Source organism: Nerophis lumbriciformis, linkage group LG34 (genome assembly GCF_033978685.3).
Source record: "Nerophis lumbriciformis linkage group LG34, RoL_Nlum_v2.1, whole genome shotgun sequence".
Taxonomy (NCBI): domain Eukaryota; kingdom Metazoa; phylum Chordata; class Actinopteri; order Syngnathiformes; family Syngnathidae; genus Nerophis; species Nerophis lumbriciformis.
The window spans coordinates 26,113,010-26,185,098 of NC_084581.2; the positions used below are offsets into that span (position 1 = coordinate 26,113,010).

The 72,089-nt window shown below is 39.5% G+C and overlaps 2 protein-coding genes across 3 annotated transcripts; one reads left to right on the forward strand and one right to left on the reverse strand.

Annotated features, from left to right (window-relative positions):
* Positions 1–1,561: 1,561 nt before the first annotated feature.
* Positions 1,562–47,211, reverse strand: rad51 (RAD51 recombinase). Its single transcript, XM_061929244.1, has 10 exons — positions 47,072–47,211; positions 46,439–46,525; positions 32,939–33,076; positions 32,639–32,756; positions 31,061–31,152; positions 22,318–22,412; positions 18,891–19,004; positions 10,421–10,550; positions 10,165–10,286; positions 1,562–2,214 (listed from the first exon to the last, which is right to left on the reverse strand). Exons 2-10 carry the CDS (start codon positions 46,520–46,522, stop codon positions 2,091–2,093), a joined length of 1,017 nt encoding a protein of 338 aa, XP_061785228.1. The 5' UTR covers positions 46,523–46,525; positions 47,072–47,211; the 3' UTR covers positions 1,562–2,090.
* A 2,504-nt stretch (positions 47,212–49,715) lies between these two features.
* Positions 49,716–53,706, forward strand: smim8 (small integral membrane protein 8). 2 transcript variants are annotated; one of them, XM_061929308.1, is made up of 3 exons: positions 49,748–49,813; positions 49,850–49,948; positions 53,456–53,706. In XM_061929308.1, exons 1-3 carry the CDS (start codon positions 49,799–49,801, stop codon positions 53,609–53,611), a joined length of 270 nt encoding a protein of 89 aa, XP_061785292.1. In that variant the 5' UTR covers positions 49,748–49,798; the 3' UTR covers positions 53,612–53,706. The 2 variants fall into 2 exon arrangements, with proteins under 2 accessions (XP_061785291.1, XP_061785292.1); XM_061929307.1 differs by having other exon boundaries at positions 49,716–49,948.
* Positions 53,707–72,089: the final 18,383 nt, after the last annotated feature.

The window sequence follows — 72,089 nt, forward strand, 5'->3', positions numbered from 1 at the left end:
AATTGGCAAGATTTAAACAATTAAAAAAAAGGACTTAGACTTAGTCCCTCTTATTAGAAACATTTCCTGAAAAAAAACGTGTTCTTAACGCCTCATTCCTCCCCACTGATTCAGTAGAGTTTCTACAACAAGTTTATAGGGGATTAGTAACGTAAATATCCTTCCTGTAGGTTTGGTCATACTTGCCAACCCTCCCGAATTTTCTGGGAGACTCCCGAATTTCAGTGCCTCTCCCGAAAATCTCCTGGGACAACCATTCTCACGAATTTCTCCCGATTTCCAGCCGGACAACAGGCCAACTTTAACTAAAATTGTTTGGGATCATGCCAAAATCAGTAAAAACATAGACAAACAGTTCTTAATTCAACATTCGCTCCAATTTAAACAAAATATGAAAGAAGAAATTGGCAAGATTTAAAAAATTTAAAAAAGGACTTAGACTTAGTCCCTCTTATTAGAAACATATGTTTGGAAGCCGCAGCTGCGTACTCACGGTACCGCGTCTGCGCATCCAACTCAAAGTCCTCCTGGAAAGGGTCTCTGTTGTCCCGGTTCTCCACAGGCCAATGGAAAGTCCACAAAAAAGGGCAAAAATTAGGATTCTTCCATGAAGTGGCTCCGTAGCAAAAACGCTGTGTCTGACAGGTGCGCCAGGTGGTGTGTGACGTCAATTTCCGCTTCCGCCTGGTCTGATAGCACCGGATGCCTTTTATATCCCCACATATTATGTTACATTTTTAATATTAGCATGATTTATAGAATACGCCTGTAACAGTTCATAATAAGTAAATGGATGACATAAGTATATATATATTTATTTTCCCAGCTGATCACAAGTTAATAGTGACTGGCAATAATTATTATATATATACGCTTCGATGGACCCCTATGGCCAGTACACATTTTTCAGCTTCAAGAGGTAGTCACCTGAAATGGTTTTCACTTCCCAGGTGTGCTTGAAGCTCATCGAGAGAATGCCAAGAGTGTGCAAAGCAGTAATCAGAGCAAATGGTGTCTATTTTGAAGAAACTAGAACATAAAACATGTTTTCAGTTATTTCACATTTGTGTTAAGTTACATAACTCCACATGTGTTCATTCATAGTTTTGATGCATCCAGTGACAATCTATAATGGAAACAGTCATGAAAATAAAGACAACACATTGAATGAGGAGAAGGTGTGTCCAAACCTTTGGCCTGTACTGTATATATAAATGTTATGTACTATTCATATACATTATTTTAATTATTAACTTCCATTGGGCTTATATTTTAAAATCATTAAAGCTGTTTACACAAACGGTACCAAGTTTTGTTTTCCATTCTGACCCTTTACTGTACCCAAAATTAACCTTTGATATTAAAATAATTGTATGTAGCGAATCCTGACTATGGTGTACTGTTCCACACCCAGCTATTAGTCTTAACTTTTAATTTCATAAATCTGGTCATTACATAGCACTGTTTCACTTTTTTCAAGTTTTCCAGGTTTTTTGTTTGATTGTATTTTTCGATTGTGCAGCAGGCCAAAAAAAACAAACACAAAACCATGCAACAAATGTGAAATACACTTTAAAATCCTTTAATCTTTTGTCTGCACTGTGAAGTCTTTTATTAGCTTGATGCTATAATAGTTTGTTTTTACATACAGTGAAGCAAGATTACCTGTTAAACTCGCACGAAAGCTAGTAACAATACACAATAACACGGCTGGTAGCACCGTTAACATACAGCAGCTGTTAATGAAACTATACATACAAAAACAGAAAATGTCAACACAAACACTTAAATTCTTTTTTTTTCCCCCATATACTGCAACTTAAGTTCACCTGTTTTGACAACTTGCTCTATTACAAATATAAACTTGTTACTAGAAAGCAGATACTTTTTTTAAATTAAAAATTGAGACTGATCAAAAAATATATATTAAGAAATGAATCAGGAAATGTCTCTTGTGTTCATTGCCTTGTCTTACCTGAACCTTCATTGTTACTCAATCTGAACTGAACTTTCACAAGTAACAGTTTTGTAGTACTGTACAGGTCACAGCAGTCATTGATATTGGTGGGAAGGTGTTTAGACGGTTTTCCTCAGTCTTTAGCATCTCCCACTCCATCGGCATTAATGGCAAACATGGCTTCTGCCTCTGGCAAACAAGGTGAGTCGTAGATTTTGCAGATCCTTGTTTCTCCTCTACCTTTTCGAAGATACAGCCTGCAAGAAATACATATTCAATCGTAATGGCTCCTTGGAGTAATTACCAATAAGACCCATTTACAGACCAAGTGGAACACAAATCTTAAACCATTTCTAAAATAATGCTTATTGATGACAAAGATGGATGGTGTTACACATTCAGTATGTTATATTGAGTGTATTCCTCATTTCAAAATAACTCAACTAGACAGTCTTTTGTGCTTAGTCCCACAAATGCACTTTAGATTGAATGAAAGAACATATTCAAATTCAAGTCATTTTTGGGCTGATTACCATTTTTGCCGTTGTGATAAAAGTGTCATGCCAGCCTTTGCAAAACATTTTTAAATCAATAACTACACTGCCAACAAATGGAAACACCTTGATCTGATTGTGCTTGACTTTGTTTTGTTTATGCCAACAAGGAAAACATTTAAAATATGTAAATAAATAAGGCAACATTTTAAAAAAGTACTTAAAAAAAAAGATTCCTGTTTAAAACGTGTCAAAATGTTCTCAAAGAGGACAATTAAATGTGACATTACCTCCAAAGACATGCACCTGGGGATAGGTTGATTGGCAACACTAAATTGACCCTAGTGTGTGAATGTGAGTGTGTTGTCTGTCTATCTGTGTTGGCCCTGTGATGAGGTGGCGACTTGTCCAGGGCGTACCCTGCCTACCGCCCGAATGCAGCTGAGATAGGCTCCAGCACGCCCTGCGACCCCGAACGGGACAAGCGGTAGAAAATGTATGGATGGATGACACAAGCGCATCAAAGACTGTGGAGGGGCCCGGTGGAGAGGTGGTTATTAACAGCTGTATTTTTTTTTACCACTAACACTTTTTTGTATACACAAAGGAATTACTACAGAGTAAAACAATTATACAGATATGTTTTGTTAGTCAAAAGACAGCAATAATTACAAATTCAATAGGTCCTTATGTCCCATTGCAAAACGACTCCCGTTGGGATTCCTTTTACAATGGGCCATGCGGGCCCTAATAAATAGCGGTAGATCACATTAAGTATATCTGCCTAGATCTTATTCATTCAAAACATCCAGACAAACAGTTTTTCATACTTTATTTAGTGATGTAGGAATAATTTGCTCACATACAACAATTTAGACTGCATCATTGACAAGTAAACCAGCAATTAAAAACAATTCACTCATTTGTATCACAGTAAATCAACTAAATTGTTCTGAGTACTCATCAATCTTGCTACAACTTTCCCTTACTGCTGTTGTCAGATCAGCTTTGCAGGTTGGAGTCTTGTCATGGACCCATCCATCCATCCATTTTCTACCGCTTGTCCCTTTCGGGGTTGCGGGCAGGGCTGGAGCCTATCTCAGCTGCATTCGAGTGGTAGGCGGGGTACACCCTGGACAAGTCGCCACCTCATCACAGGGCCAACACAGATAGACAGACAACATTCACTCATATTCACACTAGGGCCAATTTAGTGTTGCCAATCAACCTATCCCCCGGTGCATGTCTTTGGAGGTGGGAGGAAGCCAAATTTTCTTCAATTTGTGATCCATCACAGATTTTCAATTGGACTGAGATCTCGACTTTTTGCAGGCCATGACACTGACCGTATGTATCAATCTTCAAGGCAGATTTTCATAGTTTTTGCTCCATGGCAAGATGCATTTTCATCTCTAAAAACTGATATTATCCCCAAACATAATTTCAATTGATGGAATAAGAAAAGTGTCCAAAATTTCAATGTGTGCATTTACTGAAGATGTAATGAAAGCCATCTCCCAGTGCCATTACCTGACATGCATCCCTATACCATCAATGACTTCACAGTCGTCTTCAAAAATGTCATTGCAACAGCACCACACAAAATCATCCAGCATCATCACCTTGCCCAACGCAGATTCGCAATTCATTACTGAATATGACTTTCATTCAGTCACCCACAGTCCAATAATTGCTTTTCCTTAGCCCATTGTAACCTTTACGTGTCAATGATGGCTTTCGATTAGCATTTCTGTATGTAAATCACATTTACTTGTTTTTTTACAGTCGGTCACCGACGGTGACTCCAGTTTCTGCCTATTTGTTCTTCATTTGTTTTGCTGTGCATTTTCTTTTTTCAAGATATATTGCTTTAACTTTGATGTTTTGCTTGGTCTATCAGTATGCTTGCCTTTTGCAACAGTGCCATGTTTTTTGTTCTTAGCCCGGTTTTAGACACAGCTGACTGTGAACAATGAACATATTTTGCAACATTTAGTGATGAATTTTAATAATCCTGTTTCAATTGACATCTCTCGTGTCGGAGCCACGATTCATGTTAATTTACCTGGTGAAACAGCCCTCCAAGGTGTGAACACTCCTTTTTAACTGCAGACTAATGAACACATTGAGTCTGATGCAGGTGCTAACTTTGGAAATGAACATTAACAGGGTGATTCCATAATGTTTTCCCTCAAAATTGAGTAATTCCATACATTTCTAAAAATTAAACTGTTACGGATTACTGCCATTTATTTTCTTGATTTCTTTCAGTGTTTCTTAAAGCCAAAAAGTTACCATTTGAAAGGACTATAGTTTCGTGTTGTGTTATTTACTTTTTTTCTACAAAATTAAACATATGAACGAAGGTCCTCTAAGTCTTTTCTATTTTTTGACAGGAGTGGGATATATTTTTGTATTTTGTGCTGGTATTTTCTACTAATTGGGTTGGTCCTTCAAGGATCGTGAAGATTCTGAACTAACGGTATCGCTATCGGTATTTTATTTTATTTTGTTATGACATGCCTTCACATTTGGTTCAGCTGCCGCTGCATACAGATTAAAGATGTGCTTATAATAATTACAAATAGAAATCAAACACCACACAAAGGATTGTAACACCACAATTCACCCTTAAAGTAATGCACACTAATAAGAGTTATACAGTTCTAATTGAACACCTATTAACTCAAAACCACGACTACTGCGTTTCATCAACCGTCCTCATAGCAACCCATTAATCCACAAACTAATAATAATCCACTCAAATGAGTGAAAAATTTAAGTAATACAACAATCCAAAAAGTTACTTTGACGCAAGATAAAATCCGCTGACAGGTCCGGAGTTGCCATTTGACATCACTCCATTGCGGCGTGTTTGAGACGTTGCAATAATAGACACCGTGCTTAAATGTGTTTCAGTTAGTTCTGTCTCTTGACTATAACTGGAAGATTGAGCATACACTTCATCACTGAGTCTTTTTACTTTTATCCTTCAAACAAAACAGACACATACGAAGGTCGGTAGCGGTCAACCTCTGGTCCGTCACTCAAACACGTCTGTGTGTAACATAAACACAAAAACTATTTCTATTGTTAGAAAATGCACACCCACATAACATGCTAATTGATTGTAATGATTTATATGATATAATTGATATGATGTATCATTTAAAAGGTCTGTGTAGATGAATGCATGAATTATATTTCCAACTGAGTGTAATTGTAATGAATAAAAACAGTTTATCTTTACAAGATGATGACATAACAACCGCATTAGCAAAAATAGACTAACTGTTTAACACTTAAAAAGCAGGTGTTGATTAAAGACTTCCCTGCTGTGAGATGTTACATCATGTTGTGGAGGTCTGCAGCCTCTTGTGCTAATCAAAAACGGTAATAAAAAAAGCATTTTTTCCACATCTTTATTTACACCAAATACATATATTACCGATAAGAGTACTAATTAATACAGATATCGATAAGGGCATCGTATCGATAAAATCTTAACAATATACATTGTTATACATGTAAATGTAAAAATAGAAGACAGTAAACGATTCGAAAAAATCTGACTAATTTAGGGTATGGGAACAAGCTGTATACTTCTATTTTATGTTATAAATAAGTGTAATTTCTTCTGTTGTCTTATTAAAAGATAGAAAACCAGCAAGGGCGATTTGGGACAAAAATGTGGCCTTGAAATATTTCCTCCAGACTGACCCACTGCATATAGTTTGTGTGACACAATTGTTATACAATTTGACTTGAACCTGAATGTATTTCAATAGATGTTTTGGAGAAAAACATACAGGATATATGAAAAACTAATTGTTCAATTATTAGTTTTTCAGCAATTTCCCTGCGAGAACTTGTCTCGTCACTCCTGCTGTCTGGCTGAGCAGAGCAGTACCGTGCTTGGAATGAAGGCAATAATTAAAGCATTAAGATTGGAATTAAAATGCATTAAACACAATGAGCTTTTTTTTTTTGCACTAAAAGAACAATTTACAATCTTCCATATTACATATAGCCTCTATGATTAGGTTAGAATAAAATAGAAAGCATTATTGACATTGTATTAAATGCTTCATGATTTATGGTTGCCAATTTGGATCTGTGCTTTAAAAAAAATACAATTATTAGTAAATATTAAAAACAATACTATGGCTAAAACTACAAAAGACATTTAGTAGGTAAAACACACATTGCCAAAAATAAAAAATTTTTTTTTGGAATCGTAGCAAAATTTCGTCATTTCACTGGCATTAGTTTGCGTAGGCCGTTTTGACTGCGCCAATAGTTGGCAAAAAGCCAAGCGGCTGTGTGCGCTTCTACGTATATCTATATGTGCACAACAGGGAAGCTAGTTAACTACATTACATGTCACTCTTTCAACACCTTGTACAGCTCTGAATGTTTGTTATTTAAATGTTTACTTTAATTTGAAGCAAAGTTGGCAATACTAATTGCCACATTTGGCGAGACATGGTTTAAAGAACCGTTTGCAGCGTTGCAAATCTGTGTTTAAAGCATTACCTTTATCGTGAGTTTTGAAGCAAATATACCACCATATTGCGCTTCACGTACCCTCTTTATTAACCAGTAGTTTGAAATGTTTCTGCTTGTATGTGCTTTGTGTGTGCGTGCTGAAATGCTTTACATGCGCCTCAGCTCACCAACGTCACTGCCGTACGTTTACCAACTTCTCAGTTTATATATCCTCATCCTTCTACTATCAAGGTGAGAAGCATTATTTTACATCTCAAACTAACTTCACGAGCTCCGAGGCGAGAAAGCAGCTCAGCAGTTGATGTCAATATAGTAAGTAGCATAGGGAAGTTGCCTCTCTCTGATCAATGCGCGGCTAAATGTAGGTCCTTAACGTTAGCACTTATGAAAACAATATCACTAATACCGGTACTTGGTTAATATTCAGGTCACGACATGTACCGGTAAATGGAGTATTATTGGCGCTTTTTGGATGGTTATTTATTGGGTTTTATGGTTAAATTAAATGCAATAGACGCAATAACATCATTGCTCCCAATAGCTCCATTGTAAACAGACTTTTATTTACATTTACGAGTTTGAATGCATTTAAAAAAAAAAAAGACAGAAGGGTTTTTTTTGTTTTTTTTTTAAAATATCGTGAATTATAGGCACAATTCTTTAAACTGTGGCATGTATGACTGATAAAAAAAAAAATTACATGAAAAGATTTGTTATTGCTTTGACTCTTGGTATTATGATGGCAAATCAAGCAAATGTCGACCTGACAGACGCCTAAAATAATCAAAGTCAGTTGGTAATACATTCTAAAGTCTGCTGTTGCAGATTTGCAGTTGTCCCTCACCACATCACACTTTAAAGATTGCAGATTCACAATATCGCATAATACTGTATATTCTAAATATTTTGGGGCCTAAATTAAGTCAAATGTATGTCTAATATGTGTTACAGTACAGTACTTGTCTTTTTTTCTATTATGTTGTGGCGATCGATAAAAGATATTCATCAAGCGGGACTTTCGTTTCTGGGTCCACAGTAACTTCCAGTGTCATGCCAATGAAACCATTGTTTACTCTCATACAAAGTGAAGAGTAAAGTATAACTATTTATGGACTTCATTTTTGATTCACTATTGACACATTTGCACATTGATGAGTATATGAGATGAGCATATAAAAGACAACAGTGGGCCCAAAGCGGCAGGACTCAATGGGACAACACTGCTAGTGCCGGGGCAATGCTAGAGTAAGTGGAGACGACACTGTTGATGCACTTCATCTTCTACAGCAATAACACAGATTCACGTGACATTGGTGAGCCTTTGACATGAGCAATATGGGACCACAGCAGGAAAAACGTGGCAGGACACGCAATAAACAACGCAGCTACTGGCGGCGGTTATATTTGCTGCGACTATCAAGTTTTTGTAGAACAAAACATGCCCATGGTTTCTGCACATCCAAGCCCAGATTTAGAATTACCTTAAAAAGAGGGGCCACATTGGTCGGCAAAAATATATCTGGGGGCCGGTCTGTGTTACGTGTGTACACACACACACACACACACACACACACACACACACACACACACACACACACACACACACACACACACACACACACACACACACACACACACACACACACACACACACACACACACACACACACACACACACTGTATACATGGCATGATAACTGCAGGATATTTCCGTGTAACAGAGGAGTGACTGACTGATGGATGTGTGAAAATATTTCCCTGTCTGATTTTTAACATGACACTGAGTTTGTCTGTGTGTTTTTTGACACAATATTTGGCTGTAAAAAATATCACAGATTTTTCTGTGTGTGTGCCTGGTTCCCTTTTTTAAGGAACACTTTAAACATGTGTAAGTTGTTCAACATTAGTGGAAGAAATTCCTAAAACGCAGTAGAAAAGCATAAAATCTAAAAACACAATACAAACACTCACAATATGACTGACAAAAAGTTACAAAATTAATATGACAGACCACCTCAAAAAAATGAATGGAATGTTACAGCCTTTGTTGAATAAAAACATTTACATGAAAATAAATCATGTGCGTGAATGACTCATTTGACATTTGTTTTGAAAATAAAGTCAGCTTGGTTTTAAAATCTCTGACATTTGTGTACATTTCATGTACAAACTGGTCTTTGCCTTGTAGCTTCACAATCAGCTCATTCATGTGTGCCAGTATGTCCACAGAAAACACTATATCACAAAGCCAATCGGTGTCACTCAGATCAGGGAAAGTGTCAGCTTTCAAAACTATTGAAATGAATTAAAACACATTTAATGTGTGTGTGCAACCCCTCCAAAACAGCACAATTTTAACATGTAACACTTTTCAAAAAGAAAAAGTAAAAATTTGCATTGTATGAAAACAATATAATAGAATTTACTACTGGCAACTACCGAAGTTTTATTACTATAATAATGTGCATGTAGCATTTACCTTGTAGAGTGGACCCGTTCGGTATCCCCTTGCAACTATTTTTTTCCCGTCAAACTCACTATCAGTGGCTTCTCCATATTTTAATGGATCTGCCATGTTAGATTAACATCCTTGGCTGGTGTTAGAGTCATTCTGCTTCAGTATGGTACAGACTAGCAGTGCTATACTTGTTCTGCCTGGTTAAGTCTGCTGTTGCTCTGTCATGTTTTTTGATGATTTCTTTCTTTAATTCAATGAATATCATCCACTTCTTATTCTCAACACTCTCCATCACATTCACTTTCTTCCTTCCCATTCTAGAAAAACAAACTTACGTCCATCCTTAGTTATAAGTTAATGCTCGGATTTTACATGGTTCACCGTTAGATTCGCTGTGCCAACTAATGGCGGAGATGCCTGTAACTTGAAGTATAACAATAAGTTAAGAGACAGCTCTTATCTTGAAACACTCTAAAGTTAGGGCACTTTCAAGTTGAGGTATCACTTTGTTCTATTCTAATGTTAAACCTATTTAGAAGGTAGTAAATATTTTGTTTATGCTCACACTATGAAATTATTTGATTAATTGAATAATGATCCTACTTTGTGTAATTAAATTTTCCACAGTCAGGCCAAGAACCAATTCGACGCAATAAGCGAGGGATTACTGTACTATTGATGTTCACATTAAGTTTAAAAACAGCGCTCACTTAGTTTATTGGTGTACTGTTAGAATGCACTCTTACCGTGTAGTGGATGCATGAGCCAGAATGTTGCCGCCAATTGGCTTCTTCGGATCCGCAGAGAACATGGCCGCCCCATCTACTTGGGCAACCACTTGGTTGGTTATGACCACTGCAACGCCAAACTGTTGTGGGACATATTTTGACAGTATACTGTAGTCAGTCAATACAGTACATGTGCATCTACTGTAGCTGTCTGATTTAACACGTTTCCAATATCTCTTAATTGTAGAAATGCTATGAGCACGAACCCACATACCTCATCCGCTAGCCTAAGCAACATGCGAAGGAAACGTCCTAAATGTCCCTGTCTGGCTGACAGCTCACCTCGGCCAGAGTAGTCCGTTCTGTACAGAGCTGTCGCACTATCGACTATCAACAAAGCATATCTGTGAACACAAACACACAAGGCCGAATAAATAGGCTGACGGCTTAGGACCCTTGTATTAGGCCAGTGGAAAGAAAATCATTTCATTTAAATATTACTTTTTTCTACATTTGAAAACACTTCTTTGTGGTCTACATCTCATGTAACATTGTTTTTTTGGTAAAAAATTTGTATAGATTATGTTTTACAGATAGCTTTTAAGCTGCTTTCTGACCGTCTCTTCAGGATGTGCCATTTTATGGCCGCGCTTATTTACATGGCTCCACTTTGCTGTGTCTTCTCCCTGCTATTTGTGTTGTAGTTTTGAGCACTTCCATGGAGTGTCTACTGACAGATTAAGTTCTAACTATACACTACTTTGTATTACAAATGTCAACAGCAGAAAATGTGTGTGCATTTACGAGCGAGCCTCGTAAAGAGGATAGAAAAAAAGAAGGACATTATTGATTACAGTGTCGGACTACAATGGCGGACACGCGCATAGCTCTCTGGGTAAAACTTGACCACATATGGATAATCCGCTAAAGTCATAACTGGGAAAAATGTCACTAATGGGGAAAATTCCAAACGGCTCATTTAGCGGAAGTATGAAGGAAATAAATATTGCTTTATGAATATCTCTGCAAAACCTTCACAGTTGGATCCCCCCCCCCCCCGGGACTTATGTGGATCCCAAATACACAACAGCAGGTACCAATAGGTAAGAAAAGTTGATTTAGCATGTTGGGGCCCCTTTAAATCTAATCTAATTTGATGTATGTATGTTGTTTTAAAGCAACCACATAAGATCAAGATATAGGGACTTGCGGCATAAAGTGAATTATATGACTAAAAAACTCATAAAAAATATAAATATATACATTAAAAAAAAAAAATATATATATATATATATATATATGAAAATAGATATAAATAGGAAAACCCATAAATGACAGCTAGACAGTAAAATCCATCCATCCATCCATTTCCTACCGCTTGTCCCTTTCGGGGTCACGGGGGGTGCTGGAGCCTATCTCCATTAAAATAAAATAACATCCAGTCAGTGCCTCACGATGTGATAAATGCCTTTGAAATATTTGATGAAAAAAGAACCCTAAAATGAATGAGGAGATGGTGAAGAAAGGGTAAATATGGAGAAATGTGCTCATGTTGCTTTGTGCAGGTTAAAAGACATGCATCAATCGATTTTATTTGGAACATGTTAAAAAAACTTCACATGCACATATTTTTGCTCAAATCCAAATCATCCAAAAGGAGTGGGAAGAAGCAGAGCTTGTCTGTTCCCAACCATGTGCCTTAAACAGCATTTCAAAGATAGAAAGAGAGAAGGAAAGAAAGAAGGAACAAACCAACTGAACCCCACATGAGCAAGCACTTGGCCACTTGTCAACAGCGGCAAAGGGGAAAAAAACTCCCCTGAGGGAAAAAAATGTTGGGCAGAATCTAGGCTTAATTGGGTGGCCGTCTGTCTTCACCAGTTGGGTGAAGAGAAGACAGGGTAGATGGGACCGAGCATATCGAGAGATAAGAAATAACACATACTGTAGTTCAAAATATTAGGATAAAGCGGAGCCTATTTGTTTCTACCTATGTCCCAACAAGTACAGGTGTATCTAGACACTTCACCATAAGCTTGTACTGTTTCTTAAATTGGCTCATATTAGTATGCTGTTTAAATTCTCTATTCAATCCATTCCATGATTTAATCCCACACATAGACCCGCTAAAAGCTTTTAAAGTTGTACACGTACTGTAATTTCCGGACCATAGGGCGCACCGGATTATAAGGCGCACTGCTGATGAATGGTCTATTTTTTTTGTAATCTTTTTTCATATATTGGGCGCACCGGATTATAGGGCGTATTAAAGAAGTCATATTCTTCTTCTTTTTTTCTAAATTGAAAACACTTCCTTGTGGTCTACATAACATGTAATGGTGGCTCTTTGGTCAAAATGTTGCATAGATTATGTTTTACAGATCATCTTCAAGCCGCTTTCTGACAGTTGCTTTCGGATGCGCCGTTTTGTGGGCGGTCTTATTTACGTGGCTCATCTTCGGCAGCGTCTTCTCCCCGTCATCTTTGTTGTAGCGGTGTAGGGTGCAAGGACGGGAGTGGAAGAAGTGTTAAAAGATGGACCTAACTGTTTTAATGACATTCAGACTTTACTAAAATCTATAACGGAGCAGCATCTCTTCCCGTGTGTCCCGTGAAAAAACGTCCAACCGGAACTCTAATATCTAAAGTTCCTGGGTGAATAATGTCAACTCACTACGCCGGTATGTTGTAGCACTTTCATGGCGAGTTTACAGACAGATACAGGTAAGAAGTTAATTTTACACCACTTTATATTAGAAATGGCAACAGCAGAAGATGAATGTCACATAAGAAGATAGAGAAAAAGAAGAAGCTTATCTATTACGGAGTCGGCGCGGACGCGCGCAATTTTTAAGGATTTAAGCAGATTTCAAATACAAATCAGCAGGTACCAGAAGGTAAGAAAAGTTGCTTTTGAATAATATTGTGAAACAAAACGCCAGATAATATGCCTTACTTTATACACACCCCATAATAATACTCGTATGTTTAATGCGCCGACAATCCTTCAAGCGGTGCGGCTTCATAGCTTACCAAAGTCGTACTAAAACATTTTGATAGATTTTTGAGCGCCCTGTGTAATGTTCTATATTTTCTATGGACCATTTAAAATGTTAGTTTTGTTTACTTGAAACCCATCATAGTGTAGCTTGCACTTATCTCTTATGTTTGACTGCCATCTACTGGTCACACTTATCATTACACCACGTACCAAATAAAATAGCTTCGAGGTGGGTAAGCTTAACCAAACTTATTCCTTACATTAGGCACACCAGGTTATAAGGCGCACAGTCGAGTTTTTCGAAAAAAAAAAAGTGTGCCTTATAGTCCGGAAAATACAGTAAATAAATTATTTATAATACCGTATTCTCCGCACTATAAGGCGCACCTAAAAACCTCCAATTTTGTCAAAAGCTGACAGTGCGCCTTATAATCCGGTGCGCCTTATATATGAACCAATATTGAGCCACAACAAACCTAAACTTCATTTTCATAAAGTTTAGGTCTCGCAACTACAGTAAGCAGCCGCCAACTTCTTTTTCCCCCGTAGAAGAAGAAGCGCTTCTTCTTCTTCTACGGTAAGCAGCCGCCAACTTCATTTTCCCCCGTAGAAGAAGAAAAACCGTGCGGTGCATGCTGGGATATATGTCTGCGTGAGGCGTGCCGTTTTGATTTCCATTTGTTTGTTTATGTAAAGACCCCAAAATGGCTCCTATTAAGAGACACACTTACGACGCAGAGTTTAAACTTTAGACGATCAGTCCAGCAGTAGAACACGGGAATAGAGCAGCAGCGACACTGACTCGATTAATGACGACTTTGACGAGACGAAGTGGCATGTTGGATGCCGGATCCGCCCAACTGTTTAATTCGGACACTGAAGAAGAAGAATTTGAGGGATTCGTGGATGAGGAATAACTTCATAAAGTGAGCTTTACATGTTTATTTTGTCTGTTGTGTTGTGTGACATTAACGTTTGAGCAACGTTGAGTTATTGATATATTGTTATTGCTCTGCACTATTTCGAGTGTTACTATATTGTGATTGCACTAACGTTTGATTAGTATCACTGTTTCTTTACGTGTTTATTGAATCAGGGAAAAGTTCCCCTCCACTATTTGATATAAATGTTGCACTACTGCTATACCTTGCTGTTGTTAAAAGATAAACAAAACACCACTTCACTGACTTATAAAACAGCTGTTTATTCATTTTGGGAGTGAACAGAGTTGTCAGAACGCTGGTTTGTAATCTATTAATAAAGTTTGACTGACCTATCTGACTGTTTTGTTGACATTCCTCTTAGCGCAGCTCCATCTGACGGATGCATAACGTAAGCCCAGCCTTTACTGTAGCGTCTATTCTATGCGCCTTATAACCCTGTGCGCCTTATATATGAACAACGTTTTGAAATATGCCATTCATTGAAGGTGCGCCTTATAACCCGGTGCGCTTTATAGTGCGGAAAATACGGTATATTTAATTAATTCCTAAGTTCTTTGTACATGATTTTTGCGGTTTGAAAATGTACGAGAACAGTTCATTTCAATGTTTGAGAATTAATAACCGAGGACGGAGTCATAAAATTGGCCAATAAAACGAAATCCGCTATTAACCGCAGAATATCAAGTAAATTTACATAAATGTAAGGGAATTTGTGAGGAAAATTAACATTTGTTTGGGAAAATAATGTGCCCAACACACTCAACTGAACAATGTTGAGACCACCCCACAGCAACTAAACTACAAAACTAAACCTAGCAAGAATAATCCATAAACCCACAACACATCTCATCTGCTTTTGTTGTTGTGAACGACATCATCGATGTAAGATCAATGTACAAACAAAACGGCAGTCGCAACTTGAGAGGCTGTCTTTTTACAGCCTCAAATTGTCTCCTTACATCCGGTCTGACTGCACTAACAAAACAACAAGCATAATGTACTTAAAGCATCTACTGATACATTTACACAATTATTATGCTTTGACCTAAAATACTGGTCAAAACTATCCAAAGATGCATTTAATTAACAAACATTTTATTTAATTTTATTTGACACAAAAGCACACTCTATAGTGGTAAACTAACTGTACAGGTAAAAAACGGAATTAAAAACAATTAAAACAGAAAAACTGAATTTTATTGTTTTCATATTACTTTTATTTAAATATATTGTTACTACCATTATTATTATTTTACTTGTGGTTCATTTGTTACCAATTTATGTCAGTTTCTTAAACTATGTTTAGAGTTTAGTTTTGGTGGTACAACAAATACTCATGTTTCAAATTAATGAATAATCAAGTTATTATTTGTGATTACAATAATCAAAATAATCGTGATTATTATTTTTGCCTACCGGTAAATTGTCCGGCCCTGGTATTGGCCCTCTCAAACCGTGTGGATTATATCGGGGGAGTGGTCAGTCATCCGTCAGGGTGGTATAGCAGTGGGCGGGGGGGTGTCGGATCATGACCTCGACCTCGACCTACGTGTTCCCATGTTGCGGGGTCGAGCTTGCAGTGCCCAGATCAGTTGCTGGATCCCATACTTGTGTGTGCAGTAGGATTTATTTAGCCCTTTCTGAGACCCTAAAATTTTCACCCACAACGTAACTGGCCAGCCTAGGGAAGTGAGTCAGTGTTTTTAATACTGTATGTACCCTACATGAAGTGTGTTATAGAAATCAATCTTAGTGGCAACAAAAGCATGTATTATTTATTGTACAAAAGTGCCTTGTGAAGGGAATAGGTTTCACTATTGCTAGCTGCCTCAGATTATAAAATCTTGATTTAATGACTGATCTGGCTTTTGGAGTTTGACAAAAGAGTCCATTTTGAACCCCAGATTGGTGACTGTAGACCTAATAACTTGATAGGATGCCAAGATTTAAAGTGGCCACAACATCTGTGGGGCCAACAAATATCTTAACCGGTCTTATTAGTGTTAAAATTCAGGAAATTGTTAGTCATCTAGGCTTTGATGTGATCAGTTATACCGATACCTGTTCTATGTGAATGCTGTCCGCGCCGCGGTGACGTTATTGGTAATATGAGCCAGTGCTTTGTGAGTGACTAAACAGAGTAAAACAGCATGGATAGATTGGCAGTGAAAGAAAAAAGATAGATGATGTAGGATGGCAGAAGCGGCAACTTTACTCGTTGAAGAGGCATATGGAGGTATTTTGGCTTCAATAGCAAACTAGAAAGGTGAAGCTTTAAAGCGGTGATTCAAAACATACCTCGCCAAATGAGGCAATACTTCCAACTTGGCTAAACATTTGCAGGCATGCCAAAAACACTGAGTCCTGCAAAACAATTTGAAAGACTTACAGGCAAAAATGTAGTTGACTACCTCTACTGTTATGCTCATAGACCAGGGATGGGTAAATTACGGCCCGCGGGCTACATCCGGCCCGCAAATTATTAAAACAGAATTGAGCAAATCAATTTTGAGAATTGCCACAACAAAACTGGTACTAGAATTCAAAGCACTGGCAAAAATGGGTGATCAACAACACTGCTCCAGCTAAAAGAGAATGCAAAAGTTGACCATTTAATGTTTCTTTGATGATATGATATTGTTGAAAGTAGATGTATTCTGATTAAAATAGCCCATGTTTGAAAAGCCTACTCTTACTCCCAACAGATATGATATGCTTTGAAATGCATCCTGTGCTCGCCCAGCCCGTCTGTCAAATTTCAAAAGCCAATGTGGACCCTGAGCAAAAAAGTTTGCTCACCCCTGCCATAGACAAAGATATTGTAGCATCCAGTCAGGCGCTCTTTTTAACTTTCATTGCCAACCTTATGCCAACAGCAGAGCATCAGTACTGTGCCAAAATTATTGCGCATAAAAAACCCTTTGCGTGTGCGATGTTATTTTGCACGCTCGCTCTTTCCGCTCACAATTTGTCTCCTTTAGGCACATACGGGCAGGCATTGAAAACACAGCACAGCAACTCCCCTCATATTTGATTGGTCACTTTAAACGCCTACTGTTTCCTGGTAAAAGCCAATCCAAGTAAATCTATTGTGTCTCTCTTCTAAAGAAGAAGATGAGTCATTAGACAAAATAACCTAATAGTGTATTTTGTCATCTAATATACATGTTTTACACTACAACTTGATATACCATCCATCTATCCAACCATCCATCCATCCATTTTCTACCGTTTGTCCCTTTCGGGGTCGCGGGGGTGCTGGAGCCTATCTCAGCTGCATTCAGGGGGGAGGCGGGGTATACCCTGGACAAGTCGCCACCTCATCGCAAGGCCAACACAGACAGACCACAACCATTTATTACGTGATGTGAACATGTCAAAAATGGCGATCTTTAACAATAAGTTTTAATAATTTGATGTCATTAAAAATATAAAAAATGTTTTTGGGATGTTTGCCCCTAAGGTAATTGCAAGGTTACATTACATTGGCATGCTTTATATGATAAAAGGTAGCTAATTTATCGATGCAATGATGTCATAGTGCTTGAGTCGCAAGGGTTAAACGATGGACCCCGACTTAAACAAGTTGAAAAACTTATTCGGGTGTTAGTGGTCAATTGTACGGAATATGTACTTCACTGTGCAACCTACTAATAAAAGTCTCAATCAATCAATCAAAACTCTAATAATGTGATCAATTTCGTGTGTTATTTTACTGTTCTTATTTTAAGCACCTGTAAAGGCTACTTTTCTTCAGAAGGGACACATTTTGACAGTAACAGTTGTCTCTGATTGGCACTGACAGGGAACCGTAGGCGTTTAAAGTGACCACTCCGAAAGGAGGGGAGTTCAATGCCCGCCCCAAAGCGCCAAAAGGTTGGAACATTGTTTGAGTAGAGAAAAAGAAAGACACATAGCGAGCAAAAAAAGACGCTGCACAAGCGCAAAAAGACTCTACAAGGAAGCAATAGTTGCAGCCTTAATCTGGGTTGCCGTTTTGCCCTTTTTGCCTTAGCCATTTAGAAGTACGTGACAGCTTTGATGACTGGCTGCTCGCTACTGTTGACGGCAGTCAACTTCCTGTCATGTAGTTTAAACGATATCTTTCTCTATTTTATTTTTAAATAATTTTTGTGGATGTGTTTAAGGGACTGATAGAGCACACAGGTCATGACTCGTGATAGGCAGTACATTTAATTATTCAAAATAAATTACATTCCACGATGTATCTAACTGTTAAGCATGTCTGAAACAAAACAAAAAAATACCATACCCAACACAACAGGCATGTGATCAAAAAACACTGCATCAAGCACTTTTGTATTCCCAGTCCTTTGCGACTGGCTGTGCTTGCCTTACACACCAGTGTAAACTGTACACCAAAGGTGGTGGCCGTCTTCAAGGAGGTATGCTCACTGGGGGACACCGTTCTACAAAGCTCTCCTTGGTCAATTTAGTGATGTGCATGGGCTATAGACCTCAAACGGACGAAAGCAAACCATTTTTGACCCCAAAAAAACCATTAAGACTACATGTGTGATTGATTGTCATTTGTTCAAATACTACTGAACCCTTGGAAATTTAGTCAACACAAACTGTAAGTTTGTAGTGTTTGGAAATAATGGATAGACATACTATTAGTATTTTACACCTGTGAGATAATTTAGGGAAAGAATGAAAGAAATGTGCTTATATTTTTGCTTTTTGCCAAGGCCAAACCAAAGAGAAATGTTAAATGACTATTGAATGATAGGCCAAATACTGTGTGATGTCGTGAATCCCATCATGTTCCAACTGACCTGGACTCGGCCATCATGGCAGAAGCTTGATACAGTAGTTGTGTCTGATGATCTGTGTTGAATGCTCGAGCATAGGCCACGTTGTCCAGAACATCACTGCCCACCAAGCCATACCTTTTAACAAGAAATAAGGTAAACATTAAAAAAATGGCGCAAAAACAAAAAAACACAAAAACATATATTCACTTCAGCAGGTATGTGTTTGGAAAAAAAACCATTTGTGTTTGGCTGTGTAAGAAATCATGAAAACTGCCAAATCCTTACTTGATGCATGTTTTTACTGCAACCCTTTGGTTATATGAAAAAAATTAGTGATATACATATGTGCATCAATTATCCTTTTTTGGTCCAGACCAAAATATTGAACCACAAGTGTTAACACAGCGCCTCTCTCTCTTAGTCATTATGATTATTTCAAGATAACATAAAATCATTTATTACTAAACTAATATTCAAACCATGATTTAAAAAAAGATATATCTTAAAATATATATTACAAAAGGTGGTTTGAAAAAGACTGTTCATATTTTCAGGGTAATGCTATATTTACAACAGTATTTATTACATTTGCTTTTCTATAATTAATAGAAGCCTTTGACAAATGTATTTGAATAGTTCTTTATCCTATGTGGAGTGATTATAAAACATTCATTTGCAGTCAAAAGTTTACATTAACTCATTGTAGGCATTTCATTCATTTGGGGCTTTTAATTGTTCATTTGAACCATTGTTTTGGTCATCACATTAACTGCAGCAGGTTGTTATAATGCATAGAAACCACACTGAGCTGGATGGCCTGTTTCAAATTATTAGCATAGTTAAAACAGACTAATGCATGTGAATAGACTGAAATTGATAAAACTCCTTTCAACATTTTTTTGTATCTTTAATAGTGTGTTTTATTTGCTACATATCTTATCTGTGTATTGTAGATTTAGCCTTATCGTTTTTCATATTTAGGACAGTAATTCTCTTTGGCGTGAAGCACAGACCAAAAGTGGCAACCGTAAATTGTACGGTTATCATTTATTACAATGACAATTCGTTCTATTGTATTTTAATCCAGACTTGTTTATGTATTCAATTTAGTGTTATCCTAAGATACTGTGTTAAAATAATAATGACATTTTTGTGTTCCCCTTTATTTTAAAAAGGATCAAAATACATATTGGTACTCTGACCAACATATTGGTATTGGGACAACAGTACCGGTAGTTAATGTCATTCATGTTCATGAACTCATGAACATGAATGTTCTTTATTTTGTATCCTCAATTATTTGTTTGAAAAAATTATTTTTCAAAGTGGAATGATTGCATATAATCCCCGAAAGGGACAAGCGGTAGAAAATGGATGAATGGAATAATAACAATAATAGGTTAGATTTATATTTTTTTATATATATTTACACAAAATTCTGTGTCATAATTCATTGAATATACAATGTACACAGGGTCAGATATATGCATACATATATTCCCCGAGGTGGCGAGCCAGCAGGACTATGTATGTATGTCTAAGCAGTGTGGAGCCGCTTCTTAATTACTAATTCACAACTCCATGGTGGCAGATGAATGGAGGATGAGCAATAGCTAAGCATGTGTCAAGCAAGAGAGAGCAGGAGAAAAAAACGCAATGCTAACCACTAAGCTATCTTGAATGTAAAGTAGGGAAACAACTGAAAAAGTGCACAGAATAAGTACACTTTTGTTATAGCCAAAAATAACCAGTTATGAACATGAAATCAGCAAGTAAATTATTAGGAGTCTGGAGAGAAAAAATACAACAACTTCACTGAGCATACAAAAAAATTACGAAATATATAATTGCATAACGTAGGCAAGCTGTTACCTGCTTTCTATTGTAATTTATATAACCAAGGATATATTGTGATCGTAAGAGGCTGCAATACATATCACAATATATATTTTAGTCTTAAAGGCCAATCCCAAAGCTGGATGATTGATATGTTGACACTATTGAGTGTTCAAACAGGACAATGATTTCCTGGGCCTGTGCCAAAAAAACAACCTATTTAAATTAATTCTACAATTTCTGTAAAGGAAAATGATCAACTGTCCAGCCTGTATGTTTATTGTGTAAATGAATTACCACAATTTCCAAATAGTGCACCAAATTATTGTTTTTAAAAACATTGTAGATTGTATAATCATCTCACCCTAGAAAAAATACAGGTAAAATAAATTATTAAGGGCCCAAATTTGATATGACATTGATTTACATGATGAATGCATCTACATACATTTCTGACCTGAACTGCATGTTTGGGTAAATAATCACTACATATAATGATAGACAATGTGTGAATTAAAAAAAATCTAAAACTGGAGGAAAAAAAAAAAAAAAAAGACGTGCCCCTTATTCTTCTTGTGACAACATTTTCTGTTTATGTGCCCTGGTTAAATTTTCTACAAAATCTGGCGCGCCTAATGTATGGATTCAATCTGGTGGTTCTTACCGACCTCGACGCAACAAGCGGTAGAAAATGGATGGATGGACATGAAGTTATGATAAGTGTGACCAAAAGATGGCAGTCACACATAAGAGACTCTCGTGGACTGCAGGCTGATGCCTGTTCAATAAATGACTTTAGAAAGTACAAGTTACCAAGCAAGCCCAAAACATTGATGTTTCATTGAGAATATAGAACATTACACTCAGCCCTCAAAAATATTTCAAAATGTTTTAGTACTACTTTAGTAAGCTGCAAAGAAACACCACTTGATGGATTGTCTGCACATTACGGCTACTGTAGTCAGATGTGCTGTGCTTCAACATACTGGTATTATTGTGGTGTGTGTATAAGGACCCCAAAATGGCACCTATTAGGAGACATCTGCCGTTTTTTTACCCATTATGCAAAACCAACTTTTCTTACATATTGGTTCCTGCTGTTGTGTATATGGGATCTGCATAAGTCCCGAATATTTGCGTGAGTCCACCATTGTAGCCCGCACCGACACCGTAGTCAATAAGCTCCTTGTTTTCTCCATCCTCTTGTTGTGGGGCATTCATCCTTCACTGTTACCATTTCTAATGTAACAGTTCTAACTTGTATGTCAGTAAACTCGCTGTGGAACAACTACCGATACAACAAAGATGACAGGGAGAAGACGTAAATAAGACCGCCCACAAAATAACACATACTGAAGAAGGAAGTGTCTTAAATGTAGAAAAAAAAAATCATAAAATGACCCCATCTATGCGCTTTTTGTATAAAAATAGACCTGCTCATCAGCAGTGTGCCTTATATTCCGGTGCGCCCTATGGTCCAAAAAATACTACGGTAATTTACCCTGGATCAGCAAAGAACAATATATATACATGGATGAGAGAGACGCTGAGATGAAGGTAAAACGCAAAACTCTTAGGTGTTAATATATACAATGAGTATCAATCGACTTACCTTTCTGCTACAGCCAGGAGTCTCTCCGGTCTGAAAGTTCCTTCTGTGTCAATGTACATTGCCTTACCTTCTCCGCCCCCTTGATCAATAGGTAGCTGTGGAGTAAACAAAGGAAACTAATATGAATGAGTTAACTAATTGTTACTCGATTGAAACCTTTACTTTTAAAAGTTTACTCTGATAGATATTTAAGTTGCTGCATTCTTTCTTGATACATTGTCATTATTTTATAAGAATTCCATAGCGACACTTACAGATCCAAGCAAGTCCACTCCTCTTCTCCAGTTTGTTGTTGAATTTTTCCAACATACTAAATGTCTCTAGCGAATACGTGCTATTTCACAGCAAAGACTTGTCAGTGAATTCGGTTTCCAAGGGTTTTGAATATGTTCATTTCTTCACTTTTCGATTACTACAATTTTCTAAATTTTTGGCCTTACCAGTTTTCTATTCACAGACTACAACTGGTCCGAAATGCTGCTGCTCGCTTGCTCACAGGGAAGAATTGTTACGAACATATTAACCCTGAACTTTTTTCACTCCACTGGCTCCATGTTCCTTTTAGGATCCATTTTCAGGGAATATTTTTGGTTTTTAAATGTTCAAATGTGCAAATTAAAAGTGTTACACTACATCTGTGGAGTCTTCTATGTTAGTCAGATCATAAAACCTAAGGCAACTGCACGTGATCTGCCATGTTTGGACATCTTGGGCTCGTAAATGCATACAATTTAGTTTGACCACGATCATTGAACTATTTAATAGAACGTACATATATAATCTATCAATTGATTCGATTGATTTTTTGACAGTTTCTGTCAGTTGTCAGGCTCCCCTTTGCACACGCAAGCGCATACGTACAGCTTTCAAAGCCATTCTGACGTGTCATGGCATCACAAACATTTGTATTAATCTAAACTCTTAATATCAGCAAAAACATCAAGGTGGTTGTAATAATCACTGAAACAAAATTTCATCGAGGGTTTCTCCAATATGTATCTGATTGTGGCGCGGCGCCACTGCTAAATTGAAGCTGCACCGCCTTAAAATATAGGATTTTTTTTTTCATGTGGAAACACATTAAAGTAATATATTTTATGAATGGTTATATAGCCTATATATATATATACTGTTCTGTCTCCCTGTAATGTTTGTCTGATCTTGAATGGGATTGTGCTGAACATTTTAATTTCCCCTCGGGGATTAATAAAGTATTTCTGATTCTGATATTATTTTAGCAGGTGATATGGCCTTTTATTACCGTATTTTCCGCACTATAAGGCTCACCTAAAAACCTCAAATTTTCTCAAAAGCTGACAGTGCGCCTCATAATCCGGTGCGCCTTATATATGGACCAATATTGAGCCACAACAAACCTAAACTTCATTTTCATAAAGTTTAGGTCTCGCAACTACGGTAAGCAGCCGCCAACTTCATTTTCCCCCGTAGAAGAAGAAGTTCTTCTTCTATGGTAAGCAGCCACCCCCGTAGAAGAAGAAGCGCGCGGTGCATGCTGGGATATATGATGTTTCATTTCTTCTTCTTCTATGGTAAGCAGCCGCCCCCGTAGAAAAAGAAGAAGCGCGCGGTGCATGCTGGGATATATGACGTTTCATTTTCATTTGTGTTTATGTAAAGACCCCAAAATGGCTCCTATTAAGAGACATGCTTACGGCGCAGTTTAAACTCAAGGCGATCAGTCACGCAGTAGAACACGGATGACAGAAGGCGAACACACGTTCACCAAGACAGGGGGACAGCACCGGACGACATACGCCACTATCTGCCAGTGGATCGTAAATGACTGGGCTCATATACCAGTCTCAACTGTGGTCCAAGCTTTCAGGAAGCCAGGAATTGTCACTGGTTCCCCGGCGCCACAGTCCAGGTTAAGCATCGCCTGCAGCGCATCGTACGTGCTGCTGAGAAGGTGATTGGCTGCAAGCTCCCATCCCTCCAGGACTTGTTCTCCTCCAGGACCAGGAGGCGTGTGGGTCGGATCACAGCTGACTCTTCTCACCCTGGACACAAACTATTCTCCCCTCTCCCCTCAGGCAGAAGACTACGGTCCATCCAGACCCACACCTCCCGCCACCTGAACAGTTTTTTCCCCTCGGCCATCAGGCACATGAACAATAACTCCTAACAGTAGCTCCTTTGAATTCCTTCTAAGTCTATAACAAGATCTGATAGCTCAGTTACAGCTCTTGTTATTACCAAATCTGTGTTATATGTGTTTTATGTTGCAAGATTGCACCAAGAAAATTCCTAGTTTGTGAACCTGTTCTCAAACAATGGCAATAAAACTATTCTGATTCTGAACTGCTAGACAACAGCAGCGACACTGACTCGATTAATGACGACTTCGACGAGACGGAGCTGGGCATGTTGGATGCCGTATTCGCCCAACTGTTTAATTCGGACACTGAAGAAGAAGAATTCGAGGGATTCGTGGATGAGGAATAACTTCATAAAGTGAGCTCTTTACATGTTTATTTTGTGTGTTGTGTTGTGTGACATTAACGTTTGAGCAATGTTGAGTTATTGATGTATTGTTATTGCTCTGCACTATTTCGAGTGTTACTATATTGTGATTGCACTAACGTTTGATTTACCATAACACGAGTAAATCAGCTGTTTATTCATTTTGGGAGTGAACAGAGTTGTCAGAACGCTGGTTTGTAATCTATTAATAAAGATTGACTGACTTATCTGACTGTTTTGTTGACATTCCCTTTAGCGCAGCTCCATCTAATGGATGCATAGGTGCGCCTTATAATCCGGTGCTCCTTATATATGAACAAAGTTTTGAAATATGCCATTCATTGAAGGTGCGCCTTATAGTGCGGAACATACGGTAATATCTCGATATTTTTAGGCCATTTCACGATATATATCTCGATATTTTGCCTTAGCCTTGAATTAACACTTGATGCATATAATCACACCAGTATAGTGATTATATGTGTCTACATTAAAACATTCTTGTTCATACTGCATTAATATATGCTAATTTTAAACTTTCATGCAGAGAGGGAAATCACAACTAAGTCAATTTACCAAAACTGTTTTTATTAAACAGTTACTAAGCAGTGGCACAAACATTCATGTCATTTCCAAAACAGAAAGTGCAAGATTGTCAGAGATATTTTAAAACAAGCTATTAGTGCACTTTTGTGCACGATGTCACAAAGATGACATATCAAAACAACACTAAATTAAAGTGCACTTTCTGTACAGAACGCCACTGCAATAGTTTAAAACAAATAAAGTGCACTTTTGTGCATGATGTCACACAAGATATATCAATAACTGTCCAATAAAAATTAGCTGCATAATAGGAAATCAAAGTGTGTATGTCCTTCGCTATGTGATAGGTTACTGCGGACGTTATCTCCTTCTGTTTTTGACTATTTTTTTCATACTGTGTTGATCTGGAAATGGTTGCTTGGGCATTTTGTGGGTGTGGCACCGTCCGTAGTTGTTGACATGCAGAGTTTCAAGCACTCTTCATTCTCTAGCGGGTGACTTTTCAAAAGATGCTACAAAGTAGCAGTAATGCTACTTTTTGTAGCAACGCTTTTGCCGCATACTTGACATATTACGGTTGTCTGTTCAACATATTCCCGCTTGAAGCCAAACCACCGCCAGACGATGGACCCCGTGCTGTTTTTCGTGGGAATTAATTCTTCTTCTTTCATTTGTTACCAGATTCGCACCTTCTCTCTCTCGTATTACCACTCGCACCTCTCCACTAGCATCACAGCTAAAGTTACCCATTCCGCTACCTGTCTGCTCTGCGAGGTCGTATGACTTTGCAGGCGCGACAGTATGTGACGTATGTAACAAGGTGCGCTTGTTTTATGTCTCTGTGAGAAGGAGAGACAAGAAAGAGTGAGAAGAGCCTGTAGTGTAATGCCCGCAGCTAAAGGCAACTGCGTGAGAACGTATACTCGAATATCACGATATAGTCATTTTCCAAATCGCACAGGGACAAACCCGCGATATATCGAGTATATTCGATATATCGCCCAGCCCTACTAGTGATGCGCAGAAAATGTGACCATTGAAAAACTTTGATCTACGGTCACTTTGATCACGAGAGTGTCTGGAGCCTTGGCGGTAAGACGAGGCTTCCCCCACTCGGCCGCACCTTTGCTCAGGTGGCGGGCGGCTTGGAGGACAGGGCGGAAGGACACGCACAGCCCCACTTTGCACTCCAGCCAGACCCAACCAGCCCTTAGAGCCAATCCTTGTCCTGAAGTTATGAATCGGACTTGCTGACTTCTCTTACACGCATTCTTTTAACATGTGATGCCAGATATACACCAATGGTGAATGCTAAAGTCTGCAAGAGTATGTTCAGCTTCCCCTAAAATATAAAAAAAAAAGTGGTCAAATGTTATTTTGTGTTTGCATTTCATTGACTAAATGCGTAAGAATGCGTTAAACTATCGCAAAAATGTGTCCCATTTTGTCCACCACATGCTGAGATCATTATTAATGCGTTCGTTATGTCTCGTCTTGATTACTGTAACGTATGATTTTCGGGTCTCTCTATGTCTAGCATTAAAAGATTGGTTGGTATAGTTGGTACAAAATGCGGCTGCTAGAATTTTGACAAGGACAATAAAGTTTGATCATATTATGCCTACACTGGCTTCTTGTGCACTTAAAGGGGAACATTATCACAATTTCAGAAAGGTTAAAACCATTAAAAATCAGTTCCCAGTGGCTTATTTTATTTTTCAAAGTTTTTTTCAAAATTTTACCCATCACGCAATATCCCTAAAAAAAGCTTCAAAGTGCCTGATTTTAACCATCGTTATATACACCCGTCCATTTTCCTGTGACGTCACATAGTGATGCCAACACAAACAAACATGGCGCATAGAACAGCAAGCTATAGCGACATTAGCTCGGATTCAGACTCGGATTTCAGCGGCTTAAGCGATTCAACAGATTACGCATGTATTGAAACGGATGGTTGTAGTGTGGAGGCAGGTAGCGAAAACCAAATTGAAGAAGAAACTGAAGCTATTGAGCCATATCGGTTTGAACCGTATGCAAGCGAAACCGACGAAAACGACACAACAGCCAGCGACACGGGAGAAAGCGAGGACGAATTCGGCGATCGCCTTCTAACCAACGATTGGTATGTGTTTGTTTGGCATTAAAGGAAACTAACAACTATGAACTAGGTTTACAGCATATGAACTACATTTGGCAACAACATGCACTTTGAGAGTGCAGACAGCCCAATTTTCATCAATTAATATATTCTGTAGACATACCCTCATCTGCGTTCTTTTCCTGAAAGCTGATCTGTCCAGTTTTGGAGTTGATGTCAGCAGGCCAGAGAAGCTAGGGTCGATAGTCTTCTCTTGATCATCTTCGGTGGCATAAGGGACGGTGTGAGCCAAGACATCCAGGGGGTTTAGCTCGCTCGTCTGCGGGAACAAACTGCCGCCATTGCTTGCCGTGCTACCGAGGTCCTTTGTCCCTGAATTGCTCACACACTCCGGCAGATTCAATGGGGGTCTGGCGGCAGATTTCTTTTACTTTATCGTTGGAAATGCATCTGCTTTGAGTGTCGCAGGATATCCACACATTCTTGCCATCTCTGTCGTAGCATAGCTTTCGTCGGTAAAGTGTGCGGAACAAACATCCAATTTCTTGCCACTTTCGCATCTTTGGGCCACTGGTGCAACTTGAATCTGTCCCTGTTCGTGTTGTTACATCCTCCGACAACACACCGACGAGGCATGTCTCCAAGGTACGGAAAACAGTCGAAAAAAAAGGAAAATAACAGAGCTGATTTGACTCTGTGTTTGAGAAAATGGCGGATTGCTTCCCGATGTGACGTCATCGCTCCGAGAGCGAATAATAGAAAGGCGTTTAATTCGCCAAAATTCACCCATTTAGAGATCGGAAATCGGTTAAAAAAATATATGGTCTTTTTTCTGCAACATCAAGGTATATATTGACGCTTACATAGGTCTGGTGATAATGTTCCCCTTTAAGATGCGACTTTATAAGGACACGCACACTTTATAAGGACTTTATAATCAACTAACAACAGTAGGAGACATTTTTTTCCTTGACCTGATGCTCTGCTCAGTAGTGGAGAATAAAGATTTAAGGATTAAAGATTATAATGGAACATAAAAGAATACTTGCACTACAACATAAATTAGAAGTGCAACTCAAAAAAACAAAATTTTTTTACGCCTATTTAGAATTTTGCTCGAATACAGATACAAATACAGGCTGCTTTGCAAACCCCTTATATTAGGGGTGTAACGGTACGGGTATTTTATCGAACCGTTTCGGTACGGGGGTTCCGGTTCGGTACGGAGGTGTACCGAACGAGTTTCCACACGGACATATTAAGTAGCGTACTGCACGTTGTGTAAACAATACTCAATATATACATATATATATACATATATATACATACACATACATATATATATATATACACATACATACATACATATATATATATTACGGCTGAAACGACGCGTCGACGTAGTCGACGTCATCGGTTACGTAAATACGTCGACGTCATTTTTGTGCGTCGGCGCGTCGCATATTTACGTCACACAACTGTCATGGCGGAGCGCAGAGCAAACGATGCGAGCGAGGGGAAAAAAACACGCCAAAAGTCGTCAAAAGTGTGGGAGTATTTTAATAAACGGCCTAATAATGTTGTTTTATGCACACTGTGTCGAGCGGAAATGGCGTATCACAGCAGCACAACGGCTATGAACGAGCATCTAAAAAGAAAACATCCGACAGCGTTCTTCCCATCACCATCAACGAGTCAATCATCCGCGTGAGTATACGTTGTCATTATTACACAAAAACATGAATGTGTTATTTGTATCTGCGTTGTAAATTCATAAACTAAAGCACCGTTTTGCTCTGAGAGGCGCGTTTGGCGTGCCTGTTCAGTGTTTATAAAGACGCGCTCCTCTTTAACGCTAACGTTAATAAGTTGTACAAATACCTTTTACAACATTAACAGTTACATATACTATCTTTAACGCTAACGTTAATAAGTTGTGCAAATACCTTTTACAACATTAACAGTTACATATACTATCTTTAACGCTAACGTTAATAAGTTGTGCAAATACCTTTTACAACATTAACAGTTACATATACTATGTACAAACGAACAATTAACTTCACTTTAATCATACTATCGTTGTGTTATTAACCCAATTTAACAAGATAATGTGTGTAGTTTAATTAACCTTTTGTATTAAAGTAAGCTGTATTTGGGTATATTTAAAATGAAAATTAATTGTTGTCTCTTATGTTGCAGCAAACGACAAAGCAGTGTCCAGGATTTTTTTCCAAAGAGGCATGGGACTGAATGCACACCCCAAGTGGCCGCTGACCTGACTGATGGTGTCCTGGAAATGATGGTCATAGACATGAGGCCATTAAATATGGTAGAAGGGGAAGGGTTTAAAAAAATTATCAAACGGTTTCACTCTGGCTACACACTACCATCAAGAACCCACTTCACTAAGCTTATGGAGCAAAAATACACAAAGAAAATGAATGAAGTCAAAGCAATCCTGAAAAATGTGAAAAATTAGTAGAATTGGTTATAGTGTACTGTGTTGGACTGGATGTTTATTTTGCACATTTTAAAAGCAATACTTAATGTTTACAGTGTTACAGAATGTTTTGCCATGTTTTCAATGTTGACTGAGTGGCCATACTTTTTTTTTTTGTAAATAAAAGCCATGCCTTTTGAAAAAACTGGCCTAAATCTATTTTTTTCATCTTAATTTTAAATTAAAAAAAAAATCGGTAAAAGGAAAAATAATCTATAGATTAATCGAAAAAAATGATCTATAGATTAACCGATTAATCGAAAAAAATAATCTATAGATTAATCGATAGAAAAATAATCGTTAGCTGCAGCCCTAATATATATATACACACACACACACACACACACACACACACACACACACACACACACACACACACACACACACACACACACACACACACACACACACACACACACACACACACACACACACACACACACACACACACACACGCGCAGAAGTGTCTTCTTTATATCTGGACGTCTTCTTCTACTGCATTCAGCAATATTGTCTCGATTGGAAGTTTTCGTTTTAGTCTGTCCTGCATGTGGTTGTTGAGTTTTGCCTAGTGAAATTTTTTTTTTTTAATTTATAAGGATTTTTACAAAATTTCAACAATTATGAAAATTATATGATGACCTCTAACTGACCACGTCCCTACCGCCACATGTAGATTTCAAGCTGGGGAAAACCCTATACACTTCATCTATGGACTATTATTCACATCCAGCAAGGAAGATGCTAATGCACGTGCATAAAAATCCTACATTAACATGGCGATACACGTTAATGTGACAAGCACCGCCTGGATTAATATGATATTTTAAAACCTAAACTGTTATCTTTTTTATATGGATTTCAATGACATTCACAAATATTAGCAAAACTCCATGATCTATAATTTTCAAACAGCCCCAAAAAAAGGAGTGATGGCAAAGTCAGCCTCTTTAAGAATGAGTCCGCCTTCATTACAGACTTGCGCACTTTTGCCTCATTTAAGCCGATAACCGTTGGCTGGATAGAAGAATTTAAATAAGAGGAATGTGCGTAACTTCAAGCGTGTAGAAAAAAACAACACTTATGCACCCTTTAACATTGGATCCTACCTGACAAGTAACAGCAAGTGTATGGCACAGCTGGGTCTTCCCTGTCCGAAACTCTCCAAACATCTCTGTGATGGAGCCAGTCTCAATACCACCTAGAGCAGAAACAAAGATTCACAAAATCGTTTCCATTTCAAAAACCTCTAAAACAGGGGTGTCAAACTCAAATACAGAGTGGGACAAAATTTTAAACTGAACAAAAAACAGTTTAAAAAAATACTTCTTTTTTTTTTCATGTTTTTCCTAATAAATTCAGTTTACAAAAAAAGGATAACATTTGAGGCGCCAAGGTTGAACAAATTAACCTTTTAATAGGGACCAAACAAGTTTTGCATTGAATATTGAACAAGCAAGGCTTAGACAACTTTATAGTGACATGCAAAATCGAGTTTCAAATAATAATAATAATAATTAAAAAATATCAATGGCATATCAAATACAATTTAAATAAAAATTGAATGCCTCTTTTTTATTTGCAGCCTTCTGAGGTAAATATCACCATTAACGTTTTCCACAGGCTAATAATTTAGAAAATAAAATAACAATGAATAACCAACCATTCAGGAATTTAAACTGCTCAGTTTGCAACACACTGATCTAATCTGATGTGCCCAAGCCAGATACCTGGCATCTTTTCTTGGATGCTAGTTCATTAATGTCGGGGCTCAGGCTTTGAGCTGAGGCAACCTTCATATCCGAACGAAGATGTTCATCAGTCAGTATATCTTGTAGTCCACCCGGACCACAGTCTTGGGGGCGTGCCTTAAAGGCACTGTGTTTAACGTCGACTACGAGCTGTCGTCATGTCTGCTTTTCATCCATTCTAACAACGTGCCGGCCCAGTCACAAGATTTTGCACGCACACTCACGTGTATGCAATGCATACTTGACCAACAGCAATACAGGTTACACCGAGAGTGCCCGTAATAAATAGCTTTAACACTGTTAGAAATATGCGCCACAGGGTGAATCCACACCAAACAAGAATGACAAACACATTTCGGGAGAACATCCGCACCGTAACACAACAAACACAACAAAACAAATACCCAGAATCCCATGCAGCCCTAACTCTTCCGGGCTGCAATATACACCCTCGCTACCACCAAATCCCCCCCCCCTCCGTGCGTCGGTTGAGGTGGGGGGGTTGGATTCACAGTGTGGCACAAATTTCTAACAGTGTTAAAGTTATTTTTTACGGTCACCCTCAGTGTAACCTGTATCGCTGTTGGTCAAGTATGCGTTGCGTTCACATGTGCGTGTGTGCTTGCAGAAGCTGCGCATATTATGCGACTGAGCCAGCATTCGTTGAACTGGGGTAAAAGTGGATGTGACGATTTCTCGGGAGGGGCACTGAAATTTGGGAGTCTCCCGGGAGGGTAGGCAAGTATGAGAAGTAGCTGTGAATGCGGTGGTACCGCGGCACCGCCGCTGTATATAATCGGCGGGCCGGCTCTTGTGTTAATTTGATATCGCCTCAAGGGCCAAGTGGAATTACACGGCCGGCCAAATTTGGCCCGCGGGCCAGAGTTTGACACCCATGCTCTAAAACATCTGTAGAAACTCCATCGATTTACTTACCCTGTAGTAATTTGTCGAGTTCTTTAGAACCTGTCGAGATTTGAATAATTTCTGCTCTCCTCTGGTGAAACTCAGTAGCTGTGGTAAAGCCCATAGGGACAAGCTTTGCGGCTTCAGTCTGGCAAAGGAAATCATTCAAGATTTAATGGAACCATTCATATAAACGGAATGACCTTGATGACAATAAAAGTTACTCTTGTCCTGTAACAATCACAATACTATCTATAGTTACATTGTGAGTAGGACTAAAAGGGAAAATAAAATCTACCTCAAGGTATTTTAAATCAAACACTAGCTTACTATAATTTTATCAGCTTTGGCTTCACTGATGCCCTTAATGTTAAGCAGCTCCTTCTTCGGAACGTAGGCCACTGCCTCGATGGTGTGAAATCCGGCATCCTCCAGTTTTTTTATGTCAGCCGATGCTATTCCAGATCGCTACAGAGACAAAAGGAAAAGGACAGCCACAGAAAGAAAGATTGTGAGGGAAAAATACATACAGACTTCAGAGCACAAAGATTGGACGAGTCCATAATTTACAATTTCCCTACAGGGTGTTACTGTGCTCTCTAAGACCGTGAGTAACCCCTAGATAACAAGACATGCTGGTTGGTATGATTAATTAAGTCCTTCATTGACAGGTGTGGGCTCACAAAGAGCATCTCAAATACAAACCCCGTTTCCATATGAGTTGGGAAATTGTGTTGGATGTAAATATAAACGGAATACAATGATTTGCAAATCCTTTTCAACCCATATTCAATTGAATGCACTACAAAGACAACATATTTGATGTTCAAACTCCATCCATCCATCCATCTTCTTCCGCTTATCCGAGGTCGGGTCGCGGGGGCAGCAGCCTAAGCAGGGAAGCCCAGACTTCCCTCTCCCCAGCCACTTCGTCCAGCTCCTCCCGGGGGATCCCGAGGCGTTCCCAGGCCAGCCGGGAGACATAGTCTTCCCAACGTGTCCTGGGTCTTCCCCGTGGCCTCCTACCGGTCGGACGTGCCCTAAACACCTCCCGAGGGAGGCGATCGGGTGGCATCCTGACCAGATGCCCGAACCACCTCATCTGGCTCCTCTCGATATGGAGGAGCAGCGGCTTTACTTTGAGCTCCCCCCGGATGACAGAGCTTCTCACCCTATCTCTAAGGGAGAGCCCTGCCACCCGGCGGAGGAAACTCATTTCGGCCGCTTGTACCCGTGATCTTGTCCTTTCGGTCAAAACCCAAAGCTCATGACCATAGGTGAGGATGGGAACGTAGATCGACCGGTAAATTGAGAGCTTTGCCTTCCGGCTCAGCTCCTTCTTCACCACAACGGATCGATACAGCGTCCGCATTACTGAAGATGCCGCACCGATCCGCCTGTCGATCTCACGATCCACTCTTCCCTCACTCGTGAACAAGACTCCGAGGTACTTGAACTCCTCCACTTGGGGCAGGGTCTCCTCCCCAACCCGAAGATGGCATTCCACCCTTTTCCGGGCGAGAACCATGGACTCGGACTTGGAGGTGCTGATTCTCATCCCAGTCGCTTCACACTCGGCTGCGAACCGATCCAGCGAGAGCTGAAGATCCTGGCCAGATGAAGCCATCAGGACCACATCATCTGCAAAAAGCAGAGACCTAATCCTGCAGCCACCAAACCAGATCCCCTCAACGCCTTGACTGCGCCTAGAAATTCTGTCCATAAAAGTTATGAACAGAATCGGTGACAAAGGGCAGCCTTGGCGGAGTCCAACCCTCACTGGAAACGTGTCCGACTTACTGCCGGCAATGCGGACCAAGCTCTGACACTGATCATACAGGGAGCGGACCGCCAAAATCAAACAGTCCGATACCCCATACTCTCTGAGCACTCCCCACAGGACTTCCCGAGGGACACGGTCGAATGCCTTCTCCAAGTCCACAAAACACATGTAGACTGGTTGGGCAAACTCCCATGCACCCTCAAGGACCCTGCCGAGAGTATAGAGCTGGTCCACAGTTCCACGACCAGGACGAAAACCACACTGTTCCTCCTGAATCCGAGGTTCGACTATCCGGCGTAGCCTCCTCTCCAGTACACCTGAATAGACCTTACCGGGAAGGCTGAGGAGTGTGATCCCACGATAGTTAGAACACACCCTCCGGTTCCCCTTCTTAAAGAGAGGAACCACCACCCCGGTCTGCCAATCCAGAGGTACCGCCCCCGATGTCCACGCGATGCTGCAGAGTCTTGTTCAAACTCATAAACTTTATTTTTTTTTGCAAATAATAATTAACTTTGAATTTAATGGCTGCAACACGTGCCAAAGTAGTTGGGAAAGGGCATGTTCACCACTGTGTTACATCACCTTTTCTTTTAACAACACTCAATAAACGATTGGGAACTGAGGAAACTAATTGTTGAAGCTTTGAAAGTGGAATTCTTTCCCATTCTTGTTTTATGTAGAGCTTCAGTCGTTCAACAGTCCAGGGTCTCGGCTGTCGTATTTTATGCTTCATAATGCGCCACACATTTTCGATGGGAGACAGGTCTGGACTGCAGGCGAGCCAGGAAAGTACCCGCACTCTTTTTTTACGAAGCCACGCTGTTTTAACAAGTGCTGAATGTGGCTTGGCATTGTCTTGCTGAAATAAGCAGGGGAGTCCATGAAAAAGACGGCGCTTAGATGGCAGCATATGTTGTTCCAAAACCTGTATGTACATTTCAGCATTTATGGTGCCTTCACAGATGTGTAAGTTACCCATGCCTTGGGCACTAATGCACCCCCATACCATCACAGATGCTGGCTTTTGAACTTTGCGTCGATAACAGTCTGGATGGTTCGCTTCCCCTTTGGTCTACTTCCTCAGAGGAAGACGTGTAGATGGGATTGAGGAGGTCTTTGATCCACAACGTCCTGAGTTGAGGTCAGCAGCACACCATCCCCACCATATACGGTGTTGACAGTGCACTGCTTGCCCCTCCTGAGGCAGGGGATGGTGGTCCAGAATTGCTTTGAAACCGTCCAGAAGGCATTTTCCATATCTTCGCTGAACTCCTCCCATGTCTGAGTTTTACTTGTTGAAATACCCTTTACAAAGCTAAAATCTACCCAAACGACCGCTTTGCTGCTGGCAAAAATTTATTTCAAGGGTATTTCAACAAGTAAACGGTACAGTAGGTACTTGATTTTGATATATGTAATGCCCATAAGGGTATTCTAGTAAAATATGCAGAGTTAAGAAGTGTCAGTGAATGACAAATGACATAGGCTCAAAACATGCAGCTCAAGGTATTTCAAGCCTTATTTTGATATAATTTTGATGATTATGACTTAGGTATGAAAAATTCGAATTGAAAAAATTCAGAAGGTTTGGAGTTATCAAAAACAGTAAGCCATAATCATTGAAATTATAACAAATAAAAAGATTGACATATCTCACTTTATTTAAATTAGTTTATATTAGATATTAGCTTCACATTTAAATTTGAATTGCTGAAATGAACGTTTGCATGATATTCAAATGTTTAGAGTTTCGCCTCTGAATATACAATATGCATCTAGTTTATACGTGAGCACTGACGCAGCCTGCAAAACGACATGCCTATGTGGCAAGCAAGCATACTTGTTCAAAAAATTTTTGAGCCTTCTAAAACTACGGCATGTCCATAATGTCCCTTCTGATTTATTAATCTCCTTGCTAATTTCCTTTTCTTAGCTGGTTAGTCTCTGTTGTCCAGTTAAGACTTCTGTTGAGGTGTACAAACCGCTTGTTATTTTGTGTGTCACTACTTCATATTCAAGCTAGCTTTGGCTTATTAGCCTCTCTTGCCGTTTGTGTTTTTGCTACATATGTGTCCACGCTAGTTCCACACTTTAGATCTGCATTACTTTATTGAACATACTAAAATAAACAATACTTGGCTCAAAGTCATTCATGTCCCAATCGTGATTAATCCAAAAATGGATAATTTTTCCGACCTCTCCTTGATAGCCACCTAAAAATCATGAATACCACATAGGCCTGAAGAAACAGTAAACACTGCAGCGATTTTTTGGCAACTACTTTCAGACAATGACCAAAAGCAAACTAACGAAAATAGGATTCGCCTGAAAAACAAAAGTCTTGGAATTAACAAAGACTTTGTTAATTGGACTCACGGGTCACATTGGTCGGTAAAAATATATCTGGGGGGGGGGGGGGTGGTGTATTTTAGGGCTGCAACAACTAATCGATTAAATCGATTAAAATCGATTATAAAAATGGTTGGCGATTAATTTAGTCATCGATTCGTTGGATCTATGCTATGCGCATGCGCTGAGGCTAAGTTTTTTTTTTTTAACCTTTATTTATAAACTGCGACATTTACAAACAGCTGATAAACAATAATCAAAATAATAGGGGTGTAACAGTACGTGTATTTGTATCGAACCATTTCGGTTCGGTGCGGAGGTGTACCGAACGAGTTTCCACACGGACATATTAAGCAGCGTACTGCACGTTGTGTAAACAATACTCAAAATGCCGGACATTTGAGGCATTTATGAAACTACCGTCTCCGACAGCCCCGTGAAAAGAGGAACGTATGGTCAGGACCTAGCCCGCTAGCTGATGCTAGCAGCGATCGTTTCAACCTGGACATCAAAAGAGGACATGTCCGGTGAAACCGATCGCTGCTAGCATGCTAGCGGGCTAGGTCCTGACCATACGTTCTCTTTTCACCGGGGCTGTCCGGGCGGTGTTTCTTAAATGCCTCAAATGTCCGGCATTTTGAGTTAGGGTTGCGTGTATTTTCAATTTACGTTCAGGGTTAAGAAGGTTAAAAACACAACAAATTGTGCGCGCAGCAGCATTCGTGAGGGAGGGGGAGAGACAGAGAGAGTGAGAGAGTTGTGATAAACGCGCATGCGTCTCTGCTTTTTATCGATAGATTTATCAGATTAAATGTTTTATTATCTATTGCAGGGGTGTCAAAAGTGTGCATTTTTGTAACATTTTCCTTGTTTTATTTGGCAAGTTGAAAGAACATGGCGCCAGTATGCTGTTTTTTTTTTCCCAACAAAATACTGCAAAGTATAGAATTGTAGTTTGTCTCTTTTATTCGATTAATCGAAGTAATAATTGACAGATTAATGGATTATCAAATTAATCGTTAGTTACAGCCAATGTTCCCTCTAATTTTTCATGTGTGTGAGCAAACGCACAAACTCCCTGAGCATTCAGTGGAGCACATGTGAGCAACATCAGACGTGCACACTGTGGCCACACCAGCGTCATAACAATTTAAATGTTTTATTAAAATAATTTTCTGATATAAGTGATTTTTCCCTCTTACAATGACAATAACAAAAAAAACATGTTTTTCATGACCTATGTGCTAGTATTGTATGTCTGGCTGCGGGTCCTGCCTTTAAAAGAAATGTTACCCCTTTCAGAGATTACATTTAGTTCCTGTAACTTTCTGTCTGTAAAATACATCTTTTTATTAGCATTTATGAAATCTAGTGACAATATTTCATGAATAATATCCTTAGATTAACATTCTTAATAAATGGCAGTAAAATAAGCACACATCTGATTGTGGAGTCAGAGTGTTACAACCTGGCATTTACTCATTGTGTGGTGTTGGGGTTGTCCGACTTTTTGTGTGGCCATAAACGCAGCACTGGCTAAGTGCCATGAGTGCGTGTGTTGGTGCAGGTGAGACAGAGCGAGCGGCTTCTGTTGAAACGACGGATGATAACGTTGGTTTAAGCCTGGTTTGTATGGCAGAAAATTATCAGTTTTTATAGATAAACGTTTTTTTTACTCATGTTTTTGGTGTGGTTACAAACAGTTTTGCTCATTAAAGTGATTGATGGAATTCCTGTCCGTAAAGTGTCTCGGCAGAAGATAATTGAACTGTGTTGACAAAGATTGTTTTATTCATTGGGGCCACTCTTGTTGTCACCTGTCACTCACAGAGTTGCATTGCAAAATCATACAGAATAAATTGTAATGTGTTTATTTTGTTTAAAGTTCAGATGGGATTTTTGATTTCCTGCGCAGCATTAATTTGCTGTGCGTAGAGGACGCGTGAGCGGTGCGCAATTGCGCAGGCGCGCACCTTAGAGGGAACGTTGGTTACAGCCCTAATATATATATATATGTGTGTATATATATATATATATATATATATATATATATATATATATATATATATATATATATATATATACACACACACACAGATGGAACAATCACAAGGCTTCTTTCAGGAACAAAAACCTGCGAAATACCACAGAACTCAGCAAACACATTTGGGACCTCAAAGACAATAATGTTGAATATTCAATAACATGGCAAATTCTTGCATCCAGCACACCTTACAATAGTGGTAATAAAAGATGCAACCTATGCTTGAAAGAGAAACTGTTTATTATTTACCGTCCAGACCTGTCATCCCTCAACAAGCGCAGCGAAATTGTAACAACATGCCGCCATAGACGGAAACACCTCCTAGGTAACACATGAGCCAATCACCACGCCCCTAGGCCAGCCTGTACCCACCCACTCTGTGCCCTATATAAACCATGGTATGCGAATGCTCCCATTAAAATCTCCTGATGATTGAGGGTACCCCCCCTCATGAAACAGGCCTGTAGAGATGAAATAGTCTTGTGATTTTTTTCCCACACATACATATATATATATATATATGTATGTGTATATATATATATATATATATATATATATATATATATATATATATATATATATATATCAGTGTTTCCCACAGGACAGGCATCTATTTGTGGTGGTGTGGTTGGGGGGCGAGGGGTTGGCGGCGGCAGCGGCGATGACCAAGAAGAACGCGGAGTTGGAATATAATTACAACACTTTATGTACATATTTATATACAGATTTGAACAATTAGTTATTCACTGAAATATATTTATTAATTGTGGTTCTTACAAAAAATATGACTTAAATGGTGGCATTTTTAGCCATTCTGGATCGAACCCAGTCGCTCTATGTTTTGTCGTGGTCCTCTCTATAAAGGCACATAAGAATATAAATTAGGACCCTTTTCATGAGAAAAGTGCATTTCTGATCTGACGCTGCTTTATTTTTCAGTGTTTGCTGAGTCTCATCTGTTGCCTCCGCACTAGCTGGCTCTACATGCTGCCTGTCTTCCTCCTCTCCTACAACATCTCCCTGCATACTTACTATCCCTTCCTCCTCACCCTCTCTTACTGCCTCAGCTGCGCCAGCTGCGGCACTAGTTGAAGCCTGAAAGTATTGGAAGCAAATTAATTTTCACACTGATGGACGTCTGTTCACTTTCCTTATGAGATTTCTAAGTGTCTACACCGTTTTGATAATACCTCCTGTGGTCCGGACTGTAGGCCTACCTCCTCTCCAAGTCGAGCCCTTTTCGGCCGTTGAAAATATTTTTTCTATACTCATCGGTGTGAAGGAGTGAACATCCAACATTAGAATTTATTACTAACGAGCAGAACCGCTCTATGTACAGTGCCTTCTAACCTTAAGCGGCAGCAGCTCAGCACATGCAGGGTTCAACGTTAAGGTTTTTTTCTACTTGCCCGACTTCTCAAATCTACTTGCCCCAATATTTTTACTTGTCCTGCCTAGGTTTTTTTCTGGCTGTGTAGTGCTCATGGCTTATATCTTACTAAAATCCTTCCCGTTGACTATTTACAACACTACACAGTATTTATTATTATTATTATTATTATTATCTATAATTACATTTAAATGGCATTGCATACATGTAAAATTAAATGCTATTTCACATTATTTGACCAGTAGCAGTTACACCCATCTGAACAGGTCAGTCACCTGTTTAAAGCCCGATCACAGTTGAAATCTTGAAATGAAGGGCCTTTAATGGCCAAAACATTAACCTGGACAACATTTTAACAGCTGGTTGGCTCAGATTTTATTCTTTTCATTGCATTCACATGCTGCAGTGGACAGTGGACAATTTAGCTTCAGTATTAATGCAGTACCTGAAGCACCGTCTCCACGTGTGTTTATTGACAACAGGGTTATAACCTGGACACGTTAGCTCGTCGGTATGGTAACAGGTGATTGTTACTGCGTGCGTCTGCCCCGGCCCCCGAGTCAAACAGCGGCGGTGTTAATGAAGCAGCGTCAGGCTGCTCACCGTCAGTGAAACGCTCGGTGAAATCGCGGATTAACGTTAAATATATGACGAGCCGCGAGCGATGCAGCTATAACCTATCTACTAGTGATGGGTTGATGAGGCGTCATGAAGCGTTTCGACACATTGCAAAACTGTATTGATACTGTGTCGATACTGTGTCACTAAATACTGACATCTGCTGGACATTAAAAATCCCTACAGGCAACCTATGGACCGACTCAACTGACACTGATTTGATGCCCTAGTACAGGGGTCACCAACCTTTTTGAAACCAAAAACTACTTCTTGGGTACTGATTAATGCGAAGGGCGACCAGTTTGATACACACTTAAATAAATAAATATATTGTCATTTGTAAGTTACACGTAAGTGTGATTTAAACAAGAATAGCTAAATAAATAAATTTATATATATATAAAAAAATGGGTATTTGTCTGTCATTCCGTCGTACATTTTTTTTTCCTTTTACGGAAGGTTTTTTGTAGAGAATAAATGATGAAAAAAACACTTAATTGAACGGTTTAAAAGAGGAGAAAACACGAAAACATTTAAAATAAAATTTTGAAACATAGTTTATCTTCAATTTCGACTTTTTAAAATTCAAAATTCAACCGACAAAAAGAAGAGAAAAACTAGCTAATTTGAATCTTTTTGAAAAAATTAAAAAAAGAATTTATGGAACATCATTAGTCATTTTTCCTGATTAAGATACATTTTAGAATTTTGATGACATGTTTTTAAATTGGTTAAAATCCAATCTGCACTTTGTTGGAATATTTAACAAATAGGACCGAGCTATATTTCTAACAAAGACAAATCAGTATTTCTTCTAGATTTTCCAGAACAAAAATTTCAAAAGAAATTCAAAATGCTTTGAAATAAGATTTAAATTTGATTCTACAGATTTTCTACATTTGCCAGAATAATTTTTTTTAATTTTAATCATAGTAAGTTTGAAGAAATATTTCACAAATATTCTTCGTCGAAAAAACAGAAACTAAAATTACTATTCTTTACAATAAAAAAAACGTTGTTTTTTTTTACTTGAACATTGATTTAAATTGTCAGGAAAGAAGAGGAAATTTAAAAGGTAAAAAGGTATATTTGTTTAAAAATCCTAAAATCATTTTTAAGGTTGTGTTTTTTCTCTAAAATTGTATTTCTAAAAGTAATAAGAAGCAAATTAAAAAAACAAATGAATTTATTTAAACAAGTGAAGACCCATCCATCCATCCATTTTCTACCGCTTATTCCAAGTGAAGACCAAGTCTTTAAAATATTTTCTTGGATTTTCAAATTCTATTTGAGTTTTGTCTCTTTTAGAATTAAAAATGTCGAGCAAGGCGAGACCAGCTTGCTAGTAAATAAATAAAATTTAAAAAATAGAGGCAGCTCACTGGTAAGTGCTGCTCTTTGAGCTATTTTTAGAACAGGCCAGCGGGCGACTGATCTGGTCCTTACGGGCTACCTGGTGACCGCGGGCACCGCGTTGGTGACCCCTGCCCTAGTATATACAATAATATAAACCAAGTCATTGTATTTCATTTAGGATTATTTCATATCTTCATTTAAATAAAAATATTTTTTTATCTTTTTTAGATACAGTCAATAAATAATGTGAACATGTATCATAACATGGAAATCTAAGAGAACGTGTTGTGGATGATTGTGGACTGGGAATTTTTTTAATTGTATTTTTTTTACACATTTTTATTAAAAAATAAATAAATAAAAGTTTTTCCGACGTATTACATTTTAGACGATTTATCTTCTTAGTTATTATTTCTCCGGCTGTAGAAAAGACCCGCTCACAGGGCACAGAGGAGGCGTCAGTGCGACACAGTTGGCGTATCGGTCACGTGACCAAAACAGCTCATGATGGGTCACGTGACTTTCTAAAAGCGGTACGCGCACCGACACAGGGTTTCGCTCTATGAGCTCGACGCATGCGCCGATGCATCGGTGTTGCCGGACCCATCACTACTATCTACCTATAACCTATATTACCCTCGTATTTTGATCCGGTCGGTCCGTTCTTCTTTTACTTTGTCGTCGTCTTCTTCTTCTTCTTCTGGCCCACCAGGTGAATTAAGTGCTATTGGCGGAGTTACAATGCATAGTAGGCTACCGCCACCAACTGCACCGGAGTTGTAACTACAAGCTACATTCACAGCCAGAGTCCCATTGCTTTTATGAGCGGTCGAGGGAGTCAAAAGCCGAAAAATCTATTTGTGGCTGACGTAATTCTTTCGTGGCGGGCCGCCACAAATAAATGAATGTGTGGGAAACACTGCATATAAACACACATACATACATATATACACACACACACACACACACACACACACACACACACACACACACACACACACACACACACACACACACACACACACACACACACACACACACACACACACACACACACACACACACACACACACACACACACACACACACACACACACACACACGCACACACACACGCACACGCACACCCATCACCAATCATACTGTATATATGGCATGATAACTGCAGGATATTTCCGTGTAACAGAGGAGTGACTGACTGATGAATGTGTGACAATATTTTTCAGTCGTATTCTTTAATTTCTCATTTTTAACATGACACTGAGTTTGTCTGTGTTTTTTGACACAATATTTAAGCTGTAAAAAGAGTCACACATTCTGCCGTCAAATTCATGACGTCACTAAAGGGGTTGGCTCAAGGCCAAGTGCCAGTCTACTTAGGGAGGGGCTGGGATCTTGCTCAGGTGTTGCTGAGTGGAGGCGCAACCGTTTTTGACTGCGCCAGGAGATATCTTTGCAGTAGTGGATGCTTCAGTGGGGTGGGTAAGTGTAGCGGTAAAGTCCTAAACTATTACTGCTACTGGTTGCCGAAGCTAGTTCAGACGTGTGCAGCTGGCTAATAATTGATGTCCAGAATTGTGTCCATGTTTAACAAAAATATTTATTAACATAGGATTGTAGCTGAGATAGGCTCCAGCGCCCCCCCGCGACCCCAAAGGGAATAAGCGGTAGAAAATGGATGGATGGATGGACAGTCACGTAAATCAAACTTACTTTGTAACAAAACCAGAACATAAACGGGAGCAAACAAATCATAGCCTGACACAGTTAAAAACTGTTGCGCCTCCACTCAGCAACACCTGAGCAAGATCCCAGCCCCTCCCTAAGTAGACTGGCCTTGGCCTTGAGCCAACCCCTTTAGCGACATCATGAATTTGACGGACAGCAAGAGTAAATGGCTCTAACAGTAATAATCTAACAATGGTGAAGTGCCCTTGCAGGAATAAAGTTAACAAGCTTTATAACTGGCTTCACTACGTGGTCAAGCTGCAATATACGGATTTGCACAGTGCCTCCTGGTGGATTTTGCAGTGTAAAAAAAGTACCTCGTGTTGGAGGTTGTCCTCCTTTACCCTCTTCTGGATTATTTTTAGTAACTCGATGTTTTTTCCTGTGAGATTTGGCGACCCATCTGTGGTAACGTTAGCTAGCTTACTCCAAGGCAGTTTGTGCATCATACCGACTTCCGCCACGCTGTTAAATAAGTCCTCTCCTCGCGTCTTTCCTTTTAGGGATTCCATGGCCAAAAACTCCTCGGTTATCTCAAAATTGTCATTAACCCATCCATACATTCCTCTTATGAAAATCAAAAGCTGAACAGTGTCCCGAATGTCATTACTTTTATACAGAGCCAATTAATATAATGTAAATGACTGTTTTTTGTTGAGCTTGCTAGCTAAGTCTTCATCTATTAGCTCCACACGGCGAGTCACTGTCCTGCGTGAAAAGCTTTTTTATTTGCCCTTGCTCTCAAAACAAAACACCTGCTGACTCCACCATGCACTCTTTTATAAAACTCTCCTTCGGAAAAAGGCTTACTCGTCTTGGCTAATTTGAATATCAGTAGATAACTTGCCTTTGTGCTCGATTCTTGGATAATAGTTTGTCGGATAAAGATGTTTTGCTGAGCCTGCAAATTAGCTTCCAACTTCTGAGCAGCAGCGGTTCGTTCTTGCATTGACTGGTTGTTTTCGTAATTAGTGTGCTTAGTGGAGACATGATGACTTACGTTGTATTCCTGAAAAACTACGACGGTTTCTTGGCAAATAAGACATACAGCCTTTGACCGGACTTCAGTGAAAAAGTATTTATGTGTCCATTTCTTATTAAACACCCGGCATTTGCTGTCAACTTTTCTCGCAAATTGTTTCTGCTGTCAGAGCAGTAGCAGTAGAAAAAGTGTACTTGGATGGTACACTTGGACTGATTATTGATTATAAAGCATACTGCAGTCCTAATGCGCCACTCTGTGGAATTGCTTGGTATTACAGGACAATTAATATGGTCCTAATTATTACACAATATGTTCAATTCGGGCTGGATGTGGCCGACGGGCCACAGTTTGCCCACTATTGCCTTACTAGATTAAGGTTGTCATGCATTGTCTTTGGTATTTAGAGCTTTGGTGTCAAATTCAATCACACGGGGCCAAAATTCAAAGCACACCGTATGGGAATAATTAACTATTTGTATGACATGTAGATGTGATGGTGATGCCATAGTATCGTAAGTTTATTTGCTCAAGTTCATCATGTGGGATTTTCCTGGGAGAGTCCCGAATTTCAGTGCCTGCCCCGAAAAGCTCTCGAGGCCACCATTCTCACAAATTTGTTCCGATTTTCACTCGGACAACAATACTGCTACAACATCCTTCACTGGGCGACATTTACGGCCAGACACTAATTATGGTTACACCACAAAGTCAAGCATGGCAAACAGGACAGAAGGAGAAGAAGAAGAAAAAACATCATATCTCAGACAGAAGAGGAAATATGTGTTCTCGATCTGTGTATGTACCCTTATCTATTGTTGTATAGACTATGTTTTAATTTCTCATTGATGATTACTTTTATTTCTAGCATAATTGCATACATTGATGGCTAATGTATGCAATTTATGTCTTTTTGTTTTTATTTACTGAGGCTGAGCATACATTGCATAGATTGATAGCTAATCTATGCAATGTAAATGTATTTTTTTGTTGTTGTTGTTATTAATTGTATTCATGAACTAGCACCACCATCCACCATTTGCACAGGTACTGTGGACAGCCATTTAATTTGTGACTTTACTTTGTTACTTTAGACTGTTATTTTGTTTGTTAAACACATGAACATTGTGATTTGTATAATACAGGCCAAAAGTTTGGACACACCTTCTCATTCAAAGGGTTTTCTTTATTTTCATAACTATTTACATTGTCGATTGTCACTGAAGGCATCAAAACTATGAATGAACACATGTGGAGTTATGTACTTAACTGAAAACATGTTTTGTATTGTAGTTTCTTCGAAATAGCCACCCTTTGCTCTGATTATGGTTTTGCACACTCTTGGCATTCTCTCGATGAACTTCAAGGGGTTGTCACCTGGAAGGGTTTTCACTTCACAAGTGTCATAGTTTTGATGCCTTCAGTGACAATCTACAAGAGTAGTAGTCATGAAAATAAAGAAAATGCATTGAAATGAGAATGTGTGTCCAGTAGGCCATTCATGCTGTGTGAATGGTTTTGGTGCTACGATTTCCTTGAAAGTCATAACATATATATATTTCTAAAATATAACATACCTCCAGTCTGCTCAAAGGCTGTGGTCCAAAGTTTTCTTCCCCTTCTAACTCGGTCTCCACCCTGGTCTCACATCTCATCGCCATGATCTATTTGTTGAAACCAGTTGAACAGAACATTTGAATTTAGATGTGGTTTTGTTTTAGACACCTATAATTACATTTGGGGGGAAAAACCTTGAAATTAAGTATACGGATAATGTCATTTAAATAAAAAATGTATATGAAATAAATACATTGCAGTAGTATAACTGTACACATTTTCCCATGTGGTTGCACGACAAGAGTCAGTCATACCTAAAAAAAGTTCGATGTAAAAAAATAAAACATATTATTTCGCATGTTGTTGGTATGAAAGTGTGCTGTTCCAGCAGAAGTTTTACTACGACCCTACGTACGGAATGGAAGTCACGATGCACACTAGGACATACAACCTTAAATGTGGTAACCATTTCAGCACAATTAGTATTACCGCTACATTCAGTCTGTATAATGTCCAATGTAACTTTTAAATACCATTACCCGCAAGCCGTATAACAGCAGATAACACTACAGCATTATATTGTACCTGCTATCACGTCAATAAAATGTGTGATTAAATACATGTATTTTTGTCCAACACAGCTTCAAGCTTACCTGAAAAACGGCGATTTTCCCCTTGGAATGTTTGCTAACCCAAGTTCCCGCGTCTATGTACGTGATGACCTCATCGGTCGGCTCTTTCCTTATGCTTTTTGATTGGCTGAAGGATTGTGACGCTTGCTTCTTTTTCTTCTTTTGTGGTTTAATGGAGGTCGGCAAGTAATCTTGTAGTGTGCATTACCGCCACCCTTTGATATGGAGTGTGGACCGAGATGGAACCCTACTTTATATTATTTTATTTAACCCAGTCTTTAAAACAATATGTTCTGAGTGCAAACCTAAAATATCTCCCACTAATAACCAAACCTTCTTTTTCGCTAACTTATTTCCCAGTATTTCCCTTTCTCTATTGTATTTCCTACAATGTATTAAAGCATGTCCTACACTTTCTATTTGATGACAACAGTCACACAGCCCTGTATTATGTTTCCCTATCAATTTCAATGAACTATTTAAATATGTATGTCCTAATCTCATAATATATTAGATGCATCAAAAACTATAAATAATAAAGTATATATTTAGATATGTATGTCCTAATCTCATAATATGCATCAAAAACTATAAATAATAAAGTAGGAGCTGCAGCAGCTATCCCACAAGGAAACATTCATCCATTCATCCATCAATTTTCTACCGCTTGTCCCATAGTATTGAATAAAAGAATCAGCAATAATTTATCATTTTTTTATGGGAAATTGATCAGAATGTATATAGCAGTTCATTGGTTGAAGAAAAATAAAGCAATTACTATAAGGTATTATTTTCGGGTCTCCCTATGTCTAGCATTAAAAGATTGCAGTTGGTACAAAATGCAGCTGCTAGACTTTTGACAAGAACAAGAAAGTTTGATCATATTAGGCCTATACTGGCTCACCTGCACTGGCTTCCTGTGCACTTAAAATGCGACTTTAAGGTTTTACTACTTACGAATAAAATGCTACACGGTCTAGCTCCATCCTATCTTGCTGATTGTATTGTACCATATGTCCTGGCCAGAAATCTGCGTTCAAAGAACTCCGGCATATTAGTGATTCCCAGAGCCCAAAAAAAGCATGCGGGCTATAGAGCGTTTTGTATTCGGGCTCCAGTACTCTGGAATGCGCTACCGGTAACAGTTGGAGATGCTACCTCAATAGAAGCATTTAAGTCTCTATACTCTCGCCCGGTGGTTCTTAACCTGGGTTCGATCGAACCGTAGGGGTTTAGTGAGTCGGGCTCAGGGGTTCAGCGGAGGTCAAAACACACCCGACTCATCGTGTAAATAAAAACTTCTCCCTATTGGTGTATTACGGATACGACAACAGCAGAAGTCAGACTGAATTGCAGGTGTGCAATTTGTTGTGAGTTTATGCACTGTGTTGGTTTTGTTCTTTGAACAAGGTGATGTTCATGCACGCTTCATTTTGTGCACCAGTAAAAAACATAGTAAAACTTTAGTATGGGGAACATATTCACCATTAATTAGTTGCTTATTATTAACATGCAAATTAGTAACATATTGGCTCTTAACTAATCATTATTAAGTACTTATTAATGCCTTATTAGGGATGGCCTTATTATAACCCTAACCCTCTAACCCTGGCCCTAACCCTCTAACCCTAACCCTAACCAAATAACTCTAAATTAAGTCTTTGTTACTTAGAATATGTTCCCCTGGTGTCCAAAAAACTCTACATTAAGTCTTTGTTACTTAGAATATGTTCTCCATACTAAAGTATTACCAAAAACATATAACTTTGTCTTGAATTAAAAAAATTTTTTTTTTTAAATTTTTCACTAAAGAAGGGTTCGGTGAATGCGCATATGAAACTGGTGGGGTTCGGTACCTCCAACAAGGTTAAGAACCACTGCTCTAGCCTTTAAATAGACCCCCCATTTAGACAAGTTGATCTGCCATCTCCTTCATGGAGAGGGAGGGCACAGACAAGGTGACCACAGATGAGGCACTAGCTGTTCAATGTCGGGACCACTCATCTGTGCATCAGTCTCTGCGCTGCTGACTTGTCTCCACTTAAGATGATATCCGGCTGCACCCACAACGGACTGGACTCTCACACTATTAACTAGATCCATTCGACGTGGGAGGGGGAGGGGGGGGGGGGGGGTCTCATTGTAGACCATTGGGTTGAGTTTTTCCTTGCTCTGATGTGGAATCTGAACTGAGGATGTCGCTGTGGCTTGTGCAGCCCTTTGAGACACTTGTGATTTAGGGCTATATAAATAAACTTTGATTGATTGGTTGATTGAAGAAAAGCAGTTGTGTGCTCAGACCTCAACAGTGCATAGATCAGCATAAAGACATATCATCAGAAACAAGACAAGATTTAGTATATGAAATAGTTCAGGCAATCTACAGAACAAATGAAGCGGGAAGTGTAGAGAAAGGGAAATACTGAAAAATAAGTTAGCGAAAAAGAAGGTTAGGTTGGTAGTGGAAGATATTTTAGGTTTGCACTCAGAACATTTATAATACAAAGCATTAAAACAGACTGCGTAAATAAAGTAATTTAGAGTAGGGTTCCATCTCGGTTCACACTCCATATCAAAAGGTGGCGGTAATGCACACCACAAGGTTGCTTGCCAACCGCCATTAAAGCAAAAAAGAAGAAGAGCATAGTCTTTGCGCGTGCGTGGACTGAAGGTGTTTCCGGTGATAAGGGCAGAGCGATGTCACGTAAGGAGGTCAGTAAAGGAGCGGACAACTAATGTAAGTCAGTAATGTCACGTAAGGAGGTCAGTAAAGGAGCGGACAGTGTCGTCGAAAACAAGGTCAGTAAAGGAGCGGACAACTACAGCACTCCCGGATTGAGGGGTGTTCAGACCACCTCATTGTTCCGTGCGGTCAACCCAGAACTCTTCATAAAGCCTGTAAGAGACGGTCCCTTTCTATGATATAATCGGCTATGGCTGTCCCTCAAATGGAATATTTCTGTCAACACACTTCAATATATAATGTGTACTACATGTCAGGTGAAAACTCCGCGCTCGCTTGATGCTAATTAGTAGTGATGGGTTGATGAGGCGTCATGAAGCGTTTCGACACATTGCAAAACTGTATTGATACTGTGTCGATACTGTGTCACTAAATACTGACATCTGCTGGACATTAAAAATCCCTACAGGCAACCTATGGACCGACTCAACTGACACTGATTTGATGCCCTAGTACAGGGGTCACCAACCTTTTTGAAACCAAAAACTACTTCTTGGGTACTGATTAATGCGAAGGGCGACCAGTTTGATACACACTTAAATAAATAAATATATTGTCATTTGTAAGTTACACGTAAGTGTGAGTTAAACAAGAATACCTAAATAAATAAATAAATTTATATATATAAAAAAATGGGTATTTGTCTGTCATTCCGTCGTACATTTTTTTTTCCTTTTACGGAAGGTTTTTTGTAGAGAATAAATGATGAAAAAAACACTTAATTGAACGGTTTAAAAGAGGAGAAAACACGAAAAAATTTAAAATAGAAATGTGAAACATAGTTTATCTTCAATTTCGACTCTTTAAAATTCAAAATTCAACCGACCAAAAGAAGAGAAAAACTAGCTTATTTGAATATTTTTGAAAAAATTAAAAAAATAATTTATGGAACATCATTAGTAATTTTTCCTGATTAAGATAACTTTTAGAATTTTGATGACATGTTTTAAATTGGTTAAAATCCAATCTGCACTTTGTTAGAATATTTAACAAATTGGACCAAGCTATATTTCTAACAAAGACAAATCAGTTTTTTTTCTAGATTTTCCAGAACAAAAATTTTAAAAGAAATTCAAAATACTTTGAAATAAGATTTAAATTTGATTCTACAGATTTTCGAGATTTGCCAGAATAATTTTTTTGAATTTTAATCATAGTAAGTTTGAAGAAATATTTCACAAATATTCTTCGTCGAAAAAACAGAAGCTAAAATATTTATTATTTTTTACAATAAAAATAAAAAAATTACTTGAACATTGATTTAAATTGTCAGGAAAGAAGAGGAAGAAATTTAAAAGGTAAAAAGGTATATTTGTTTAAAAATCCTAAAATCATTTTTAAGGTTGTATTTTTTCTCTAAAATTGTATTTCTAAAAGTAATAAGAAGCAAAGTAAAAAATAAATGAATTTATTTAAACAAGTGAAGACCCATCCATCCATCCATTTTCTACCGCTTATTCCAAGTGAAGACCAAGTCTTTAAAATATTTTCTTGGATTTTCAAATTCTATTTGAGTTTTGTCTCTTTTAGAATTAAAAATGTCGAGCAAAGCGAGACCAGCTTGCTAGTAAATAAATAAAATTTAAAAAATAGAGGCAGCTCACTGGTAAGTGCTGCTCTTTGAGCTATTTTTAGAACAGGCCAGCGGGCGACTCATCTGGTCCTTACGGGCTACCTGGTGACCGCGGGCACCGCGTTGGTGACCCCTGCCCTAGTATATACAATAATATAAACCAAGTCATTGTATTTCATTTAGGATTATTTCATATCTTCATTTAAATAAAAATATATTTTTATCTTTTTTAGATACAGTCAATAAATAATGTGAACATGTATCATAACATGGAAATCTAAGAGAACGTGTTGTGGATGATTGTGGACTGGGAATTGTTTTAATTTAATTTTTTTACACATTTTTATAAAAAAAAAAAAAAAAAGAAGTTTTTCCGACGTATTACATTTTAGACGATTTCTCTTAGTTATTATTTCTCCGGCTGTAGAAAAGAGCCGCTCACAGGGCACAGAGGAGGCGTCAGTGCGACACAGTTCGCGTATCGGTCACGTGACCAAAACAGCTCATGATGGGTCACGTGACTTTCTAAAAGCGGTACGCGCACCGACACAGGGTTTCGCTCTATGAGCTCGACGCATGCATCGGTGTTGCCGGACCCATCACTACTAATTAGGGATGTCACGGTATGTACATTTCTTATCACGATTATTGTGACCAAATGTATCACGGTTATCATTATTATCGCGGTATTTCCAAATGTGCTCAATTTTTTTTAAAAGCTCTTACACTGAAATCTTTTAACCAAGCTGTATTGAAAACCCCCCCACAAAAAATACATTCAAAAATGATTTCCTTTGAAGAAGAAACATTATTGTAGATAAGAACACTGAAAGTGTACCTCAAATAAAAGTTAATGTGCATATGAAAACAACACAAGCAATATGGCAGATAACAAAATAATTACTTAAGTAAAAATAGATGTGAAAATTGTGCAAGATTATGGACGTAGGAAATAAACAAATAAAACAAATGTAAGACTTTTGCAAGATGGCACCTGATGGCCATAAGACCTAACTGCACCTTTTCCCCCATATTAATAAAAAAAGTGTTTATACCGGTATATGAGATCTGGTCTCATACATACGATTGTGGCCAAAATAATAATTCAGATTATTTTTAATAGTGAAATCACAATCATCAATCAGGATTATTCAATTCAGTATGTTAAATAAACAGTGTTGGGGTGTGAATGTGACGCCATCATGTCATTTGTAATGTTTAATAAGAAGACTATAGATAAACGTTATTCATTTATTTAAAGATAAATATATGTATTTTTGTGAATTAATAATAACGTGGCAGCTTTTTCTCATGCCTGTATCTCCATTCTTATATTTTGATAGAGAGAGGTAATTTTTTAAAGTTATGTACTAAATGTATGGTGTAGATGCTGTATCAGGACAGATCCATTAGGAGTTTGAGCAGAAATATCTTGTACAGGAATTAACTATACACCGTAAAACATTAACAAAGTGCTATGTTCCATTATTGGTTTTTAAAGTAATACATTTGTGAAATGAACAAACCCACAAAATGTAAAACACAGTGTTTACTTTTTGAGATCAATATATAACGCAAAGCAGTTTGACTAATGAAGATAAAGTCTGGCAGAATTTAACAGAGAACATAGAAATGTGTTCCATAAAAATGTTGAACTGGTGACAGAAAAAGGGCAAGTCAATGTTGACAGTAAACTCTAAAGTTTTTCCCAACTTTATTGCGGCCTTTGTCGTTTGATACCTCTTGTAAAGTCTGAACGATTTAATTTGAGTTACCCCGCGAGGGACAAGTGTTAGAAAGGGAATGGATGGATAGTGTTTATTTTATTCACAAAATGTATGATTTTTGGGTCACACTAGACAGTAGTCTTTAAGTAATAATGTAACATTTTGCAACTATGTGCAGAGAGATGCTTGTTTGCCTCCTGACTACTGTCAAAGTGCCCTTAAAAGCAAGGCACTGAACGTATGTCTCTTCTCGCATGTGTGGTCTGCTTCTCCGTGTGTTATTTTGCTTTGTAATTAATAGTCAAATCAATTACAAATGATGTATAATTTATCTCATGATTTACCTGTGGTATCTTTCACAGAATAAACCAGTGATGGCTTTCGGACTGATAACCATCACCTTGTGTGTTGGATATCTGGGATATTTACATGCAATGAAAGAGGACCAGCAGCTTTATGAAGCCATCGACAGTGACGGAGAGAGACTGATGAGGAGGAAAGCTTCCAAGTGGGAGTGAAAGCAGAAAATGGACAACAGTGAATGGATTTACAGTAGAACACTCTAAAAGCCTCAATAAAATTGTAACATACAATGTTGCTGATTTTTGTCAAATGTTTATGTAAAGATATTTTTTTTACGGGAGGTTGAAAGAGTTGAACATCATCGCTACAGCAGAATAAAATGATCCGGACAAACTCAACAGAAGCTGGGCGGTATAGCTCGGTTGGTAGAGCGGCCGTGCCAGCACCTTGAGGGTTGCAGGTTCCATCCCCGCTTCCGCCATCCTAGTCACTGCAAGACACTTTACCCACCTGCTCCCAGTGCCACCCACACTGCTTTAAATGGAACTTAGATATTGGCTTTCACTATGTGAGTCACTAGAGAAAAGCACTATATAAATATAATTCACTTCACTTCACATTTTAAATTAAATAAACTCATTTAGTGGTGTACATCAAATAAGCTCACTTAATGCACTATAAATGTGTTGCATGGATGATATTGTCATAAAATAAAGATGTATAAACTCTAAGGCAGAACCTTTTGTCTTATTCTACAAACCCCGTTTCCATATGAGTTGGGAAGTTGTGTTAGACGTAAATATAAACGGAATACATTGATTTGCAAATCCTTTTCAACCCACATTAAATTGAATGCACTACAAAGACAAGATATTTGATGTTCAAACTCAAACTTTATTTATTTTTTTGCAAATAATTAATTTAGAATTTCATGGCTGCAACACGTGCCAAAGTAGTTGGGAAAGGGCATGTTCACCACTGTGTTACATGGCCTTTCCTTTTAACAACACTCAGTAAATGTTTGGGAACTGAGGAGACACATTTTTGAAGCTTCTCAGGTGGAATTCTTTCCCATTCTTGCTTGATGTACAGCTTAAGTTGTTCAACAGTCCGGGGGTCTCCGTTGTGGTATTTTAGGCTTCATAATGCGCCACACATTTACAATGGGAGACAGGTCTGGACTACAGGCAGGCCAGTCTAGTACCCGCACTCTTTTACTATGAAGCCACGTTGATGTAACACGTGGCTTGGCATTGTCTTGCTGAAATAAGCAGTTGCGTCCATGGTAACGTTGCTTGGATGGCAACATATGTTGCTCCAAAAGCTGTATGTACCTTTCAGCATTAATGGCGCCTTCACAGATGTGTAAGTTACCCATGTCTTGGGCACTAATACACCCCCATACCATCACAGATGCTGACTTTTCAACTTTGCGCCTATAACAATCCGGATGGTTCTTTTTCTCTTTGGTCCGGAGGACACGACGTCCACAATTTCCAAAAACAATTTGAAATGTGGACTCGTCAGACCACAGAACACTTTTCCACTTTGTATCAGTCCATCTTACAAACCCCGTTTCCATATGAGTTGGGAAATTGTGTGAGATGTAAATATAAACGGAATACAATGATTTACAAATCATTTTCAACCCATATTCAGTTGAATATGCTACAAGCACAACATATTTGATGTTCAAACTGATAAACATTATTTTTTTGCAAATATTCATTAACTTTAGAATTTGATGCCAGCAACACGTGACAAAGAAGTTGGGAAAGGTGGCAATAAACACTAATAAAGTTGAGGAATGCTCATCAAACACTAATTTGGAACATCCCACAGGTGTGCAGGCTAATTGGGAACAGGTGGGTGCCATGATTGGGTATAAAAACAGCATCCCAAAAAATGCTCAGTCTTTCACAAGAAAATATGGGACGAGGTACACCCCTTTGTCCACAACTGCGTGAGCAAATAGTCAAACAGTTTAAGAACAACGTTTCTCAAAGTGCAATTGCAAGAAATTTAGGGATTTCAACATCTACGCTCCATAATATCATCAAAAGGTTCAAAGAATCTGGAGAAATCACTGCACGTAAGCGGCATGGCCGGAAACCAACATTGAATGACCGTGACCTTCCATCCCTCAGATGGCACTGTATCAAAAACCGACATCAATGTCTAAATGATATCACCACATGGGCTCAGGAACACTTCAGAAAACCACTGTCACTAAATACAGTTCGTCGCTACATCTGTAAGTGCAAGTTAAATCTCTACTATGCAAAACGAAAGCCATTTATCAACAACATCCAGAAACTCCGCCGGCTTCTCTGGGCCCGAGATCATCTAAGATGGACTCATGCAAAGTGGAAAAGTGTTCTGTGGTCTGACGAGTCCACATTTCAATTTTTTTTCAAAATATTCGACATCGTGCCATCCGGACCAAAGGGGAAGCGAACCATCCAGACTGTTATCGACGCAAAGTTCAAAAGCCAGCATCTGTGATGGTATGGGGGTGCATTAGTGCCCAAGGCATGGGTAACTTACACATCTGTGAAGGCACCATTAATGCTGAAAGGTACATACAGGTTTTGGAGCAACATATGTTGCCATCCAAGCAACGTTACCATGGACGCCCCTGCTTATTTCAGCAAGACAATGCCAAGCCACATGTTACATCAACGTGGCTTCATAGTAAAAGAGTGCGGGTACTAGACTGGCCTGCCTGTAGTCCAGACCTGTCCCCCATTGTAAATGTGTGGCGCATTATGAAGCCTAAAATACCACAACGGAGACGCCCGGACTGTTGAACAACTTAAGCTGTACATCAAGCAAGAATGGGAAAGAATTCCACCTGAGAAGCTTCAACAATTAGTTTCCTCAGTTCCCAATCGTTTATTGAGTGTTGTTAAAAGAAAAAGTGATGTAACACAGTGGTGAACAGCCCTTTCCCAACTACTTTGGCACGTGTTGCAGCCATGAAATTCTAAGTTAATTATTATTTGCAAAAAAAAAAAAAAAGTTTATGAGTTTGAACATCAAATATCTTGTCTTTGTAGTGCATTCAATTGAATATGGGTTGAAAAGGATTTGCAAATCATTGTATTCCGTTTATATTTACATCTAACACAATTTCCCAACTCATATGGAAACGGGGTTTGTACTTTTCAAATCAAATGAACTAAAAAATGACACACCACTCAAGTACACTGAACAAAAATATAAATGCAACACTTTTGTTTTTGCTCCTATTTTTCATGGGTTGAACTCAAAGATTTTAAACTTTTACTATACACACAGAAGACCTATTCCTCTGAAATATTGTTCATTAATCTGTGTTAGTGAGCATTTCTTCTTTGACAAAATAATCCATCCCACCTCACAGGTATGGCATATCAAGATGCTGATGAAACAGCATGATTGTTCACAGGTGTGTCTTAGGCTGGGCACAGTAAAAGGACACTCTAAAATGTGCAGTGTTATCACACAGTACAATGCCACAGATGTCGCAAGTTTTGAGGGAGCGTGCAGTTGGTATGCTGACTTCAGGAATGTCCACCTAAACTGTTGCCCGTGAATAGAAAGTTAATTTCTCTACCATAAGCCGTCTTCAAAGGCGTTTCAGAGAATTTGGCAGTACATATAACCGGCCTCACAACAACAGACCTTGTAACCACACCAGCCCAGGACCTCTACATCCAGCAGGTGATTGTCTGAGACTAGCCCCCCGAACAGCTGGTGCAACAACTGGTTTGCATAACCAAATAATCTCTGCACAAACTGCAAGAAAGCGTCATCTGTATGCTCGCCTTGACCTGGCTGCAGTTTATCAACAAGAGTGGGCAAATGTTCACATACAATAGCGTCTGGCACATTGGAGGGGTGTTCTCTCCCCAGATGAATCCCGGTTTTCTCTGTTCAGGGCAGATGGCAGGCAATGTGTGTAGGAGAGCGGTTTGCTGACATAAACGTTGTGGGGCTTGTGTATTTTATGGACAACGGCCGAAAGTGCATTATGTTGATGGCATTTTTATTGTACAGAGATGCGGTGACAAGATCCTGTTGTGCCATCACCTCATGTTGCAGCATACAAATGCACGGCCCCATGTTGCAAGGATCTGTACACAATTCCTGGAAGCTGAAAACATCCCAGTTCTTGCAAGGCCAGCATACTCACCGGACACGTCACCCATTGAGCATGTTTGGGATGCTGTGAATCGGTCGATACGACAGCGGTTCCTGCCAATATCCAGCAACGTGGCAAAGCCATTGAAGGGAAGTGGACCAACATTCTACAGTCCACAATCAACAACCTGATCAACTCTATGCAATGGAGATGTGTTGCACTGCGTGAGGCAAATGTTGGTCACACCAGATACTGACTGCTTTTCTGACCCACAAAACAGCAAAACTTCACATTTCAGAGTGCCCTTTTATTGTGGGCAGCCTAAGGCTCACCTGTGCAATAATCATGTTGTTTAATCAGCATCTTGATATGCCACACCTATTAGGTGGGATGGATTATCTTGGCAAAGAACATGTGCTCACTAACAAAGATTTTTGAACAATATTTGAGAGGAATAGGCCTTTTGTGTATATAGTAAAATGTTAAATATTTGAGTTCAACTCATGAAAAATGAGCGCAAAAACAAAAGTTGCGTTTACATTTTTGTTCAGTATATGTAGTGACAATGCAGCCAAAATGAGGCATTTTTGTAATTGACATTGGATTAACAGTGCAGATCTAAACGCCTGAGAATAGTACTTTTTTTTGTTTGTTTTACTGTATACAGGTGCCATGAAAAATGTTCCCCCCCTCCTCAAATTATTTTTTGGGATAGTTTTCCCACTTAAACTTTCAAGATCATCAAACAAATGTAAATATCAGACAATGATAACCTGAGTAAGCATTAAATGCAAAATGTTTTTAAATGGTGATTATACAAACCCCGTTTCCATATGAGTTGGGAAATTGTGTTAGATGTAAATATAAACAGAATACAATGATTTGCAAATCCTTTTCAAGCCATATTCAGTTGAATATGCTACAAAGACAACATATTTGATGTTCAAACTGATAAACATTTTTTTTTTGCAAATAATCATTAACTTTAGAATTTGATGCCAGCAACACGTGACAAAGAAGTTGGGAAAGGTGGCAATAAATACTGATAAAGTTGAGGAATGCTCATCAAAGACTTATTTGGAACATCCCACAGGTGAACAGGCAAATTGGGAAAAGGTGGGTGCCATGATTGGGTATAAAAGTAGATTCCATGAAATGCTCAGTCGTTCACAAACAAGGATGGGGCGAGGGTCACCACTTTGTCAACAAATGCGTAAGCAAATTGTTGAACAGTTTAAGAAAAACCTTTCTCAACCAGCTATTGCAAGGAATTTAGGGATTTCACCATCTACGGTCCGTAATATCATCAAAGGGTTCAGAGAATCTGGAGAAATAACTGCACGTAAGCAGCTAAGCCCGTGACCTTCCATCCCTCAGGCTGTACTGCATCAACAAGCGACATCAGTGTGTAAAGGATATCATCACATGGGCTCAGGAACACTTCAGAAACCCACTGTCAGTAACTACAGTTGGTCGCTACATCTGTAAGTGCAAGTTAAAACTCTCCTATGCGAGGCGAAAACCGTTGATCAACAACACCCAGAAACGCCGTCGGCTTCGCTGGGCCTGAGCTCATCTAAGATGGACTGATACAAAGTGGAAAAGTGTTCTGTGGTCTGACGAGTCCACATTTCAAATTTTTTTTGAAAACTGTGGACGTCGTGTCCTCCGGACCAAAGAGGAAAAGAACCATCCGGATTGTTATAGGCGCAAAGTTGAAAAGCCAGCATCTGTGATGGTATGGAGATGTATTAGTGCCCAAGACATGGGTAACTTACACATCTGTGAAGGCACCATTAATGCTGAAAGGTACATACAGGTTTTGGAGCAACACATGTTGCCATCCAAGCAACGTTACCCTGGACACCCCTGCTTATTTCAGCAAGACAATGCCAAGCCACATGTTACATCAACGTGGCTTCATAGTAAAAGAGTGCGGGTACTAGACTGGCCTGCCTGTAGTCCAGACCTGTCTCCCATTGAAAATGGAAAGGAAAGGAAGGAAAGGCCATGTAACACAGTGGTGAACATGCCCATTCCCAACTACTTTGGCACGTATTGCAGCCATGAAATTCTAAGTTAATTATTATTTGCAAAAAAAAATAAAGTTTATGAGTTTGAACATCAAATATCTTGTCTTTGTAGTGCATCCAACTGAATATGGGTTGAAAAGGATTTGCAAATCATTGTATTCCGTTTATAATTACATCTAACACAATTTCCCAACTCATATGGAAACGGGGTTTGTATATATCCTAAGCCCAACAAGACAAGATGCTTATTTGTAATTGCACTTAAAAATTACAACAAGATATGTTTACAGTCAACTCGTCCAAGAAACAGAAATACAATATGATAGGAGGCAGGATGCTGACGGTTCGCCACATGGGCGGCGCCCTGTAAAAGATGGGAAAAAGAAGTACACGAGGGAGGAAAAAAGAGCAACTCCCAAACAGTGCTACTGTGGTCTTTAGTTTGGCACACGGGGCGTCACTAGCTTTTAAGGACAGGAGGGGCTTAGCCCCCAGGAGATGCACATGATGCAAGCCAACGTAGCGCACGAGCACAACACTTCACAAACGGCTAACAAAGATTTAGAAATTATTCATTGTTGTTATTATTATTTCAGTCGGTTTATTTTCAATCTTTGTTCAGTACAACAACAAACATGGCTTTGCACAGTGACATTTTGTTTACAGCATCAACAAGAAACAATTACTTGCATGATCCTTCAAGATACACTGAAACACAATGAAAGTGGTGGCATTAGCCTCTATGTTATTCATTCACAACATAGAGGCTAATGCCACCACTTTCGCTCACAATACAATAATTGTTTGTTCCCAAATATTTTGAAAGTGCACAGATTACATTTTGGGCACATATGTGACTAAAATGGTTGTAAATTCAAGCCCTGGAAATATTACTTATTTACTTGAATTAAAGTAATATCTGGAGCGGGATCATTTGGCTTATATACAAACCCTGTTTCCATATGAGTTGGGAAATGGTGTTAGATGTAAATATAAACGGAATACAATGATTTGCAAATCATTTTCAACCCATATTCAGTTGAATATGCTACAAAGACAACATATTTGATGTTCAAACTCATAAGCATTTTTTTTTGCAAATAATCATATTATATATATATATATATATATATATATATATATATATATATATATATATATATATATATATATATATATATATATATATGTGTGTGTGTCCTTACGTAACATCACCAGAATGATTGACAATTAAGAGGACCAATAGTCAACATGATACACCCAGAAATAAATAAAACAAATGGCTTATCGATAAGCCATTTAAAAAAAAAAAAAGTTTTAATATTTATTTATATGTATCATTATTCTCATACTAACCTTTCCAGTAGAGGCCTCTCCCTTTTCTGTGCTCCTCTGCCCTGACTCCTACAGGTCAATAGGGGTTGTGGAGTCCATCCATCCATCCATTTGCTACCGCTTATTCCCTTTGGGGTCGCGGGGGGCTCTGGAGCCTATCTCAGCTACAATCGGGCGGAAGGCGGGGTACACCCTGGACAAGTCGCCACCTCATCGCAGGGGTTGTGGAGTGATTATTATTATTATTATCTACTGATGATAGTCATACGTGAATGAGCTCAGCTCCTGTTCTCCTCCATGTGTAAAGTGAGAAACACAGCTGATGCTCCAGAAGGAAGTAACCCCAAAGATAGCAAATGATAAAAAAGAGTGCACATTTAACTTTATAAATAACCAAGACCTTCATGATGCATTTCAGGCTAACTAGCTAACTAAGTAGCAGCATTGTTTTAGAACGGGAATGTAACTTTTTGTCAAACACAGACCTGGTGTAAAGTGGAGCTAATACATTTTACTACAAGCAGTGATGAATACTTACTTTCTTGAAAAAGTTTCTTATGTCCATTTTGCATCCGTTCACGTTCTTGTTCTGCAGTGCTGTGTACTAATGTGCTCCGTACACCTGCAGGACCGCAAGCAAGGTCGCAGAGAAAATGCGGACTGGATTTTGAGTGATGTGGGCATTTTCTATATGAACAAGTCCAAGGACCGCAAGCAAGGTCGTAGAAAAATGCGGACTGGATTTTGAGTGATGTGGGCATTTTCTATATGAACAAGTGGAATGGATTGGATACCGGCGCACTAGAGGGGCTCTCTACCTTACGCTATGAAGTGAGGGGAAACTGAGTGAATAATGACAGGTTCTATGATTATTTATTTAAACTCATATTCGGGCCACTTAATAATGAATATGTCGGCATGTATTTGTAAAAATAAAAAAAATAAAAAATAAATAAATATAACACCAAATTATTTAGGGGGGCGTAATGTTGGCACGTATACTGTAAATAAACGCCACATCGACTGCTGCTGCCTATTGGCGCTGATGAGACGTTGGGCCGCCATCTTGAAAGGGGCAACATCTCCATGAGAGGCGTAATGAATGATTCATCTGTCAATACTAAACTGATTTTCATTATAGCTTATAGTAGCTGGCAACAATTTCACTGGTGGGCATAAAATGCAGTACGATAGTCTTGGATTTGCAGAACAATGATTTAGCATTGTGTTTTTATGCACGTTGTTTCTGCTGCTGAAATACGAGCAGATGCCCCTCAAGATAGCTGCCAAATTTTTTGCGCCCCACCTGCTGATGCAGTGTCTACAAATATGATGTCTTGGAAAACATCCAAAAACTTTCAAGTTTGTTGTTGTTTATATATTGCCTACGAATTAAACTACTGCGAAACTAAGCACATGAAAGAAGGTACATGCCAAAACATGTAAAAATCACGTTAAAAATCAGCAATATAGTAAAAACAAAAAATCAACTGAAACCATACAGTAAAAAAGTAAGTGCTTATCCCGCTATAGCTTGATGCTAGCATACAATGGATTCCAGCTGTATAATCACTCGCCATACAGCAATATATGATATTTGTCTATTACCTGACGCTTCTATGTTAGCTACCTCTCTTTCTTTATAATGTATATTTTCTGCTGGATCTACTCTTTTTTTTCATGCTGCCCTTTTTTTTTTTTTTGCTACAGCTGTAATAGTGTAGATCGTAATTGGGATTTGTTATTTACTTAACTGTATATATAATATGTAAATATTACATATAGGTTATATTTATATTGCTACTCTGGTACATTTTTAGTCTACTTTATACCTTTTTTTTTTCACCCTCTTTTTGTGCCCTTGTGTGCATTATCCATTCCATCCTTTTCAACTGAGCTACTGCGTGGAACAATTTTCCTTGTGAATCATTAAAGTTTGTCTAAGTCTAAGTCTAATATTCTGTTGAGAGGCTAACAAAAAGTAACATCTAAATTGCGATCTACTTAATAATAATACTGTTGCAAACGTCCATACAATAAGATTTAAAGAGAACAAACTTGATATATATAGGGACGGCGTGGCGCAGTGGGAGAGTGGCCGTGCGCGACCCGAGGGTCCCTGGTTCAATCCCCACCTAGTACCAACCTCGTCATGTCCGTTGTGTCCTGAGCAAGACACTTCACCCTTGCTCCTGATGGGTGCTGGTTAGCGCCTTGCATGGCAGCTCCCTCCATCAGTGTGTGAATGTGTGTGTGAATGGGTAAATGTGGAAGTAGTGTCAAAGCGCTTTGAGTACCTTGAAGGTAGAAAAGCGCTATACAAGTACAACCCATTTATCATTATCATTTATCATTTATAAAACAGCATATGTAGAACTACCTATTGACTGCTGACTTATAGCTAGCCTGCTGCACTGCATTGTAACCATGATGTTGTGACTTGTGGCGACGCGCACGTGGTGGTTGTCGGAGCTGGCGAATATGCCAGCGTCGTTCTCGTTTGTTGTCTTGTTGGTTGGCTTGTCGGGTGATGGCCCGGGTCTGCCCTCGTGCTCTGCCGCGGCGTCCAGTGTTGTGCCGTTGTCTGGTGCGGGCTTGTCGGGGGTTGTCCCTGGGGGCGGGGGAGACCTGGGAGGTGCATGGCCAGACCTGTTGGGGGGATTAAGTGAACGGCTGGTTCTCGGTGGACAGTGGGTGCCGGAGCTGGATCGCTGCCTCAATCACGTTTCATCAAACATATATTAACGTTGTTCCTCAAGGGGAAACTGAGTAAAACATGGCACAACCTATTGTTACTATAACAATCTACAAGGTTAATACAGTTTGCTTCTTTGTCTTCCCCTCCATTTATCAGCTTTCTTTTGTATTTCAAGTTATGATTACATATACAGTATGTATTGTTGCATTTGAAACAGTTGTATTGTTGCCAATAGAGGTCATTATTGTTATTATTCATTTCAATAGTGCTATTTCTATTGGTATTTGTATTGCTCCATTTGTAGTGTAATAATGTTCATTGTCATTTCTGTGCTATTAATATTTACTTCACTAACTGCTTCTTTGCTGTCACTTTTTGTACCATATTTGTACATATCATATTTGCTGATGCTGTTCTGTTGTCATTGTTGTGTTTGTTGTCTTATCTCCCTCTTGTCCCCGCAATTTCCCCCTCTGTCTTCCTATTTTTCTCTTTCTATCCCCTCCTGCTCTGGTCCGGCTGCGCCAAACAATAATAGAAATCAATTTAATAAAGTAAGATACAAATAAGGCAACAATAGATCCCACGCTTCTTTTTTGTAAAGTAATCTGTACAACAAATATGAGCATCTACATCAACAATATGATTTGCCTGAGTAACTGGACAGGACAAAAAAACAAACAAAACAAAAAACACAAGACATGCACATTTTCGTAAAAACAAATCTTTTATGACATTGAAGTTAAATTTAAATAATTCAATCATATACATTAGTTGATTATTATATATATATTATATATTATATACATTCAAAGATAAGAAATAAAATCCAGGAAAAAAAATAAAACAATTCACAGCAATACAGAACACAGAGCGAGTACAAAAAAGCAACTTGCCTGTCGATACTTCAAAATACCGGGGGGTTTGTGAATGCAACGTCACTATCTATAACTGTCATTGGTGTATAATGAGGCAGTCCTGTGCTATTGTGGCTAGTAGTGATGTGCAATACCGCAAATGATCTCTTTGATCCGATACCGAGTAAAATTCAGACTGATATTGGCGATACCGATCCGAAAACTTTGTGCGAATATACCTAATGTGTCGGCTAAAATTTAAAAAGTTGCCTATTGCACATAACATATCTCAGAGCATAATAACTACAATACAGGGCTATTTATTTATTTTAAACCCTGAAAGTTATTGAGGTAGTGGCATATATAAATAACATAGCCAAGCTAATACTGTCATGTTTGTGTAATCATGTTTTGTTTTAAGTCATGTTTTGTTTAGTTTCTGGCTTTTCACTCCCTTGTCTTGTCACCATAGCAACCATTAGTTTTCACCTGTCACGTCACGCACCTGTTTCACGTCTTGAGTCACGCACCTGTTTTTGTTAATCATGTCTGTAGTATTTAAGTTCAGTGTTTTTCAGTTTGTTTTTCTGACGACCTCGCACCCCATACCGCACCATATTTATGCTCTGTTCATGCCTCTAACTCTTTTTTCATGCCGGTTCCATGCCAAGTAAGTTTTTGTTTGTCAAGCCACAGTTAATGTTTTTTGTTTAATTGTTCATAGTTTATTCTCCGCCACTGTGCGCGCTTTTTGTTTGATCCTTTTTTTGGTATTTATAGTTAATAAATAAATCATGTACCTCCATTCCCGTCTCGCCCGTGCCAACTTTCCGCTGCATCCTGGAAAAGCAAACTCTCAAGATCAAGTCCTGACAGTAGGTCGTCAGCAGACCCGCTTTTCCGCACCTGAGTTGGACATTTTCGACGAGGCTTCTTGGGCGGTCCTGTGCGCGATGGAGGAGGAAACGCGGCGCTACTCCTCCATGGAGTATAGAGACTTCATTTGGTCCCAGGACGACACAGCGTCACCTCAGCCGCGGAAGCGCCGCCAAAGACGAAGGACGTCAGGAAGAACTTCCGCGAGCCTGCAGGGCACGCCGCTCCCACATGCCCCTCCCCCTCCGGGCGGAAGCAAGCAGCAGCCAGCCCGGCTTCGCCCTGATGACGTCAAAAACCAGGATTTTTTTTTTCTGAATTCTTTTTCTTTTGATTCCCCGCTCCCCAGGACTCAAGCCACACCCAAGACACAAAACAAATTTTTTTCACCCACTCAATCCCAGGTACAAGAAAGACAATTTGGACAATTTAATGGGGAAGTTTCTGCCCTCCTCCGCCCACCCCTACAGAGAGTTCCAGACCGCAGGGAGCGCGTCTGGTATCCGCCCCTTGAGGGGGGGGCTGGGGTCGGGAGCTGTGTTGGTGGGGTGGCTCGGCATCACCATGCCAAGCCACAGCCTCCCTCACGGCCGCCACCACCAGTCTACCGACCCGTCAAGCCACAGCCTCCAGCAAGACCGCCCTCACCAGTCTTCCGACCTGCCAAGCCGCAACCCCCAGCTAGGCCACCTCCACCTGCTCCAAGGCTAGCTCCTCAGCTAGCACCTGTCGCTGCACCTGTTGCCGCACCAAGGCTAGCACCAGCTCCACCACGCCAAGTTCCACGGCAGACTCCAGTACCCGCACCACGCCTAGCCGCATCATACCAAGCTCCGGTACCAGCTCCACGCCGCCAAGCACTGCCTAGCCAAGACCAAGACCCTCCACGCCAAGACCAAGACCCTCCACGCCAAGTCCAAGACCAAGACCTTCCACACCAAGTCCAAGACCAAGACCCTCCACGCCAAGTCCAAGACCAAGACCCTCCACGCCAAGTCCAAGACCAAGACCCTCCACGCCAAGTCCAAGACCAAGACCCTCCACGCCAAGTCCAAGACCAAGACCCTCCACGCCAAGCCCAAGACCAAGACCCTCCACGCCAAGCCCAAGACCAAGACCCTCCACGCCAAGTGCCGCCAGTCGCAGCTCCACGACGCCAAGTGCCGCCAGTCGCAGCTCCACGACGCCAAGTGCCGCCAGTCGCAGCTCCACGACGCCAAGTGCCGCCAGTCGCAGCTCCACGACGCCAAGTGCCGCCAGTCGCAGCTCCACGACGCCAAGTGCCGCCAGTCGCAGCTCCACGACGCCAAGTGCCGCCAGTCGCAGCTTCACGACGCCAAGTGCCGCCAGTCGCAGCTTCACGACGCCAAGACCCGCCATGCCAAGACCAAGACCAAGACCCGCCATGCCAAGACCAAGACCAAGACCCGCCATGCCAAGACCAAGACCAAGACCCGCCATGCCAAGACCAAGACCCGCCATGCCAAGACCTAGACCAAGACCCGCCATGCCAAGACCAAGACCCGCCATGCCAAGACCTAGACCAAGACCAAGACCCGCCATGCCAAGACCAAGACCCGCCATGCCAAGACCAAGACCCGCCATGCCAAGACCAAGACCTGCCATGCCAAGACCAAGACCTGCCATGCCAAGACCAAGACCCACGCCAAGACCAAGACATATACCAAGACCCACGCCGAGCTTCGCCGCCTGACGCGCTACGCCGAGCTTCGCCGCCTGACGCGCCACGCCGAACTTCGCTGCCTGACTCACCACGCCAAGCCACGCCTGCCACGATGACGACGCGCCTGCCTCCTCGTCGGCCACGGATATGGCCGCTACCTGGTCGCCCGCCACGCCAAGTGCGCCCACCTCCCAGTCGGCCACGAATGTGGCCATTCCCTGGGCGCCCGCCTCGCCTGCTGCAGCGGCGCTCCACTCGCCGCCGCCACCTAACTCTGCCCCGGTGGATACGGGGACACGTGGTCTGGCGATCCACTGCCATGTCCCCCTCCCGCCCTCCCATGACTCTTGTTAATTTTTATGGACATCTGGTATCTGTCCTTAAGGGAGGGGCTCTGTCATGTTTGTGTAATCATGTTTTGTTTTAAGTCATGTTTTGTTTAGTTTCTGGCTTTTCACTCCCTTGTCTTGTCACCATAGCAACCATTAGTTTTCACCTGTCACGTCACGCACCTGTTTCACGTCTTGAGTCACGCACCTGTTTTTGTTAATCATGTCTGTAGTATTTAAGTTCAGTGTTTTTCAGTTTGTTTTTCTGACGACCTCGCACCCCATACCGCACCATATTTATGCTCTGTTCATGCCTCTAACTCTTTTTTCATGCCGGTTCCATGCCAAGTAAGTTTTTGTTTGTCAAGCCACAGTTAATGTTTTTTGTTTAATTGTTCATAGTTTATTCTCCGCCACTGTGCGCGCTTTTTGTTTGATCCTTTTTTTGGTATTTATAGTTAATAAATAAATCATGTACCTCCATTCCCGTCTCGCCCGTGCCAACTTTCCGCTGCATCCTGGAAAAGCAAACTCTCAAGATCAAGTCCTGACAAATACAACAGAAAAAATCGGACAAAGTCAGACAAAGTACACGAAAATGGTGTTTCTAACCATAAAAAAAGTAAAATAATAAAAGCATAAGAAAATAATAACAACTGCTATTAGAATAACATGAATTCACAATTCAGCTAAATTAACATGTTAACATGAAAATACTGAAGATGTAAGCAACACTCCACAAAAGCATTTAATATTGACTCATTCACAAGTTTACTTACTTTTTCCCCACTGTGTTACTGTCAAATAACTCAAGTATCAAAAGTATTGATATTTTGATTTGAGTAACGATATTAAAAAATCGTCATTTCAGTATCACTAGTGGCTACAGCGGTGTAATAAAGGCTACTGTTTCGGCCTATTCAATAAAGCTGAAAAAGTCCAATTCTGTGTGCGTCTGTCGGGACGCTACATGACTGACAAGGTGATATTTGTACAATCACCGCCAAGCACTTCTTGCATGTTGCTGAGACTGCATTTTTCTATCACCAAAATGAAGCACAGGTATTAAATGATTTATTGGGTCTGGTTACAACTGGTTAATGTTTGGCGCTGGTGCCATTATGGAAATATAGATCATTTTGAAATTGTATCTTTGTCTCAGTCACATCTTGTGTTTGTTTTTTGATGCCACACAAACACGTTCTAAATTGTCATCACTGAGAGATTGGATCCGAGAGGGTCTGATGATCCCTTCAGGGAAAGAGGGAAAATAGTTTACGTCTGAATAGATTACATTGATAAGCAGAGGATATAGGGCTGGGGTCAACTTGGTCAAGGTAGAACGGGGTTAAAGAGATGTAATCCAATTTAGATTAGTTGAATTAAAGTGGTGACATGAGACGTGCTTCTAATACGTCAGGTCATTCACATTGTAGTTTGCATAAAATAACACCGCACAATGGAGGAAGTAAACATATTGTAAATGCAAATGCATCCATATTTTGTATCCCTTTTAGTTTTTGAGTAAACAGCTTTAACTATTTTTTTAAATTAAAGGTACAAAAGTAGGTCATTTTCAATTACCCGCGGGCCGCAGTGTAGGGGGCCACTTCGATACATGACTGTTGTATACTGTATAAAAAGATTCTGAAAATAATTCATTTTATACTAAGTTATCTGAACAAAACAAGCTTTGTGTTATAGGTGACAAAGCAAATGAATGCAGTATCTAATAATGTATCTCAAAGACAATATATTCATTGTAGGTTCACAAGATGCAGAGGCCCAATAAAAATGAACTGTGGCCCGGAGGCTACATTTTGGATACCCCTGGTTTTGAGTTTCAATGCATCTTCGAGCTGCTTCTCCGTCAGACACACCACATAGCTTCACCGTATTTTCATGGATAGATGTTTGTATATTATTTTACCATCATAGGCTAGTGTTATAAACTCATTTAGTATGATTTATATTTTTTGTATCAGTGCTATGCTCATACTGCTTTGCCAAACGAGCTACACGCACACCTCGGTCATATTTTCAGATGTTTTTTGTTTTTTTAATATCATCCTCTTCTTATTCTCAGCACTGTCCTTCTCACTCACTTTCCTGAGAGCCATGGTTTTGGGACTCGCCAAATTCGGCTTGTAACCTGAATTTTTGCTCAAATCAACAAGCTGAGCAATATCTTGTATTACAAAACGCTTGTGAGCTGGGGCAGACATAAGCCAAGGTTGCATTACGAAATGAGACTGACTGACTGTGCTCAGGGTTGGCTTCTAGTCTGCACTCAACCAAAAGTTTCGTATCAAAAAATCTGATCATGAATACATGTACTGTTACACCCCTAAACTTAAATTAGAGGTATACTACTGTACATTCTGAATACATAGCTTGTTACTTAAGCTGTTGCTGAGCAACATTAGATGATGTGCATTGCTCCTACAAGCAGACCCATAATAGTTTGAAAAAAAACGTATTTAAGCAAATTAACCATTAATTAATTAAACCATTGTTTTTTGTTTTTTTTCTGAAGCACTTTCAGCGGCATTATAACATCAGTTTACTTAAATTGGTTGTGTGTCACATTCACTATTCTCAGCTCGAGTAATGGCTTTACTTGGCTGTTCAGATTTCATGTGACATTTATCATTGATAACTCTACCTCCAGATGACGTCCAGGATTTAGGTTGTTCTGAATCGCTTTGACAGAAGACTAGACGGGCATTGTGAAATGAGATCGACTGACTGTCCTCAGGTTTGGCCTTGGCAGTTGTGAATGTTTTTGGATGAAATGGTAGATTTACAGGTTTTTCGATAGGATGGCTTATAACTCTGTGCACTGAATGGCATTGCGGTGGTAGGCGTACTCTCGAAACAGGTGGTGCTGTCCATGGAAGACTGGAGGTAGATATCGCACTCTCATAAAGGCCATTGCTTTCAAACCTCTTACCTATTCTAGACTGGTGTAAAGCTCCTTTGACACAATTAGCCTCAATATGTACCTTGTCAGAGAAATGTTCTGCATGGTCCAAATGAGTGTCTTTGCGACACCGTGTCTGTTCTGCTCTGTTGTTCATTTCTAGACCAAGGTTAGTTACTTGTTGTACTATATCCTGCGATCTTAATTTTGGTCTCAAGATCAATTGGTTTGGCAATACATCTACATTCTGAACACATGCTCTAAAGCGATGGGAAACCCCTGGCTTTTGGTTCAAAGAAGGAAAATGTAAGCCTGAAATTTCTTGTGGCCCATTTTGGTTACTTTTAAAAGAAATATCCATCAGTACTTCCGGAGGTGGTGGAGGAAGGGTTTCTAAATCAAGATCATCTTTGCCATGATTGTCTATGTTCGCAGGGATCCACCCTTTTTTTTTAATTCTTCCAAGAGTTGGCACATGAGCAAGGCTCCGGCCTGGTTGTCCGTCTACCCCTTGACTAGATGTATTAATCAGCTTTCTAACTGAGTGGAGCATGAGAGGTTGGGGATTTATTTTTTCTATTCTTGGTAAGGAGACAGTTGATTCAGCGGACTTAAAAGATCCCTCTTGTAACATTTCTAGTCCACTCGATGAGTGACGTCTCATTCCAGGTCCAAAATAACTATGTGTTCCCAACTCTTTTTTAGTTTCCACTGCTGTTATCGGTGTTGTCAGTGGATCCCAATTATTTTTCCTTCCTGGTTCAGTTGCAATGTTTACCCGTCCAATGGGCAGAATGGACTCTGGCTTGGTCACAACAACTTTCACATTTTCTGCACACATGAACAGAAGAGTTTGAGTGGGATCAGGAGGAGACGAATTTGATCTTTTTCTACCAAGTTTATGGTTATATTCCTCAGCATCATCCTCATTCAGGCCTACCGGAGTACTAAAGACACTGCAAGTGTTTATTCCAGATCCAGAACTTCCAGAACCTGCACTTCCACGGTGGCGCCTCTCAGAGCCTGTCAAACTTTCATTCTCTCCCCCAAAACCACTGTCTTCACTGTGCAGAGCCATATCCTCAGGAGATAATTTTCTCATGGCGGCACATTCCACTTGTACCAATACCTGCCTCAATCTTTTCTCTATCTCCTGCTTGACTTCCAGCTTCCCCATCAACAATTTCGATAGGGATGAAAAACACTCCACGGCCTCTTCAAGCGTGGTGTCACCCAGTGTTTGTACTGAGCTTCCCACAAGCTTCATTTTCTTCGTTGAATGTAGGAGAATTTGCTGTAACAGATCCAAAGGAGGATCAGAGGGCTTGGCTGCGATACGTTTAGCAGGCATGCCGGATGGATTTATTAATCCCGAAGGAAAGGTTAAATAGTCACCGTGCTCTTTCAACATCAACTCCCCCTCTTCAGCCATCTCCTCCAGGGCCTGGTTGATCTCCTCAAAACGCAGAGCCAAAGCATACATCATGGGCTGCAGGGACAGTTGCGTCTGGGCAGCGTGGTCAAGAAGACCCAGCAGCAGCTCATATTTGGCGATATTTGGGGTTAGGTATGCAAAGGCTGCTTGGTGAGCTCTCACCATGTGTGGTGGAAATTCAAACTTTGCTTGGCTGATTAAGTTTTTCTGCTGCTTTTCAATCGCCGTGTCTTCTTTCTTTCCAGTTTCTGCGAAATCTTCAATGGCTTGAGGTAACACATGCACTCCTATTTTGCCTTTATCCTCTGATGGTTTTATTTCCTTTACATTCGAGGTCACCTGAGAACAAGTATCTTCTCTCATAAAGTCATCATTTGATGGGTGGTTTTCTTTGCCA

What these genes read in the sequence shown, in the direction of transcription:
- rad51 (XM_061929244.1), bottom strand. Translation starts at nt 46,522, where the DNA reads ATGGCGATGAGATGTGAGACCAGGGTGGAGACCGAGTTAGAAGGGGAA. An exon ending in GCCATGATGGCCGAGTCCAG is followed by an intron (nt 10,551 to 18,890) that starts GTCAGTTGGAAC and finishes TTGTGTTCACAG; the next exon opens with ATATGCTTTGTTGATAGTCG. An exon ending in GCTCATGCATCCACTACACG is followed by an intron (nt 2,215 to 10,164) that starts GTAAGAGTGCAT and finishes TATTTCTTGCAG; the next exon opens with GCTGTATCTTCGAAAAGGTA.
- smim8 (XM_061929307.1), top strand. Translation starts at nt 49,799, where the DNA reads ATGTCACGTAAGGAGGTCAGTAAAGGAGCGGACAGTGTCGTCGAAAAC. An exon ending in CAGAACTCTTCATAAAGCCT is followed by an intron (nt 49,949 to 53,455) that starts GTAAGAGACGGT and finishes TATCTTTCACAG; the next exon opens with AATAAACCAGTGATGGCTTT.